General features: G+C 38.0%; 2 protein-coding genes across 2 annotated transcripts; both read left to right on the top strand.

The window, feature by feature from the left end:
* The first annotated feature begins 2,114 nt into the window (after positions 1-2,114).
* On the top strand, positions 2,115-13,983 carry LOC113066416 (NLR family CARD domain-containing protein 3-like). Its single transcript, XM_026238314.1, has 9 exons — positions 2,115-2,142; positions 2,848-3,050; positions 3,727-3,843; positions 4,043-5,863; positions 6,043-6,216; positions 7,750-7,923; positions 9,204-9,250; positions 9,335-9,705; positions 13,975-13,983. The coding sequence occupies exons 2-9, from the start codon at positions 2,899-2,901 to the stop codon at positions 13,981-13,983; spliced, it is 2,865 nt and encodes a 954-aa protein (XP_026094099.1). The 5' UTR covers positions 2,115-2,142; positions 2,848-2,898.
* Positions 13,984-30,537: 16,554 nt separating this feature from the next.
* Positions 30,538-38,045, top strand: LOC113067221 (NLR family CARD domain-containing protein 3-like). The gene is made up of 8 exons (XM_026239546.1): positions 30,538-30,709; positions 31,467-31,670; positions 32,342-32,458; positions 32,659-34,479; positions 34,663-34,836; positions 36,222-36,395; positions 37,180-37,226; positions 37,309-38,045. Exons 1-8 carry the CDS (start codon positions 30,678-30,680, stop codon positions 37,845-37,847), a joined length of 3,108 nt encoding a protein of 1,035 aa, XP_026095331.1. The 5' UTR covers positions 30,538-30,677; the 3' UTR covers positions 37,848-38,045.
* Positions 38,046-72,089: the final 34,044 nt, after the last annotated feature.

The following is a 72,089-nucleotide window of genomic DNA, read 5'->3' as shown; positions in this document are numbered from 1 at the left end:
CAAAACAGTGGAGATGATCGTGGACTTCAGGAGAAACCCCCCTGCACTCCCCCCACTCACCATCATGAACAGCCCTGTGACTGCAGTGGAGTCATTCAGGTTCCTGAGAACCACCATCTCTCAGGACCTGAAGTGGGACATTCACATTGACTCCATTGTGAAAAAGGCCCAGCAGAGGTTGTACTTCCTTCGCCAGCTGAGAAAGTTTAACCTGCCACAGGAGCTGCTGAAACAGTTCTACTCCACCATCATCGAATCCATCCTCTGCACTTCAGTAACTGTCTGGTTCAGCTCAGCTTCTAAATCTGACCTCAGAAGACTACAGAGGGTAGTCCGGACTGCTGAGCGAATCATCGGTTCAACTCTCCCATCTATTCAAGAACTGTACTTATCCAGAGTGAGAAAAAGGGCTGTCAAAATCACTCTGGACCCCTCACATCCAGCACACTCCCTCTTTGAACTGTTGCCATCTGGTCGACGCTACAGAGCACTGAGCACTAGAACGACCAGACACAGGACCAGTTTATTCCCTCAGGCAATCCATCTTATGAACAGCTGATAATAACTGCGAACACACTACACTTTATATTTATATACACATACACTTTATTTATCTAACACACATACTTAGTATACACTTAAATTTTGCACATAATATATATATGTACATACATAACTGCATTTTGTAATATACCTGCCTACAATTGTCATTTGTATATTGTCATTCACTATCGACTTATTTGTATTTTTTTATTCTTTTATTATGTGTTTTATGTTCTGTAGCCGTCATTCTGTTGTACTGTGGAGCTTATGTCACGAAAACAAATTCCTCGTATGTGTAAACATACCTGGCAATAAAGCTCATTCTGATTCTGATTCTGATTCTGATTTAAAAAGAAAATGTCTAGGCTACAAGATCCAGTTCTCAACAGTGCGTTGAACAAATGTGCTATATGTGTTTTATGGTATTATTCAAGTGATTTAAAATGTTTAGTTTATGTGCATATCACAGAAATTTTCAGAAAAATTAATACAAGACTTAGTCCACCAGATGATGAACATTATTAACAGCAGTTATTATATGATACAGTCAGACCTGTAGCAATATTAGGTAGTTCTGTATGTTTTAGGGTTGGCATGTAAAACTGGACAGGATTTATAACAGCTTGACCTGCTACCTAATTAAATGATCTTCTTATTAAATGCTGAATAAAAATTTTATGTGAACTCTTCCTTTTAATGTAAAAATAAAATGAATTATGTAAATGCTGTAAGTTAACACCTGATCATAAGGAGAAGTAGTATGAATATTAGTCCATCTGAAGATACTTTCCAGGTCAAAGAGGTCTCTTCGTTCTTTTTGATAGAAACCCAACATTCTTCAAAATATCTGCTCCGATAATAGAACATACAGAATTAATTCAACAGCTATAAAGTTAGATAATATAAAAATACATCTTGATATTTCTGTATGGGGGGGGGGAATAGACCTGGTCATGTGGAGACTGACAACAACAGCAACAAAGTTATTTGACTGTTTAATTTAAGTTTAATTTTCACTCATACTGTGTGTTTCAGTCTTTGAAACCAGCCTAAAGCACAGCTGCTCTCCCAGAAGAAAGAGGAACTGAAAATGGGATATCTTTAACATCTCAAATATTTCTTCTAGTATAAAATGAGTTTACATGAACACCAAATGTAAACTTTTGGTTTAGTCTGTTGCTTCTCACATTTTCCTGCTGAGACAAAAACTCTAATACTCTCATAGTCTCCTCTAAAGTTTAGAAGAAATCTTAACAGCTTTACAAAGTGTGCCTTAATATGAACGAAAATGTCTTATTTTCCTAAATAATGTTGTTCAGTTGCTTTGACACAGTCAGTTTTGTATAAAGTGCTATATAAATAAAGGTGACTTGTCTTGACTGTAATGAGTCTAATTTTCATTGTTTGATTTCACTTAAAAACATCAACTGCTTTGAGACCGAGCTGAGGTTGTGATGATGCTCTGCACCACTAGAGGCAGAAGAAGACAAGACGAAATCAAGAGTCACCTTGACCAGCTGAGTAAATGAAAGTAAAAGAAAGGACAATATTCTGAGGGTTTCAATCTATACCTGGACACTTACGTGGCAGCTGATTGTGGTAAGTTAAGGACATATTCTTATGTAATAATCATGTAGATAATTAAACAAAAATTACTTAGTAAAGGTGATTGTAACTGTAAGTTGTTGCGAGTCTGAAGTTATTTCACTGTCAGAACAATTGTACTAATTTACTATTCAGTAAAAAGACTGGAAACAATATCAGTGAAGAATTTTTCACTTTATCAAAATTGATATCTAACTCAATAGTGAGAAATGATTATGAACCTTATATATAAACAAGGTACAATAAAACTTAATATGTTTGAAATTTACTGAAAAAATATATCTTACAGCTCAGCACCATTTTCATTATACAATTGCAATATGCCACATATATCTACTAAATTATTAAAAATCTATTTGTACTAATATGAATTAATATTCTCTTTGGATTCACACTGTAAATGCTGAATGGTAAAGTTCCTAGCTCATGCTGATCTTGAGTTAGTTTTGAGTTTAAGTTCACCAGTAGTTAGGGGTTTTTAGTAAACTTTGTCTGTGTGCAGTCTCAGAACAGAACTGAATGGAGTGAATTGATTTGAGTAAAAGCTCAAAATATTTGTCATTGTGCAGAACAAAATCAATATACACCAGACTTCACTTAAAGGATGAACATGCAAAGCTGCTTAACTGTATATAATTATTTTTATATGTCTATTTAACTTGTTTTATCTTTCTTTTCCATTGTTGTGTTTCCACAAAGATCTGCAGTCATACTTTTGAGACACGGGAGCAGGAAGGCAGTGCTTCAAACATGAGCTTCCATGAGGAAAGAGACAATGAAGACACTATGTCTGAAATGAGATCTCTTTCTCCCAGATCAAGCAGTACATCTTTGTCTAATAATTCCATAAACATTCTGCCCCCTGACATCAGTGATGAAACAGAGACCTCCAGTGACTCCAGGTATGACTTTAGCAGTTTTGTAACATTTTATCAGAGTGACTTATATCTCTGAAGTTCAAAAAGTAGAGCACAACTCTCGCTCACTAAACTATGTGGGTTTGATTTTTATTGGCTTTTTCACATTACATTAACAGATGTTGACCAGCACTGACGCTATTTGTTGGATTTTGTCAGATCAGTGTGTAACCAATGCCGGCGTCTGTCATGTTCAGTCTGTGTTTATTGGGTTGTGAAATTTCTGAGAAGTGATAAACTGTAATCTGTTGATTGATAGTTATTTGTATTTCTATCTGCATTGAGACAAAACCAAATGTTGGCAGGACTTGAACCAGAAGTTTGTCAATACTAAATAAAAAGCCCAATTTAAATTAAATTTTGTTGGTAATGTAGTTTGCACATAACAAATGTACCATGTATAATACACAAAATTGCTTATTCTTGTTTTCTACTAAATGCATGTACTGTAAATATATTTAATAACTAATTACAAAAATAATTCAGCTTTTAATAACTGCCTGAATGTTTAATAAAATGGAAAAGTTATTTATTAAGAAAATATTTGTCTGTTTGACATATCAAATAGTAGAAATGTGTATTATACAGTATCTTAATATACAATAATGCTGTGCATGTATATGTGTGTGTGTAATATATAAACTTGTTTATCTTTTGTCAGAAACAACAGGAAGAAAAGATCAAAATCTCCAGAACCAAGTGGTGTCTCTGTGAATAGCACAAGATCCATGAATTTTCCCATTGAATTCAGTGATGGAACAGTGATGTCTGCCCCACTGTTAGTATTAATATTTAGTTGCTGATTTACTGTAATTTACCTTGATTAAATAATGTTATAAGAAACCTAACAAACACTAAATGTTCTCCAAAATATACAACATACAGTATACAATACATAATGTTATGTTTCTTAAAATGTTAAACAAACATTCTAATTACTGTTATTGCCATTTTGCTATTCGGTGTTTTAATTCCAGTATTGTGGAGATAGATGACACAATTGCATCCTACGATCAGACACACATCAAGCAGAAAAGAACTGAAGCAGTCCTGCAGAGAGTCAAAGAACAGCACAAAACCAGCATGAAAAACAAGTTTGGCTGCTTATTTGAGGGAAACAAACTACAAGAGAATGAAACCCTCTTGAACAGGATCTTCACACAGATCTACATCATAGAAGGAGAGAGAGAAGGAGTGAATGAAGAACATGAGGTTTTACAGATGGAGAAATCATCCAGAACACAACACTCACAACAAAATCCAATAAACTGTAATGACATCTTCAAAGCCTTATCTAAACCAGGTTATGAGGAGAAAGACAAAATCAAGACTGTTCTTACTAAAGGCATCGCTGGAATTGGAAAAACAGTCTCTGTGCAGAAGTTCATTCTAGACTGGGCAGAGGGAGAAGCCAATCAGGATGTAGATTTCATGTTTGTGTTTCCATTTCGAGAGCTGAACTTGATTCAAGATCGTCAGTACAGTCTTCAAAGACTTCTGCTGGACTTCCACCCTGAGCTTCAAGATCTGGACTCAAAGATTTATGAGGAGTGTAAAGTTGTATTTATTCTAGATGGTCTGGATGAAAGCAGAATGTCACTGTTTTCAGACGATGAGAAAGTTTGTGATGTGAATGAGTCTTCATCAGTGGGTGTGTTGATGTCAAACCTCATCAGAGGAGATCTGCTTCCCTCTGCTCTCATCTGGATCACCTCTAGACCAGCAACATCCAATCAGATCCCCTCCAAATACATCAACCGTGTGACAGAAATTCAAGGTTTCAGTGATCCTCAGAAAGAGGAATATTTCAGGAATAGAATCAGTGATAATCTTCAAGCCAGCAGAATCATCTCACACATCAGAAGAGCAAGAAGCCTCCACATCATGTGCCACATCCCCGTCTTCTGCTGGATCTCATCCACTGTGATTGAGAAGCTCCTGAAAGAAGATCTGAGAGCAGAAATCCCTCAAACTTTTACTGAAATGTACATCCACTTTCTGCTGATTCAAATGAGCAAGTATGAAGAGAGAGATCCACAGAAACTCCTAAAGACCAAAAGAGAAGTGATTGTGAAACTTGCTGAGGTGGCTTTCAAGCAGCTGATGAAGGGCAATGTGATGTTCTATGAGGAGGACCTGAGAGAGAGCGACTTAGACATCACTGATGCGAACTGTGGTATTTGTACTGAGATCTTTAAGGAAGAATCTGTGATTAATCAGAGAAAAGTCTACTGCTTCATTCATCTGAGTGTTCAGGAGTTTCTCGCTGCTTTCTATGTGTTTTACTGTTATTTAAGCAGCAACATGGAAGCCCTTAAGACCTTTGATTCAATGCACAATTTGCATAAAGGTGCAGTAGATAAAGCCTTAGAAAGTAAAAATGGGCATCTGGATCTGTTCCTGCGGTTCCTGCTGGGCATCTCAATGGAGTCCAATCAGAGACTCTTACAGGATCTACTGACAAACACAGAGAACAGCTCAGAGAGCATCAGGAGAACCACACAGTATATTAAAGAAAAGATCAAAGATGGACATGGACTCTCCACTGAAAGATCTATCAATCTGTTCCTCTGTCTGCTGGAAGTCAAAGATCAGACTCTGTCCAGAAAGATTCAGGAGTTTGTGAAATCAGAGAAACACAAAGAAAAAAAACTCTCTCCATCTCACTGCTCAGCAATCGCCTACATGCTTCAGATATCAGAGGAGGTGCTAGATGAGCTGGATCTCAAGAAATACAACACATCAGATGAGGGGAGAAGAAGACTGATACCAGCTGTGATCAACTGCAGAAAAGCTCTGTGAGTGTTTAATCATGTGTCACAATAAAAAGTTTCTTCTGAATGGAATTGCACTGTTTCTGTTTTACTTATTTTACAATGTACAGATTTTTTTTACAAGAATTAAACAGATATAATTTAAATGATAATTGTAGAATAAGAGTAATTATTTAATTAGTTTGTGTTCTGTTCTGTTTCAGTCTTTCTGGCTGTAATCTCACTGGTCAATCCTCTGAAATTGTGTCATCAGCTTTACAATCCTCAAACTCTGTTCTGAGAGAGCTGGACCTGAGTAACAATGACCTGCAGGATTCAGGAGTGAAGCTACTCTCTGATGGACTGAAGAGTCAAAACTGTCAGCTGGAGATATTAAGGTATTTTGGAACATTATACATTTATAATTTCTCAGGTTTCTCTATATTGTCAAGGCAGCAGATATGTCATTACTATCAGTTGTTGCCAACTACTCTTCCCCTCTTTCTTTTTTTATTTTTATTAGGAGTGCAAAAACATACAATATAGGGTGAACACAAAACACAACAAAACACAAAAACATCAATAAAACAACAATGATTGTAACAGCAATGAAAAATAAGTAGAAATGACAAATGAGTAATATAAGTAATAGTAAAAAGTATTTAAATAGTAATAACATGTATAATAATAATAATAATAATAATAATTATTATTATTATTATTATTATTATTATTATATTTTGTGATTGTGGCAACAGTAATAATAATAACAATAGTGATACTAAAGATGGTGCTGAATAGTTGTGTAGATGGAAATAGTCAAATAAATAATAAATAATAATAATAGATAATATTGATAAAAATATGAATAACATTAGTGATACTAATACTAAAGATGGTGATGATAATATTTTGTGTTGACGGAAATAGTTATATCAATACTACTAATAATAATATTTTTATATTAATTATAATAGTAACAACAGTAATATTAAATATGGTGATGATATAATATTTTTTTTATTGACAGCAGTAGTAATATCAATAATAATATAATAACATTAATAGCAACATCAAGAATAATAATAATAATATTAATAATAAAATGGTAGTAATAACAATAGTTATGCTAAAGATGGCGATTATGATAATATTTTGTGATGACGGCAACAGTAATATCAATAATGACAGTAATAATAATTATAATAATGATAAAATTACAATAGTAATAGTAGTAATGAAATAATGACAGATATCTAACACTTACCACTCCTCTCCTTGCTTCTGTGTCAGTTTTGTTTCCTCCTTCTCATTCACAATACAGTTACTATTGTATGGATGCCTAAGCTGAGGTGGTGCATTAAAAGAAGGGTGTGGTGCATTAAAATAAATATCTTTCCCTCTTTCTGCTGAGTTAAATCTATGAAATCAAGCTGACACAGGAGGTGAGGCCAGAATGAGGGGTTTACCTGAAAACTTGATGTCTGACTCAACACCTCAGAAAGCCCAACTTTTTGCAATGTCTGCAGATTACACCAATATAATAATAAGTGAACAAACTATTTTCCTTAGCATGACCAAAGTTCAGCACTCAGCGTTGTGATTTTAATGTGCTGTATCAAGTAAAAAATAGTTATTTTAAAAGAGCCTGTTGCGAGATGTTGTGTTGCATTTTACTCCTGTCTTAAACTCACTTTAGAGTGAATGTCCTGTATCTGTCTGTGTGATGAATGATCATGACTGATTATCATTTCATGATCTCTGGTGTCACTTTCAGTGTATTAATGCATAAACAGTACCTTGATGTCATGAGGACGCCAGTAAGGACATGCATAATTGATTTTAAACTGAGATCAGCCATGATTGCTCAAGTGTTTGAGAGTTGAGGGCTTCACAGATGATGTAATCTTCACTGTTGTGTGTGTCTGTAGGTTGTCTGGCTGTATGGTGACAGAGGAAGGCTGTCATTATCTGTCTTCAGCTCTGAGTTTAAACCCCTCACACCTGAGAGAGCTGGATCTGAGCTACAATCACCCAGGACAAGCAGGAGTCCAGCTGCTTTCTGACAAACTGAAGGATCCAAACTGCTCACTAAAAATACTCAAGTATGTTGGATACAATTTAAGAAATATTGATGTCTTCAGCACAAAACAAAATATTGCTTCGAAATCAAAATAATAACTTATTTTTCTGATACTTCTCATCTCTGCATGTACTACCTTAGATCCCTATGTTATCTCAGAAATGTAGTTCTGTCATGACAGCTCTCAGAGGGATGGTAATGTACATGACAATATCAATGTATTTGGTCTTGGTGGAATAGTTCTGCTACGCTGTTGCTGCTAGTGCTGCGTTAGATACAGTATAGAGACTTGCTACTGCCATGCCAATACATCCACAACATACTGCTGTGAGCATGTAAGAAATACTGTCCTGCAAATATAACATACATGAAACAACCTCACAGTATACATGAATCACCTCGTAGCAGACGTATACATGTAGAGCTGTGGAAGGTGGAGGGTTTCTGAAGCAAGCTGCACTTCTTACAGCAAACTCTAGTCATATATTTGAATGCTGAGCAGCGAGCTCATTGGCTACCGATACAGGAATGTACCAATCAGCTGTGGAATGTGATGATGTCATTACGTCAGATTGAATTAGACCTATTAGACTCAATCAGAGTTTCATGCCAGAACTCTGTACCTGTACCATTTTCTTTAATGTTGTTTTCATATTTAAAAAAAAGTGTTCACTGTAAAAGGCAATTAAAGGTGCTGTAGGGAACTTTTGTAAAAAAACATTTTTTACATATTTATTAAGCCTGTCATTATGTTCTGACAGTAGAATATGAGACAGATAATCTGTGAAAAAAATCAAGCTCCTCTGGCTCCTCCCAGTGGACCTATTGCCATTTGTAGAAAGTCATGCGCTCCCGGTAAAAAACAACCAATCAGAGCTGCGGTCCTTAACTTTGTTTGTGTTCAAAATGTAGAAAAATGAACATAATAAGCGAGTACACCATGAATCCATTTTCCAAACCGTGTTTTTGGCTTGTCCTGAATCACTAGGGTGCACCTATAATAAGTGTTTATATTCGGACTATTTTAGTTTGCTTCGGGGTTACCGCGGCGGAGTAACCCAGTACCTTTGTGATTCTTCATAGACATAAACAGAGAGAAGTAGTTCCGGCTACGATGTTCTTCCGCAAGACGCAAGCAGTTCTGTTTATTAACCGCTAGAGCGCCAAAAGTTCCCTACTGCACTTTTAATGAGTTAAAAAAAAAATGAAGATAAACGTGTGTGTGTGTGTGTGTGCGTTTATGCGTGTGTGCGTGTGTGCGTGTGTGTGTGTGTGTGTGTGTGTGTGTGTGTCTCATTGTAGTTTGGACCATGGAGAGCCTTTCAGGATCCGACCAGGTCTACAGAAATGTAGGTTCTTTCTCTGACACTCTTTAAGATTTAGTGACAACAAACAAAAGTGTACAACTGTTTTTCCTCTCTTCTTGTGTTCAGATTTCTGTGATCTCACACTGGATCCAAACACAGCAAACACTCAACTCATTCTGTCTGAGAACGGAGAGGTGAAATATATGAAACAGCAGCAGCCGTATCCTGATCATCCAGAGAGATTTAAAGATATTCCTCAGGTTCTGTGTCGAGAGAGTCTGACTGGACGTCATTACTGGGAGGTTGAGCGGACTGGCTGGGCTCGTGTATCAGTGGCCTACAGAACAATCAGAAGAGAAGGGACTGTAGGTAAGTTTGGATACAATAACAAGTCCTGGTGTCTCTTCTGTATTAGTGATGGATTTGTTGTCTGGCACAACAATCAGAACAAAAACATTCCTGCTCCTTCACCCGCTCCTTCACTCTTCTCTGAAAGAGTAGGAGTGTATCTGGACTGGCCGGCCGGCATTCTGTCCTTCTACAGCGTCTCTGACACACACACACTCACACACTTACACACATTCAGCACCACATTCACTGAACCCGTCTATGCTGGATTTAAGGTTTTTGATTGCTCACTCTCACTTTGTAAAATTACACAACAGACAAACAACTGACTTCTTCTTCTACTTATTTCCTAATCATGGTCACATGTCCCTTTATGAAAAGATTCATTGTATGAGGTATATAATGTATTAATCTAAGGGTGTACTCACACTAGCCAGTTTGAACCGTGCCCGAGTGCGTTTGACCACCAAAGCGCGGTTCGTTTGACTAGTGTGAGTGCTCCGAATCGTGCCCGGGCTTGGAAGAGGTGGGCCAGGGCACGGTTCAGTTGGACTCGGGCGCGGTTCGCATGCAGTGTGAGCGCTAACCGTGCCGGAGCACGGAGAAGGACACGTTGCGTCACGGTTTTGCAACGCTCCAAAACCAACATGGCAGGGAAAGGGTCGCTTTGGTCTACGGCAGAAGTGCAAAACGCATAAAAACTAAAAACTGCAAAGTCCTTGCGACACTTCAGCTGGTACCTTGCAAACATCCTCATACGAGCAGCACGATTACTCGAAAATTTTCGCACCACTAAGGCGACACATCTGTTTAACAACAGGCTGTGAGAGGGCTGTGGACCAAACGACACAAAATTATCCACAAATAAAACAGAGCGATGCACTCCATTGTGTTCAGAGAGCGCTACTCTTCCTGTTTATCCCGAAACCGTAGCACCATAATGACGTAAGCGTGCTCCGGCACGAATGCTGAAACCCTATATGTGAGTGCAGGCCAGAGGGGGAGTGGGGAGGGGGGACAAACGTACTCGGGTCCAGTTCATGGCAACCGTGCCTAGTGTGAGTATACCCTAACTGAAATAGTACATGAATATTGTACTTTCAAATATTCTTAAACATGTGTAAAATTACTATGTACTGTATATTCAGTCCCACTTTATATTAAATGACTTTAGATTACTACTTATGTTAAAAAAAATAAAAAAATAAAAAAACCTTACTGTGTTGATGTTGTATTGCAAAACAGTTTCTGCTATTGATGTGCGATACGGGTGAGGTTAAGGACAGGTTTTGTGGTATGGTTAAATTTGAATTATAGACGTAACTACAGAAATTAGAAACAGAAGTAATATTTATGATTAATAAGAGAGCATATTTAAGAGAGCAAATACACATTTTTGTTGTACATCATTCAAGTTATTTCTTTATCTCTTCCACATTACTTCCTACACATATCATATTATGCACTGCAGACATTTCAATCATTAGTGTTATTTTTCTCTTACTGTAATCCTAACTGTATGTTGGGTATAATAACACTTGTTGCATTTATTTTAATCAGACAATATTTAACTGAACACGAAAAGAGATGCAACTAAGATGACTCAATAAAATATCTACTATATAACTAACTACGATCACTTCATCTCCTGAATTCTGAACGCACCAGCTGCTTCCTGCTTTAGGGCTGACAGAATTATTATTTATTTTTATTTTTTCAGCAAATTGATATGTGTGGTATTTTGAACTGAAGAGTCACTGAGATCCTTCTGTCTTCTCAGACTTGAATATGAGACAAATGTGAATGAACCGGTTTCTCCAGATGATGATCTATTCCTGCAGTGTGTTCACTGTAAATCTGCTGTTTAATGTAAATCTGCAGGGTGTTTACTGTATATTTTACAATGATCAACTTTTCCCTTTTCTAACCACAGAGTCCAGTCTAACACAATACAGATCATGTACCTTCAGTGTCTTCATTAATTAATGAACTTTCATTTGGGTTTATTTAATCTTTGAAATGTCAAGTCAAAACAGAACGAAAAGTTATCACTTCAAAATTAAGCAAATTAGTAATTCAGTAAACTGCATTAAACTGCACTTAATTAAATTATTATTCTCAGTACAATTAATCTTAGAATCACACGGGGAGAGATAGTAAAAGAAATACAATGCAATAATATCACATTTTAATATTCTGTATTAGGTCTGGGCTATTTAATGCTCAGGTGTTGCTGATCGGGGATTCTGGTTTACTTGTGGCTGAAAATAGATACCAATGCTAAAACCTATTAAGGCCCAGTGTAGGGCCACTCATGGGCTATTAATTGGCTGAGACTCGGACCAGTTATGACCCATGTGTAGCCCTTGTCTTTAATCCAGATCTGGGCCACTCCAGGGCCGTCATTCTTTGCTGTATGTGGGCCAAGAGAAATGGTTTGTGTAGACCAGAGCTGGGACAGAAAAAATATTGCTATGTGGGCTGCATGAGACTGGACGTTTTATGGTGATTTGGATTAGAGCCTGAGCACTCTTCTATCTTTGGTGAACATGTAGCGCCCCCTTCTGGAAAGAGAAAGAACAATCTCTTTTTTTTTTTTTTTTTTTTTTTTTTAGAATGAAATTTAAATGTTTGAATTTGAATTTAATTCATGGACAGGAAACCTTTATAATCATATTATATAATTATGTAATTATAATATAATTATAACTATGTAATTATAATAAAATAAATGCAGATATTGTGCATGCTAAGCATATTTTAAATATAATATTTATACAAAGTCTTACAAAACATTAGCTGTTTACTTTCTACTTTAAAAGAGAAGTGTAAAAAAAATCTTTCTTTGTGAATATTCATGTTTTCATGTAGTCTCTCACTTTTCTCATTGATTCTAGGGATAAATTACTCCTAAAAACTCCTAATTTATTTCATTGTTCTGCAAAAATGTACTATTATATTGAGTCTGAAGGGTATTGTACTTGTGGTTTTCTCATGACTCATGTCACTTTTCTTAATACTGTGTGATTGCCAGAAGCTGCTCTGTACCTTACCCATGATACATTTTTATTTTGGGATGGAGTATCCCTTTAAGAAAAGCAACCACTCAGCAGTTAATGTAATTTCAGATGAATGGAGTGAAAGGTAAAAGCAGGGTTTCTCAACTCTGGTCCTTGAGATTCACTTTTCCTGCTGAGTTTAGGTTTGGAGCTGAACTCTTGAGTCAATGTGCTGAAACAGGATCTGGAAATCACAACCGTCAAACCTGTGAAACTGCTGTTAAAACAAATCAGATCAGTTCATAAATTATTATTATTTATGTTATATTTAATAAATGATCAGTTAATGACCCCTGACTCCTGACTCTAGATACGGACGGAGTTTGATACATTTATTTACATTTATACATTTATTCAGACAAAAGACTGAGAATGTCTTCATCTAGAGGTGAATGTGCAGCATGACACAGAGACATTTCATTGTGAAGCACTTCAGTACAATTTTAATAATCTTAACTCCCTGACAAGTGTCCAAGAGTGTGACTATGTTCCCTTTGAAAAATAATTACTTTTTATTTACATTTTATTTACAATAAAAATTAAAATATATTGTAGTTGAAATGTTATATTAAAGGCAATTGGTTGATCTTTAGGATGTTTCTGACCAACTTACATAGTACTTAAGTACATCTGTAGTTTCAGAATTTCAGGCCTAGGGGGTTGCCGTCCACTCCCTACACTCCATGGCACCAAAATACACATAACTTGCTAAAGATCCTCTTAATTGTTTGTGTTTTTGTTCTTACTTGTGTATAGTATAATATGAAATATTTATAAATGAAAGAATTATTTACATTAAGTGTAAAAGCCCACCTTGTTGGCAGAGGCTATGTACTGTACACTAACTAACTAAAAACACACTTGTTCTTCAACAGCAAATGTGGTGTAGGAGATAAGATGCTCAACTATAGCTTTTGACCCAAGTTAAATCCACCTTTTTGCAAAACAGATTTTCTCCTTTTCCCATCACATATCAGATTGAAAAGGCATTCCCTTTCAATACAAATAAAGGAAATACTCCAAAAGTGGAAATAAAGCACCTCATGGGTATTTAATAATAACGTGTTTATCTGGTGTTAGTAAGTGTAGAGATCCCCGTAGGAAAAATGTGTTGCTCAGTGGTTGCTTTTCCTAAGAACACGAGACTCAGATGAGATCCTCAAATATCTCTCATTTTCAGATGTTTCTCCTAAAATTCCTTAATTGAGACATGAGAAATATTTGAGAAAAAATAAATGTCAAAACTGAGAATGTGGCGGAGGAAACATAGAATATCTCTTTGTTGTATTTCTGCAATCTCTATCCAGACTCCATTATAGGAATATTTTATTGCTCAGTGGTTTCTCTTTCTATCCTCAGGAGAATTAGTTGTGATTCTCTTGTATTTCCCATTTTAGTTTCAATGGTGTCTCAGATGTTTCTCCTAAAAAATCCTTAGGAGAAATAAAAGTAGACACAACTGAGACATGAGAACGTTCTGAGAGAAAGGAATCCAAAAAGACAATGGGAGAGAAACATGTGAGAAACAAGTGAGATCTCTCTAATCTCTTACTAGACTCAATTATAAAAACATTTTACTACTCAGAGGTTTATTTTTCTATTGCAATGGGGTTTTCCACTTTTAAAGGTCAGAACAATAGAAGTGGAGACAGGAAACAATAGGACAGGTGAGAACTGGACAGGAGCAGGGATGTAACTTTAGTTGGGACTTGAACCAAAGGCCTAGGCTACATACCCAAGTTACTTGTTAGGGCCTAGGCCTGGGGTAGAGCTCAAGGCTTAGAATCAGGAAAGATTCCTTTAAAGGGATACGGCAAAGAGCCTCGCATTTTATACTAAGTCTTGCCTGTCTCACAGGGGCTACCACTTGCTCTTGCATAAGCTTTCTGAAGGAGCTGTCTCAACAGATCTCTCATAGCAACACCCTGTTTAGAAAGGTATCCGCAGATACATAGGTGGTGCCCAAGTAGAAGGGGCTTTTACCAACTGAAGAAAGGGCACGAAACAACCGCGCAAAGCCCTCAACATATAGGATTTTACAAAGAATGCTGATTGAGAGGCATCAACACGATCAATAGTAATAATGCTGGAGCACTCTTGGGGAAAACAGAGAACTAAATCTCAAATAAGAGGAGAACTCCGAATTCAGGAAAAGAGTAACGTACTCACAGGTGACCCTTCTTAGTAAAGGGGAGCGCTGCTAAACTACCACGAGAATCCCCCCAAATAGCCCCTCATGTTGAGGGAAGCGATGCTTGATAAATAAAGACACACTGGCTGAGCGGAGCCCAGGAACCAAAGTCTAATCATCTCAAAGAAAGGGAACAAGGCGGAGCACGTAACCCTTACTGTACAGGATTTAAGAAAGTGTGCAGAGTCTTGCGTGCACACTTACGAAAGTGTGCAGAGTGTTAAAGGTGCACACTCACCACCATATGGTTTTCAGAAAGTACACAGAGATTAGTGTCTGTACTAAAAAGTTTACTAAAGCATTGCAAAGGTGCCGAACCACACGGGACAGGCAAGCTCAAATTTGACAAACCTCTAGCGAGGGGAGCATCACCTGAGGCAGAATATACAAGAAGACTCCTGCAACTGCCATCTTCACTTCCCCCTGGACGCGTCAGGAAGAAGGGATATCCAAGCGACCAGGAAGCCCCTCAGTGTTACAAAGCAATGAGACTGTACTTCACATTTTTTAAATGTTACTGTTCGCTTAATGCTGAGAGGAATAAGACATAATTCACCTCAATAAGACAGATGAGAGGAATAAGACTTAGATCACCTGAAAAAAAGAAGTGATCCAGCAGAGATCATAAACAAGTCTTTTATTATTATTATTATTATTATTATTAATCTACTTGTATTAGTTTTCATATAACTTGAACACATTTTACAAGTTAGACTTTTCCAAACTATAATTCATGAGTAAATGTATAATTAAGTGAATCATTATAAATGTAAGAGGGGCTGATGACCATAGGAGGAAACTTCCGTCTCTTGAGAATGGGTCCGTCGAAATAATGCAGGCATACACATTAACTGGAACTCTACTGTCTTTTATTTGACAGAGCTCAGGATTGAACTTTAACTCACAGCTCGCGTTACAGACTTGTTCTCCCTTGACAACTAGTGCGCATGTCCTCGCGCCAATTCACTGCGCATGTCATCGCGCCAACCTGTCATTCACGTCACATACATAAACCAATCAGATAATCCTACTTGTATACCAATTTACACATAATATAAATAATCAAAATAAATCTCACATTTTTCCCCCCTTAGCAAAAGAAATGTCCTCATTTCAAATATACCAAAAAATAAATCTCACATTATGAAATGTCACAGTTAACATAAGAAATATAACATGCCATATCACAATGTCAAACAGAGTCCCACTATTGTACAAAATTTTTTTATCACCTTGTATTTCTGCCTTTTTTTTTTTTTAAACCTCCTCTCCATCACAGCTCTTTGAGCAGACAAAGAAGTTACCTAGTATGAAAATGCAAGTGTTTGTACATTGTAAAACAGCAAACTTCAAACCAATAACAAAAGTACAATTTATGCACAATTTTTATTCATTCATTTATTTTAACAAGAAAACTTCCTAGGCCTTTTAATAACACGCCCTGAACGAGTGACTACACATTTTGACAAAGGTTCACCACCTACTGAGGAGGTATGTTCAACCAACTGAGGTGGCTGCTGCACAGCACGAGGAACTTGCGCTATGCGACCTGAAGGCCTACGTACATGAGGAACAGAAGAGAGTACAGGAGCCTCCTTTTCACCAACCCACAGCCCTCCTGAAGTCAAAGGGATTGACCCAGATAAAGCTGTGTAAAATGGTTTCAACTCCTGAACCCTTTCGTCCTTATCTTGACCATCCCATGCAGCAGTAAGTGCTGGTTCTGTCCACTTAGACCTGTAGGGCTTCAAACGTTCATAGTGAACTACCTTAGGTTCTGCCTTTACATTTTTCACATTCAGCACTGTGTAAAGAATACCTGCCATGTCCACCGTGAGCACCCGATATGGTCCTGTCCATTTTGGCTCAAGTTTCTTCCTCTGTGTGGTTGGATCATTCATCCACACCAGATCACCCATTTTAAAGGGTCTGAATTTCTCATACCTATTAAAGTAGTACTCACGCTTAAGTCTCTGATCTGCACTAGTGTTAAGCACTTCTCGAAACACAGTTTCCATACGTTTGACTAGAGCTGAACCATAAGTCTGCGGAGTGTTTACGGCTCCATCTGATGGAGAATCAAGGTACATGTGTGCTGGTAAACGAGGTTCACGACCATGGGCCAAGAAGAACGGCGAGTACCCGGTACTAGAATGAGGTGTAGCATTAAATGACAGTACAACTGCAGATAAGTACTGGTCCCATTCACCACCACTCTGAAAAAGAACCTTTGCTAACTGATCCTTCAATGTTCTATTGAACCGTTCTACCATTCTGTTACCACGAGGGTGGTAAGGTGTAGTTCTCTTTTTACTAATGTTCAATCTCTTACAGATGTCCTGCAAAATCTCAGACTCAAACTGACGTCCCTGATCAGAGAACAATTCCTCTGGAACACCGTGTTCAGGTATGTACCGGTCACACAACAACCGTGCCACTGTACCGGCTGTTTGGTCCACCATAGGATATGCGTTGACGTATTTTGTAAAGTGATCTTGCACCACCAACACATACCTGTTACCGCAGGAAGTGACAGGCAGTTCTGTGATATCAGTACACACAAACTGAAAAGGTCGTACAGTACTAATAGACTGAAGAGGTGCCCTTCGCTGAGGAACAGGCTTTTTCCGAGATTCACAAGCTTCACACGACTCACAATGCTGTTCAATGGCACTTCTCATTCCTGGCCAAAAACACAAACTCTGAGCTCTCTTCAGCGTACGTTCAGCACTGTAGTGTCCAGAACAGGGATCACCATGCAAATAGTGTAATGTGTCCTGAATAAGAACATCAGGAATGACCACCTGATAAGTTTGAGGTTTACCTGGAGCACTACAGGCTGTACGACACAAGACTCCACCCTTCAACACCATACGGGGAACCTGCCACCAAAGTTGTCTCAATTTCCCCTTTACTTGTCTAAGATTGGGCCTCTTATGATTTTCCACCCAACTAGAGACCTGAGAGAGCAAAGCATCTGTTTTCTGATAGTATTCAATGTCCTTGTCCTCCTCACCCAAAGACGTACACAGCATCTGCACAGTAGACTCAGACAAACCATCATTGCTTTCACATTCGGTCAGACAAATTTGTGACTAGACCTTAGGCTGAATTTCTGTACCATTTACACCAACAAAATCATCAGTCTGAGAAGTGAGGGGCAAGTAATCTGTTTGAATAGATACTGTCTGTGTGAGAGGTGTTGGAGTCGTGGATGAATCTACAGGAATACGAGACATAGCATCCGCATTAGTGTGGCTCTTGCCATCTTTGTGGATGATCACCCATTCATACGGATCAAGCTCCATAGCCCACCGACCTCTACGTCCCGTGGGATCAATATCAAATTTCAATTTTCTCAGGCCAACAAGAGGTTTGTGATCGGTGACTATTGTAAAAGGGCTGTTACTCAAGTAATGACGGAAATGTCTGAATGACCAAACAATTGCCCACAGTTCTTTGTCATAAGTGGACCATTTTCGTTCAGTCGAGGTAAGTACATGACTAGCGTATGCAACAACTCGCTCCCTACCATCTTGAGTTTGAGACAGGACAGCACCAATAGCTAGATTAGACGCATCTGTACTCAATGTAAACGGCTGATCAAAATGAGGGAATGCCATGACAAGCGGAGATGTCAGAGCATCTTTTAGGTGCTGAAAGGCTAGTGAACACTCATCGGTCCACTCAAAACGCACATCTTTGTGGGTTAGTCGGTGTAAAGATTGAGCCTTAAAGGCATAATCTCGCACGAAACGCCTATAATAGCTACACAAGCCCAAAAATGCTCGCACCTCAGTAGCTGATTTAGGAGTTGGCCAATCTCTTACTTTCTCACTATGAGCTGGATCAAGAGACAGCCCATCCTTTGAGACAACATGACCCATGTACGTTACAGATGCCTCGCAAAAATGACACTTTGCAGGGTTAAGTTTGAGACCTGCTTCCCTGAACCTGGTCAAGATGTATGTGAGGTTTGTCATGTGATCCTCAAAATCTTTACCCATACAAATGATGTCATCCAAATAAATGACACACTTTGTCCAATGCAGCCCTCTAAGGACTAGCTCCATTAGCCTTTGAAACGTGGGAGGACTATTTTTCAGGCCCATAGGCATCACTTTAAAATGATACAAGCCATCTCCTGTGGTAAAGGCTGTCTTTTTCCTGTCATTTGGATCTAATTCCACCTGCCAATAACCCGAAGACATGTCCATGGTAGAAAAATACTGAGACCCTGACAAAGCATCAAGACTATCGTCTATTCGAGGTAGCGGGTGCGCATCAGTAATGGTTACAGAATTCAATTTGCGATAGTCAACGCAAAATCTGTAGGTATTGTCTTTCTTTCTCACCATTACTACAGGACTTGACCAAGGACTATCACTATCCTCTAGTATATCTTGTGCTTTGAGTTTTTCTACCTGACGGTGAATTTCTGCCTTGAGAGCAGGAGAAGTCCTGTAGGCTCGCTGGGAAATTGGAGTATCATCTACGGTCCTGATTTTGTGGGTAACCAAGCTGGTTCTACCGTAGTCCTGATCATGCTGACTGAAAACATTGGAAAAAGAGGTTAGCAAATCTGTCAGATTCTTATGCTGTGTCACAGATAGCTCAGTATTAGAAAGATCTGGTAGTACATGTGTCTTGGGCTTTGACACTTCACTTGACACAAACACATTGTCAGCATTTACATTGTTCACCTTTTTCTCAATAATCACAAAACCATCCTGATCGCTCTCAGAAATGAAATGGAACGTACCAATTGGAGTACCACAGTACAGAGAAATGTCATCTGCAGAGGGATTGACCACCTTCACATAAACTGAACCCTTATCTGCTTTTGTCACAGTCCATGCAAACCCTATCTTAGAATCCTCACGATAGTAAGGCTCAAACACACCTGTGTAGCCATTTGGCTGCAAACCTGTGTAGGGTGATGCAAGTTTTGCAGTGATTACAGCCTCTGACAGAGCAGGAACCATCGTAGTGGTACACACATTCACATCTACAAGTTTAAGGGAATGCTTATCTACACCCATAAAGGATATGGAGTCCTCACCAAGCTGAAAAGACATGTTCTGCAAGTTAATCACAATTTTGTGCATAGACAAAAAGTCCCAACCAAGTACAAGTGCTTTGGAGCAATTTCTGATCACTTGAAATGAATGTGACACTGTATGCTTTCCCAAAGTGACATTCGCTGACAATGTACCCACTGAATCTAAAGTGTCACCAGAAATGGATGTTAGAGGTATAAACTGTTTAACCAAGGGTCTTTGACGCAAGGTAGGAGTAGACATTCTGAAATCTTCACTGATAAGCGAAACATCAGCACCCGTATCAATAAATGCATGCACTACTGTGTCTTCGATAACAAGTTCCACATTTTGTGTCACGGCCTGACCAGAGTCTGAAGTCACATGATGCTCAACAACGTTACCAATGGGCCTGGTGTCAGTAGCAGTTGGCAATTGGCCCTCATTGTCAACTACTGATAGTTTCCCTGGCGCTGATGAACACGTGAAGGAGACTGGAAACGCACATGAGCAGGACTTGGAGAACGATGACTCCGCCGATTTAAGTATCCATCCGATGACCTGACACCTCGACCATTGTCTGAACCAGAAGCATGATCCAGAGAATCCCGAGCTGTAAGGCGCTGCCCACGTTCAGGTGACATCCTAGGACTTTGATCACGATAGCTCTCATATCTGTGTGCTTTGTAATAGGCCCTGTCGCCACTCGTATCTCTATATGATGGTCTACTTCGCTCATAAAGAGAGTCACAGTTAGTATATGAATGTCCGTCATACCTGCGACGTTCAGATGTGCGCCCACGTGAATTGTCTGGGGTAAGACTGCGATGCTGTCGATCCGGTGAAGAAATGTGTCGGCCATCATACCTCTTTCTGTTAACCTCTAGCTGAAGTTGATCCACTCTCTCTGTCAAACGTTCCAAGGTCCGTTGAAGTTTCATGAAGTCCCCTGATGTAGCTGAATGAACTGCAGGAAGTGCTGTAGACATCATGGAGCAGGGAGAGGTAGGTACAGTCTGTGGAAGAACGTTGAGGGTAGATCCAGGAAAAACTCCTGCTGCCGAAGAAGTCCACTGTTGCGGGTGAGATGGCAGCAGTACCTTGCTGGCTTGGTGTGCCTGTTCAATCTGTAAAGCCAACGCAAGAGCAGCATCCAGTGTATCTACACCTTGTTCATGAATGCGAAGCTGCAGATAAGGTTCAATTCCAGCAACAAACCGCCTGAATTTTTCTCCATTCTTTGCATTAGCCTCATATGTGGGAAAAGCTTCATCCACCAAATGGCTAATTTCTGCTGCGAAAACTTGGAGAGCCTCACCAGGCAGGCGTGTGCGTGCATTGACATAACTTTGAAATGTGGAGAGATAAACTCGTTTTCCAAAAACAGCTTTCATTTTTTCTTTCACTTGTTTATAGTCTTTCTTAATGTCACTAGGCAAACTGTCCCAATAGTTAAAAGCGGTACCACCAAGACAAGTTGGCAAAAACTTTGCTAACCTGGCGTTATCAAAATCAGAGCTAGCCTCCACAGTAACTTCAAAGCGCCTGCACCAGTGGAGAAAATCTTCTTTCCCGTCGCCCAAAAAGATAGGTGGAAAATGTCCATTAAAGCGCTGCACTGCATGTGAACTGCTAGCGCCAGGCAAATCGCGTGCTGAGTCTGCTTCACTCATTATAGTTCACAGTTCAGAAGTCTCAGTATACCACGATAATAAAATGTCCCAAAAAGTCCATTAAATTATACAATGATTACCCTTTAAAGTTCGCGTCGTCCTGTTTTTTTAAAGTTCCCAGTCAAACCAACGCTGTAATCCAGAGATCAGACAAATGCACGAACAATGCACGCACAAATCTGTCCACGGTTGAAACACCAAGCAAAATAGACGTCACGGATAACAGACATCTGAAATCTTGCGCTCGATATCAGTCTCCAACGTCGTGATACCACATCCATCGCATTTACTACCCGCCGAAGAGAAAGTTCACTCACGCGCCATGCACGTCGTCCAAACCCGCTGCCACCATAAATGTAAGAGGGGCTGATGACCATAGGAGGAAACTTCCGTCTCTTGAGAATGGGTCCGTCGAAATAATGCAGGCATACACATTAACTGGAACTCTACTGTCTTTTATTTGACAGAGCTCAGGATTGAACTTTAACTCACAGCTCGCGTTACAGACTTGTTCTCCCTTGACAACTAGTGCGCATGTCCTCGCGCCAATTCACTGCGCATGTCATCGCGCCAACCTGTCATTCACGTCACATACATAAACCAATCAGATAATCCTACTTGTATAACAATTTACACATAATATAAATAATCAAAATAAATCTCACATAAAGTTTCATTTACATCATATCAATGTTTCACGATGCCAGGAAGGGTTTTTTTATGTTCTATAATATAGACAGCAATACAATATAAAAGTAATATGAGTTATAATGTTGCTAACTTAATGTCAGTAAGAATGATTAGACAAAACTTTACTGTGAACTTTGCTATTCTCTGTTCACGGATATATCCATATATGTTTATAACTATATATAGTATAGACCCACATACAAAGCATGCTTGTGTTATTAAGGAAGTAACTAAGCTTCTGTTCATGAATATCTACTCTGCACATCCTGATTTTGCCAAGTCCGATGTGTTCCTAGGTCAACATATTTTGTTGACCCTGGAACAACATTTTACTCCAAAAATATATTCTTAACCATATCCCTACACCTAAACCTAACCTTAACCATGAGTAATCCCTAAAATCAGAGGAAATGATAGATGAATGACACTGATGTACAAGCACCAAACACTGATTTTAAGCATAAACTTCACAAAATCTATAAACTGGTTCTTCAAATCTGATTGGTTAATCACAATGTTGTTCCAGGGTCAACAACAATGTTGTCCCAGGAACATGTCTCACTTGGTAAAATCAGGTTAGGCATCTACTCTGGTGTTAATATTTTGAATGTGTTATACCTCATCACTGGTGTTTGCAATCATCTGAGGTAAAAAGCTTAAAATATCACTGATAATAAATTTGCTATGTGGTAATTGTGTTTTTTTCTTATTATTAGTGACGAACGCAATAATGTTAATAGTGCAGTTTATTTGTGTAAACAGTATGTTTACTTTTTTATTTTAGATAAAGGATAACCTTTTGCAAAGTGAGCCAGTGCAAATAAACAGCCCACTTAGGAACCTGGAACACAGCTTAGACCAAACGAGGCACACACACACACACACACACACACACACACACACACCTGACTGAAAGGCTCATTATGCAGCTCATTATGTGGGCTTTTGTCTTCTAGGGTGTAAATCACACTAATATTCATGGTCAATCACGCCTAATCACATATGCACTTTATAAACCAAAAGTATCTTAGAAAATTTAAATCAATCTACTGTTTTCTGTGCATGAGTAAACAAGATGATTTTCTCATCATTTAGAAAGAAAATTTCTAGGCTACAAGATCCAGTTCTCAGAAATCCTGTGAACAAATGTTCTGTTTGTGTTTTATGTTATTATTCAAGTGATTTAAACTTTTTAGTTTTTCACTAACCACGCATAAACATTGTTTTCTCAAAAACACAATCATGTACATATGCTGTGTTTAATGTAAATCTGCAGGGCTTTTTCCTATAAATGTTACACTGAGCAAATTTTCATTTCTACAGAGTGTAGTCTGATACAATACAGATCACGTACATTCAGTCTGCTCATTAATTAATTGTCATTTGGATTCAGTTCAGTTAATTTTGATAAACAATATATATTTGATATTCAAATATATTGTTCTTTTGTAAAGAATCAAAGTATATGAATAAATACATTAAGGATCTTTACACTAGATGAGGTAATAACATTATTTCAACACACAAAAGTTGACTGTATCAGACTGGAAGATTTATGGTGGATTGGATTAGAGTCTGAGCACTCTTCTATGATGAACATGTAGCGCCCCTTTCTGGAAAGAGAGAGAGAACATTCTATTTAATTTAGTTTTGTTTAATTAAGTTTAATGTCCACCATTCAGAATTAAACTGAATTGTTTTGTACATTTTAATTTAATTTAAGAAAAGGAAACAATCTGTATACAGAATAAAATAATATTTATTTGTTTGTTTTAAAAAAAATAAAAAAAAAAAATAAAAAAAAATCAGATTTTGCGCATGCTCAGTAGGGTTGCTCTTCCTATCTGTATATGCCAAAGAAATTCCATGCTTTAAATATAATATTTATAAAAACCAGTCTCACAAAACATTAGATGTTAGCTTTCTGCTTCAAATGATAAGTGCAAAAATCTGTAGATGTTTCTTTGTAGTGATTCATATAGAATCTCACTTTTCTCATTGATCCTCTGTTTAAAGGACTATAAACTATAAATTAATTTGAACCATTATAAAAAAATTACCATTGCTGTAATTGTGGTTTTCTCACTCTCATGATTCACTTGTCTTAAAATGTTGTTTACCTGTCACGTTCGGTGATACAGGAAACACAGGAGAGATCCAAGTGCAGGTAAGAGGTTTATTGAGGGGCAATCCAAAAGGGTAAACAGTCCAGGCAGGGTCAAAACCAGAATATACAGCAAACATTAAAAAACAAAACAAGAACACACGGCAAGAGCAGACTATGGATAGTATCACACATAAGACAAGGACTCCGTGACACAGACTCAGAGAGACCAGGTATAAATACATAGAAGAATGATGAGGGAACTGGAGACAGGTGGGGAACAATCAATTAACTCAAACAAGGAGGAAGGTGACCAAATAAGGGAACAGGAAGTGATAAGGTGACAGACACCGTGGAAAAGGAGGACACCTAGTGGAAACGCAGGGAACACAACCCAGACACTGTGACAGTACCCCCCCCCCCCCTCTACGGAGCGGCTCCCAGGCGCCCCATGACAGACACAAAACAGAGACCAGGAGGGAGGCGGACAGGTGGAGGCTGAGGGGGAGGGACGGAGGGCCAGAAAAGAAAAACATGGGGAACAGGCACCAGAATGTAAACACAAAACAGGGAGACCAGGAGGGAGGAGGACTGGAGGAGGTTCAGGGGGAGGGACGGAGGGCCAGACTAACAGAGGGGAACAGGGACAGGAGTGAACACAAAAAAAAAAAAAAAAAAAAACAACATGAAGCCCCCCCAGGGCGGAGCAGAAGACCACCACGTCCATGTGGTGGAGACTGGAGTCCCCCAGGGCGGAGCAGAAGACCACCACAACCATGTGGTCAGAGCGGAAGCCCCCCAGGGCGGAGCAGAAGACCACCACATCCTCATGGTCGATGTCGGAGTCCCCCAGGGTGGAGCAGATGACCACCACATCCCTGTGGTCGATGCCGGAGTCCCCCAGGGCGGAGCAGAAGACCACCACAACCGTGTGGTCCGGGTGGAAGCCTCCCAAGATAGAGCAGAAGACCACCACATCCTTGTGGTCGATGCCGATTCCCCCAGGGCGGAGCAGAAGACCACCACACCCCTGTGGTTGAGGCCAGAGTCCCCCAGGGCTGAGCAGAAGACCACCACAGCCATGTGGTCAAGGCGGAAGCCCTCCAGGGCGGATCAAATCTCTGTGCAGCTGGACCAGCGGAACGACGAAGCTCTGGTAATCCCCTGGTGTTTTTACTGGACTCCAGAAGATCAGTGCTGGCCTGACTCTGCTCTCAAAGATCATTGGTGACTGGCACTTGTTCATGAAAATCACCGGTGACGTGACTCAGTCCTTGAAAATCACCGGTGACTTGACTCAGTCCTTGAAAATCACCGGTAACTTGACTTGACTCTGAAAGGTCAACGGTGACCAGCCTTGTCTCTGGAAAGTCCATGGTACCTAGCCCTGACTCTGGAAGGTCCTCAGTGACTAGCCCTGACTCTGGAAGGTCCTCGGTGACTAGCCCTGACTCTGGAGGGTCAGCGGTGACTAGCCCTGACTCTGGAAGGTCAGCAGTGACTAGCCCTGACTCTGGAGGGTCAGCGGTGACTAGCCCTGACTCTGGAGGGTCAGTCGTGACTAGCCCTGACTCTGAAGGGTCCACGAACACCTGACTCGACTTTGGAGGGTCAACTGGAACCTGACTCGACTCTGGAGGGTCAACTGGAACCTGACTCGACTCTGGAGGGTCCACTGGAACCTGACTCGACTCTGGAGGGTTCACTGGAACCTGACTCGACTCTGGAGGGTCAACTGGAACCTGAGTCGACTCCAGAGGGTCAGCCGTGACTGTCATCCTGTGCAGCGGCATTGGGCTGGTGGCCATCTTGGGTTGTGGTGCTGGACCGGTGGCCATCTTGTGCTGTGGCACTGGACCGATGTCCAATTTGGGCATTGGCGCTGGGTTAGCTGCCATCTTGTACTGTGGCGCTGGGCTGACAGCCATCTTGTGCTGTGGCGTTGGACTGGCAGCCATCTTGTGCTGTGGCTCTGGACCAGTGGCCATCTTGGGCATTGGCGCTGGGTTAGCAGCAATCTTGTGCTGTGGTACTGGGCTCGTGGCCATCTTGGGTTGTGGTGCTGGACCGGTGGCCATCTTGGGCATTGGTGCTGGGTTAGCGGCCATCTTGTGCTGTGGTGCTGGGCTGGCGACCACCCGGTGCTGTGGCGCTGGGCTGGCGGCCATCTTGGGCTGTGGCGCTGGCTCAGCAGCCATGACGTGAACCTTCTTCTCTAATCGAATCTCTAGGATCTTTGACAGCATATTGAAGTAATCGAGAAATGTGTCAGCGGGCATCTTGGGCGTTGTCACTGAGCTGGCAGCCATCTTGCACCGTGGCGCTGGACTGGTGACCACTTTGTGTTGTGACGTTGTGCTGGCGTCCATATTGCCTCGTGGCGCTGGGTTGGTGGCCATGCACCGCAGCGGCGCTGGGTTGGCAGCCATCTTGTGCTGTGGCGCTGGACCTGCGGTCATCATGGGCAGTGGCGCTGGCTTTCTCCTTCTGCCATGGTGAGACGGCAGCTCTGGTCCCTCCCACATGAGCCCCGAGTCGAAGGGGGGCCATGGTGGAGAGCGATGCTGAGCTTCCTCTCGCCAACCTCCTCCTCGGCAACCTCCCTTGGTCCCGCGAAACACGACCAGGCGGATTCCCTCAAACCGATTGCTTCTCTCCTGCTCGGTGGCTGGGGAAGAAGCGTCAACCAACATACTGCTGGATCTCAGGGTGACGGAGTCCTTCTGTCACATTCAGTGATACACAGGCACGTGCACAGGTAGGGCTCAACCTGTGCAGAGCACATGCCCTTTTTCCCCTTACACTCCGAAGTGCCCTTTTTTTGGTGGTGTTTTTTTTTTATCAATGCTATTGGTCACCCTTTACGCCTGTCTGTCTGTTTTACCAAATTAAAGTTCTTAAAACGAGCTTGTGTAAATCTTATTCGATCCTCAAGCTGTCAGTAAGCTGATAACTCCGCCCCCTCTATATTCATTGAATCAACTGAAGTTCCACAACAGCCGCACAGTAGACACCACCTGAGCTGAACAAAGTTTTGCGAAGGGTAAATAAACATCTTGTTGTTTGAATAAGTACTACTAAACACTATATCTATAAAGGCTCATATTTTATTTATTTGATGTCTGACTGACGTCGCCTGAGAGAGAGGGCTAGCATTTGCCATCTAGTCATAGCCAATACATAGCCAACACAGCCTGTGCATACAGTTGCATTTCATCTTTTATAAAATGCTAATTTGGCCAAATGCATTTTACCACAGGAAAAACTGAGCGCTCCGTCTATATAGCTAAAAAAAAACTAGTTTGTAAACTAGATGAAAATGTAATGTGATCCCGGCAGCGGCAGGCGCCGTCGCCGTTTTAATGACGGACAGAAAAAAAAATCACATTTGCACACATTCGCTGGTCAAAAACGATATATTAATAAGTAATACAACAACGTATAATTTGTTTTTACCATCGGAAAATCATAACAGGTGCGCCCCCGCACTGTTTCGTACTGGAACTTACACAGCGACGAGTGATCCTCGTCACCTAGATAACATATATTTCTAAGAAATTCTTCTTTGATTTATGATTGCTGATACACTTAATTTATTAACATTTAGGCTAATCATGTTATGGTATACTCTCTGTATACTCTCTGTATAAAATGTTGTAAAACATGGTTTTACTACAGTAATGTAGTAGTAACTAAAACAAATTTACAGAAGATCACTGAAATCTTTATATTTTATCATGCAGAATGTAATTCATGATTCATTCCAAGGCTTTTTATTTGATCCAAATTTTTTTATTTATTTGATCCAAAATACAGCAAAATCAGTAATATTGTGTAATATTTTTACAATTTTAAATAACTGTTTTCTATTTGAATATTTTAAAATGTAATTTATTTTTGTGATCAAAGCTGAATTTTCAGCATCATTACTCCAGTTCAGTACTCCTTAGTGTCACGTGATCCTTCAGAAATGCTTTTCACTGCAACTGTACTTTTCACACTATTTTTATTTATTTTTTCATTGCTGGCTTATTTTAGGGAAAGTGTAGAGAGACCAACATCCCTGGTCCACCACAGTATAAGATTTTTGCCAGATACATGGCTCACAGAAGGTTGCTGTTGAATTAGGTTTAAAGAAGCCCTTAAAACCCTATTTATCTATATTATCTAATTATCTAATATTATTATTATGGTTGTTATTAATCGTGAACAAATCTAAAGCTTTTGAGACTATTATTTTGTGTTATTGAATTTGTCATGAAGATGTGACCATTTCTTCCTTTTATGCAGGCTTACTAAATAATCTTGATATAAAAAGGGGGGGGGGGTGCCCTTTTTCAGTTTCAGCACATGCCCCTCAAAAGGTCTGTGTGATACAGGAAACACAGGAGAGATCCAAGTGCAGGTAAGAGGTTTATTGAGGGGCAATCCAAAAAGGTAAACAGTCCAGGCAGGGTCAAAACCAGATTATCCAATAAACATGAAAACAAAACAAGAACTCACGGCAAGAGCAGACTATGGATAGTATCACACATAAGACAAGGACTCCATGACACAGACAGACTGGGTATAAATACACAGAAGAATGATGAGGGAACTGGAGACAGGTGGGGAACAATAAATTAACTCAAACAAGGAGGAAGGTGACCAAATAAGGGAACAGGAAGTGATAAGGTGACAGACACCGTGGAAAAGGAGGACACCTAGTGGAAACCCAGGGAACACAACCCAGACACTGTGAGAATACCAGAAGCTGCTCTGTACCTTACCCATGATACTCTAAATAATAATGATGCCTATACATAGCAATCTGTAAAAAAATGATCTAATTGATGAAATTATCACAAATAATACCAATTAAAATGTTATCAAAAACAAAAACCAAATCCATGATCTCAAATCCAGAACCAGCCTTTCTGACAGTCCAGACAGCAGAAGTGACTGAATGCATTATGTTCTGTTTGATTCACACAGATCATATATTAATTCAATTCAGGTATTTCAATTCAAGTTTATTTGTATAGCACTTTTTATGATACAAATCATTGCAAAGCAACTTACAGAAAATTACAATTCTACAATATTTAGTAGTAGCTTATCAGTGGTGACTGTCAGAAAAATTAATACAAGACGTAGTCCACCAGATGATGAGCATTATTAACAGCAGTTATTTTATGATACAGTCAGACCTGTAGCAATATTAGGTAGTTCTGTATGTTTTAGGGTTGGCATCAAAAACTGGACAGGATTTATAACAGCTTGACCTGCTATCTAATTAAATGATCTTCTTATTAAATGATGAAATACATTTTTATGTGAACTATTCATTTTAATGTAAAAATAAAATAAATTATGTAAATGCTGTAAGTTAACACCTGATCATAAGGAGAAGTAGTATGAATATTAGTTCATCTGAAGACACTTTCCAGCTCAAAGAGGTCTCTTCATTCTTTTTGATAGAATCCCAAGATTCTTCAAAATATCTGATCCGATAATAGAACATTCAGAATTAATTAAACAGCTATAAAGTTAGATAATATGAAATACATCTGACTTGACTGACTTGACTCAGTCCTTGACAATCACCGGTGACTTGACTTGACTCTGAAAGGTCAACGGTGACCAGCCTTGTCTCTGGAAAGTCCATGCTACCTAGCCCTGACTCTCGAGTCAATGTGCTGAAACAGGATCTGGAAAACACAACTGTCAAACCTTTTTAAACTGTTGTTAAAAACAAATCAGATCAGTTCATACATTGTTATTATTATTATTTAGATGTTATTTTTAATAAATTATCAATTAATAGTTGTGACTCTAGATACAGATGGAGGAGTTTGAGTTTGAGTTCCTGGAAGAGGAGCGGACAGGAGTCTAAACACTATCCACAGTGCTGACAACAAAAAAGCTCTTATTTGTCTTATGAAACAAACACCATGAGCAGTTCCTTTCCTGAACTTCCACTTCATTCACAGTGATATCATTGATTTAAAATGATTTCACAGATACTATTTAAACTGAACTCATCTGAATGATGACATCACTGAATTCATTAATGAACTGCCTTTAACTGTCATTTTGCATTATTGACACACTGTTTTCCTAAATAATGTTGTTCAGTTGCTTTGACACAGTCAGTTTTGTATAAAAAGCTATATACAGTAAATAAAGGAGACTTGACTGTAATGAGTCTAATTTTCATTTTATGATTTCACTTAAAAACAGCAACTGCTTTGAGACCGAGCTGAGGTTGTGATGATGCTCTGCACCACTAGAGGCAGAAGAAGACAAGACGAAATCAAGAGTCACCTTGACCAGCTGAGTAAATGAAAGTAAAAGAAAGGAGAACATTCTGAGGGTTTCAATCTATGCCTGGACTCTTAAGTGGCAGCATATTGTGGTAAGTACTGAACATTTTCTTATGATTACATATGTGTGTGTATATATATATATATATATATATATATATATATATATATATATATTAAATGTAGATAATCATACAAAAATTACTTAGTAAAGTTGAATGTAACTGTAAGTTGTTGCGAGTCTAAAGTAATTTCACTGTCAGAACAATTGTACTAATATACTAAATATACTATCCAGTAAAAAGACTGGAAACAATATCAGTGAAGAATGTTTCACTTTATCAATATTAATAATATCTGAATCAACATTGAGAAATGATTATGAACCTTAGTATAATAAAACATTGAAAACAATTTCTTATGTTTAAAATGTATGGAAAAATATTTCTTACAAATTATACAATGACAATATGCCACATATATCTACTAAATTATTAAAAATCTATTTGTACTAATATGAATAGATATTCTCTGTGGATTCACACTGCAAATGCTGTATGGAAAAGTTCCTCACAAATGCTGATCTTAAGTTAGTTTTGAGTTTAAGTTCACCAGTAGTTAGGGGTTTTTAGTAAGCTTTGTCTGTGTGCAGTCTCAGAACGCACTGAATGGAGTGAGTTGATTTGAGTAAAAGCTCAAAACTTTTGTCACTGTGCAGAACAAAATCAATATACACCAGATTTCACTTCAAGTATGAACATGCAAAGCTGCTAATGTGTATTTAATTATTTGTATATGTCTATTTTACTTGTTTTAAACTATCTTTTCTATTTTTGTGTTTCCACAAAGGTCTGAGGTCATACTTTTTGAGACACGAGAGCAGGAAGGCAGTGCTTCAAAAATGAGCTTCCATGAGGAAAAAGAGAATGAAGACACTATGTCTGAAATGAGATCTCCTTCTCCCAGATCAAGCTGTGCATCTTTGTCTGATAATTCAATACACAATCTGCCCCCTAACATCAGTGATGCAACAGAGACCTCCAGTGACTCCAGGTATGACTTTAGCAGTTTTGTAACATTTTATCAAAGTGACTTATATATCTGTAGTTCAAACAGTAGAGCACAACTCTCACTCACTAAACTATGTAGGTTTGATTTTTATTGGCTTTTTCACACTACATTAACAGATGTTGACCAGCACTGACGCTATTTGTTGGATTTTGTCAGATCAGTGTGTAACCAATGCCGGCGTCTGTCGTGTTCAGTCTGTATTTATTGGGTTGTGGTATTTCTGAGAAGTGATAAACTGTAATCTGTTGATTGATAGTTATTTGTATTTCATCTGTATTGAGACAAAACCAAATGTTGGCAGGGCTTAAACCAGAAGTTTGTCTATACTAAATAAAAAGCCCATTTAAATTTTTTTTTTTTTTGCCAATTTAGTTTGCACATAACAAATGTACCATGTATAATTCACAAAATTGCTTATTCTTGTTTTCTACTAAATGTATGTAAATATCTTTAATAACTAATTACAAAAATAATTCAGCTTTTAATAACTGCCTGAATGTTTAATAAAATGGAAAAGTTATTTATTAAGAAAATATTTGTCTGTTTGACATATCAAATAGTAGAAATGTGTATTATACAGTATCTTAATATACAATAATACTGTGCATGTATATGTGTGTGTATAATATGCAAACTTGTTTATCTTTTGTCAGAAGCAACAGGAAGAAAAGACCAAAATCTCCAGAACCCAGCGGTGTCTCTGTGAATAGTACAAGATCCATGCATTTTCCCATTGAATTCAGAGATGGAACAGTGACTTCTGCTCCACTGTTAGTATAAATATTTAGTTGCTGATTTACTGTAATTTACCTTGATTAAATAATGTTATAAGAAACCTAACAAACACTAAATGTTCTCCAAAATATACAACATACAGTATACAATTCATAATGTTATGCTTCTTAAAATGTTAAACAAACATTGTAATTACTGTTATTGCCATTTTTGCTATTCTTTATTTTAATTCCAGCATTGAGGAGATAGATGACACAATTGCATCCTACGATCAGACCCACATCAAGCAGAAAAGAACTGAAGCAGTCCTGCAGAGAGTCAAAGACCAGCACAAAACCAGCATGAAAAACAAGTTTGGCTTCTTATTTGAGGGAAACAAACTACAAGAGAATGAAACCCTCTTGAACAGGATCTACACACAGCTCTACATCATAGAAGGAGAGAGAGAAGGAGTGAATGAAGAACATGAGGTTTTACAGATGGAGAAATCATCCAGAACACAACACTCACAACAAAATCCAATAAACTGTAATAACATCTTCAAAGCCTTATCTAAACCAGAATATGAGGAGAAAGACAAAATCAAGACTGTTCTTACTAAAGGCATCGCTGGAATTGGAAAAACTGTCTCTGTGCAGAAGTTCATTCTAGACTGGGCAGAGGGAGAAGCCAATCAGGATGTGGATTTCATGTTTGTGCTTTCATTTCGAGAGCTGAACTTGATTCAAGATCATCAGTACAGTCTTCACAGACTTCTGCTGGACTTCCATCCTGAGCTTCAAGATCTGGACTCAAAGATTTATGAGGAGTGTAAAGTTGTGTTTATTCTAGATGGTCTGGATGAAAGCAGAATGTCACTGTTTTCAGATGATGAGAAAGTTTGTGATGTGAATGAGTCTTCATCAGTGGGTGTGTTGATGTCAAACCTCATCAGAGGAAATCTGCTTCCCTCTGCTCTCATCTGGATCACCTCTAGACCAGCAGCATCCAATCAGATCCCCTCCAAATACATCAACCGTGTGACAGAAATTCAAGGTTTCAATGACCCTCAGAAAGAGGAATATTTCAGGAAAAGAATCAGTGATAAGCTTCAAGCCAGCAGAATCATCTCACACATCAGAAGAGCAAGAAGCCTCCACATCATGTGTCATATCCCCGTCTTCTGCTGGATCTCATCCACTGTGATTCAAAACCTCCTGAAAGAAGATCTGAGAGCAGAAATCCCTCAAACTTTTACTGAAATGTACATCCACTTTCTGCTGATTCAGATGAGCAAGTATGAAGAGAGAGATCCACAGAAACTCCTTAAGACCAAAAGAGAAGTGATTGTGAAACTTGCTGAAGTGGCTTTCAAGCAGCTGATGAAGGGCAATGTGATGCTCTATGAGGAGGACCTGAGAGAGAGCGACTTAGACATCACTGATGTGTATTGTGGTATTTGTACTGAGATCTTTAAGGAAGAATCTGTGATTAATCAGAGAAAAGTCTATTGCTTCATTCATCTGAGTGTTCAGGAGTTTCTCGCTGCTTTCTATGTGTTTTACTGTTATTTAAGCAGCACCATGGAAGCCCTTAAGACCTTTGATTCAATGCACAATTTGCATAAAGGTGCAGTAGATAAAGCCTTAGAAAGTAAAAATGGGCATCTGGATCTGTTCCTGCGGTTCCTGCTGGGCATCTCACTGGAGTCCAATCAAAGACTCTTACAGGATCTACTGACAAACACAGAGGACAGCTCAGAGAGCATCAGGAGAACCACACAGTACATTAAAGAAAAGATCAAAGATGGACATGGACTCTTCACTGAAAGATCTATCAATCTGTTCCTCTGTCTGCTGGAAGTCAAAGATCAGACTCTGTCCACAGAAATTCAGGAGTTTGTGACATCAGAGAAACACAAAGAAAAAAAACTCTCTCCATCTCACTGCTCAGCAATCGCCTACATGCTTCAGATATCAGAGGAGGTGCTAGATGAGCTGGATCTCAAGAAATACAACACATCAGATAAGGGGAGAAGAAGACTGATACCAGCAGTGATCAACTGCAGAAAAGCTCTGTGAGTGTTTAATATTGTTACAATGAAGAGTCTCTTCTGAATGGAATTGCACTTTCTGTTTTGCTCATTTTTATAATGTTCTGATCTGTTTTACAAGAATTAAACAGATGTAATTGGAATGATAAAGAATGATTGAAGAATAAGAGTAATTATGTAATTAGTTTGTGTTCTTTTCTGTTTCAGTCTTGCTGGCTGTAATCTCACTGGTCAATCCTATGAAATTGTGTCATCAGCTTTACAATCCTCAAACTCAGTCCTGAGAGAGCTGGACCTGAGTAACAATGACCTGCAGGATTCAGGAGTGAAGCTACTCTCTAATGGGCTGAAGAGTCCAAAATGTCAGTTGAAGATATTAAGGTATTTTGGAAAATTATACATTTATAATTTCTCAGGTTTCTCTATGTTGTCAAGGCTGCAGATATGTCCTTTCTATCAGTTGTCACCAACTACTCTTCTCCTCTTTATTTATTTTTATTAGGAGTGCAAAAACATACAATATAGGGTGAACACAAAACACAACAACAAAACACAAAAACAACAATAAAACAGCAATGATTGTAACAGCAATTAAAAATAAGCAGAAATGACAAATGAGTAATAGTAGTAATAGTAAAAAGTATTTAAATAGTAATAACATGTATAATAATAATAATAATAATTATTATTATTATTATTGTTATTATTATTATTATTATTATTATTATTATATTTTGTGATGGTGGCAAAAGTAATAATAATAACAATAGTGATACTAAAGATGGTGCTGATAAGTTGTGTAGATGGAAATAGTCAAATAAATAATAAATAATAGATAATATTGATAGAAATATGAATAACATTAGTGATACTAATACTAAAGATGGTGATGATAATATTTTGTGTTGACGGAAATAGTAATTTCCATACTAATAATAATAATATTTTTATATTAATTATAATAGTAACAACAGTAATGCTAAAGATGGCGATCATGATAATATTTTGTGATGACGGCAACAGTAATATCAATAATGACAGTAATTATAATAATGATAAAATTACAATAGTAATAGTAGTAATGAAATAATGACAGATATCTAACACTTACCACTCCTCTCCTAGCTTCTGTGTCAGTTTTCTTCTCCTTCTCATTCACAGTACAGTTACTATTGTATGCATGCCTAAGCTGAGGTGGTGCATTAAAAGAAGGGTGTGGTGCATTAAAATAAATATATTTCCCTCTTTCTGCTGAGTTAAATCTATTAAATCAAGCTGACACTGGAGGTGAGGCCAGTATGAGGGGTTTACCTGAAAACTTGATGTCTGACTCAACACCTCAGAAAGCCCAACTTTCTGCAATGTCTGCAGATTACACCAATATAATAATAAGTGAACAAACTATTTTCCTTAGCATGACCAAAGTTCAGCACTCAGCGTTGTGTTTTTAATGTGCTGTATCAAGTAAAAAATAGTTATTTTAAAAGAGCCTGTTGCAAGATGTTTTGTTGCATTTTACTCCTGTCTTAAACTCACTTTTGAGTGAATGTCCTGTATCTGTCTGTGTGATGAATGATCATGACTGATTATCGTTTCATGATCTCTAGTGTCACTTTCAGTGTATTAATGCATAAACAGTACCTTGATGTCATGAGAATGGCAGTAAGGACATGCATAATTTAAACAGATCAGGAATGATTGCTCAGGTGTTTGAGAGTTGAGGGCTTCACAGATGATGTAATCTTCACTGTTGTGTGTGTCTGTAGGTTGTCTGGCTGTATGGTGACAGAGGAAGGCTGTCATTATCTGTCTTCAGCTCTGAGTTTAAACCCCTCACACCTGAGAGAGCTGGATCTGAGCTACAATCACCCAGGACAAGCAGGAGTCCAGCTGCTTTCTGACAAACTGAAGGATCCAAACTGCTCACTAAAAAAACTCAAGTATGTTGGGTACAATATAAGAAATATTGATGTCTTCAGCACAAAACAAAATATTGCTTAGAAATCAAAATAATAACTTATTTTTCTGATACTTCTCATCTCTGCATGTACTATCTTAAATCCCAATGTTATCTCAGAAATGTAGTTCTGTCATGACAGCTCTCAGAGAGATGGTAACGTACATGACAATGTCAATGTATTTGGTCTTGGTGGAATAGTTCTGCTACGCTGTTGCTGCTAGTGCTGCGGCAGAGAAAGTATAGAGACTTGCTACTGCCATGCCAATACATCCACAACATGCTGCTGTGAGCATGTAAGAAATACTGCTGCTGAAAATATAACATACCTGAAACAACCCCACAGTATACATGAATCACCTCGTAGCAGACGTATACATGTGGAGCTGTGGAAGGTGGAGGGTTTCTGAAGCAAGCTGCACTTCTTACAGCAAACTCTAGTCATATATTTAAATGCTGAGCAGCGAGCTCATTGGCTACCAATACAGGAAAGTACCAATCAGCTTTGCCATGTGATGATGTCATTACGTCAGATTGAATTAGACCTATTAGACTCAATCACAGTTTCATGCCAGAACTCTGTACTTGTACCATATTCTTTAATGTTGTTTTCATATTTAAAAAAAGTGTTCACTGTAAAAGGCAATTAATGAGTTAAGAAAAAAAATATGATGATAAAGATTGTGTGTGTGTGTGTGTGTGTGTGTGTGTGTGTGTGTGTGCGTGCGTGCGTGCGTGTGTGTGTGTGTGTGTGTGTCTCATTGTAGTTTGGACCATGGAGAGCCTTTCAGGATCCGACCAGGTCTACAGAAATGTAGGTTCTTTCTCTGACACTCTTTCACATTTATTGACAACAAACAAAAGTATACAACTGTTTTTCCTCTCTTCTTGTTCAGATTTCTGTGATCTCACACTGGATCCAAACACAGCAAACACTCAACTCATTCTGTCTGAGAACGGAGAGGTGAAATATGTGGAACAGCCGCAGCCGTATCCTGATCATCCAGAGAGATTTAAAGATATTCCTCAGGTTCTGTGTCGAGAGAGTCTGACTGGACGTCATTACTGGGAGGTTGAGCGGACTGGCTGGGCTCGTATAGCAGTGGCCTACAAAACAATCAGCAGAGAAGGGACTGTTGGTAAGTTTGGATACAATAACAAGTCCTGGTGTCTCTTCTGCCTTAATGATGGATTTGTTGTCTGGCACAACAATGAGAACAACAACATTCCTGCTCCTTCACCCTTCTCTAAAAGAGTAGGAGTGTATCTGGACTGGCCGGCCGGCATTCTGTCCTTCTACAGCATCTCTGACACACACACACTCACACACTTACACACATTCAACAACACATTCACTGAACCCCTCTATGCTGGATTTAAGGTTTTTGATTCCTCACTCTCACTGTGTAAGATTACACAACAGACAAACTACTGACTTCTCCTTATTTCCTAATCATGGTTACATATCCGTTCATGAAAATATTTGTTGTATGAGGTATATAATTTATGAATTTAACTGAAATAGTAAATGCATGTTGTACTTTCAAATATTGTTAAACGTGTAAAATTACTATGTACTGTATATTCAGTCCCACTTTATATTAGATGACTTTAATTACTACTTATGTAAAAAAAAAAAAAAAAAACTACGGGATACGGGTGAGGTTAAGGACAGGTTTTTTGGTATAGTTAAGTTTGAGTGTGGGTTAAGGGATATGGAGAGGGTCAACAGTGGAATTATAGACATAACTACAGAAATTAGAAACAGAAGTAATATTTATGATTAATAAGAGCATATTTAAGAGAGCAAATACACATTTGTGTAGTACATCATTCAAGTTATTTCTTTATCTCTTCCACTTTACTTCCTACATGTATAACATATATGCACTGCAGTCATTTCAATCATTTTTGTTATTTTTCTCTTACTGTAATCCTAACTGTATGTTGAGTATGTTGGGTATAATAAAGTTTGTTGAATTTATTTTAGTCAGACAATGTCTAACTAAACATGGAAAGAGATGCAACTAAGATGACTCAATAAAATATCTACTATATAACTAACTACTATCACTTCATCTCCTGAATTCTGAACGCACCAGCCACTTCCTGCTTTTGGGCTGACAGAATTATTTTTTTATTTTATTTTATTTTTTGGCTAAATTGATATGTGTGGTATTTTGAACTCAACCTGGTCTCACAGAATTCCGTGAAATGTCCACGGGTCCTTAACTCAAAATCCGTGAAGCCATCACGGAATTGCCCCAAATTCCGTGACCCGGCCACGGATATTTCTCCAACGCAAGTCAATGACACTGACCTCCCGTGATCCACACACGGATACCCGTTTCAATGACGGAGTACAGAACTCGCTGAACGGACGTGCTTTCTCATTTGGAAACAGCAACATTTTAAGTATTTGTTTCTTTTCCAATATCAAATGCCATAATGACATTAACCAGACAGCTGTTGTAGTTATTGCATTGTCCTGTCATCATAAAAATTACGTTTGTTTCAGTTACAAAAGTCCCGTGATGGCACGGACCTCCACAACCTGACCTCACTCACTTGTTTAGGAACTTACAAGCTTTTCGTCGACACTGTTGCAATGGCATGTAATTAACTTGGCATTTTTTCTCGTCCTGTCATCATAAAATCCAGTTTGATGGCGTTTTACACACATTTTGGCTATAGTCAGAACTAAAATCTGTGATAGGAGCACGGAGTGAGTCTGTGCTGAGATCACGGATAACTCTAACGCAAGTCAATGACACTCATCTTCCGTGGTCCGTACACGGATCGTTTCAGTGATGGAGTACAGACCTCACTCAATGGACGTGCTATCTCATCTGGAAACGCAACATTTGAAGTATTTATTTTTTTCAACACCAAATACCATGACCAACCTGACTGTTATTGTAACTATTGCATTGTCCTGCCATCATACAGATTCACTTTGATTCTGTTAGCCTAACTAAAATCTGTGATACGAGCACGGAGTGAGTCTGTGCTGAGATCACGGATAACTCTAACGCAAGTCAATGACACTCTTCTTCCGTGGTCCACACACGGAAACCCAGTCTCACGGCAGTTCGTGATTTTGTCACGTAATTTAATCTATTTATTCGTGGCAGGCACACGTTTATTTCCTTATTTTCATGATTGCAGCACGTTTTTTTAAACTAATGCATTTCAACTGGAGGCATCTTTCGTGCATCAGCACAATATTTTCTGATTAATTATTATTATTATTATTTAATTTTTCACAGGACAACAGAAGAAACTCACTGAAACTTGAAAAAAAAAATCGGAGCTTAACTTACTGTACAAAACTGAGCAACATACTGTATTGCTGGTGACAAAAACACATTAAAACTTTTTTAGCTGTAAAATGCGCAATGGTTCTTTTTTTACTTTTTCATTGATTTTTATTTTTTTCATAGGCCTAGATTTAATTCAATATAATTCAATATCAAGTCCTTGGCACATAACTGTAACACATTTTCACATTAAGAAACAATTTAGTTTAAATAAAAAGAACAAAACATATATACACATAAATAAATAAATTATTTATTAGCGATAGGCCTACAGATTTATTTTTTTTATTTATTTTTTATTTTTTTACTTTAGACTCTAAAGTTAAAAGTTTTTATTAAGGCTATTGTAAAGGCTTCTTAAAAATGATGTCGCTGATGAGCCTCTGATCGCTGTCAGATTCTGTGATATGAATGTCCGCTAATGGGTTTAGAATGAGCCCCGCTCGGCCCGTGTTCTGGCTTACTGTAATATTTCACCTGTAATAAGACCGAAATAATATAATTAAAATAAAGAAATGAATGAATACATGATAACATCTAAATAAATGTTGATAGATTTAGCGTTATAGTTTTAAAAATATTAATAAACAGCAAATCAACACAGAAAGACCTAAATAATAATAATACATAATTAATAAATAGCGCCGCCCCTCCCACTACGCGCATCACGCGCTGTGCGTCAACCCCAAAGCGTCAAAAACTGAAGCGTGGTCAAGCGCCTCTAGCGTCACTGACATGAGATGTTTATCGCTTTGAAATCACGTTCAAGAAGTCTCATTCAGCACACATCGCGATACTTTCCATCAGTTTGCAAGAGCCGCAGGTTGGGTGAGTTATACAGTCTATGGTGAGTAGTAGTAAATATGCTATTTTAATGCCTGTCCTAAAACGTATTCTGTCTTCTTTATTAATCAGATGAGCGCCTTATGTTTACTCTCTGTATTACATCGGTCATCCGAGGCTGTCTTTGAGTTTCATTGTGTTTAACTAAATGAGCACAGCTGCTAACTGGTTAAACTCTATCGGTCACGTAAGGTGCCACAGACCTGGGATCGTTTTATATTCATTTCAGGTTCAAAGATGTAAGTTGTATTTGTAGTAAAATCATGGTAACCATGACACCTACAAAAGTAGGTAAAACCCAGTAAACAAGACATTTACCATGTTTTTTTTTTTTTTTTTTTTTTTTTTTTACCACAGTAACTGTAGCTTACTGTAGTAATAGCACATTCACCAAATTAACTATAGTTGTACCACTGTAATGGTAGTGTTTTAATGTGCTTTTATATGACTATTTCACAGTAATCACATTTACTGTACCATGCTTGTAATACCTTTTTTTTTTTTTTTTTAAAATAAAAAAAACATTTTTCCCATATTGCAGTTCATTTCATATTGGTTTATATCTTAAATATTTTGCTCACAGATCACTATTAACATTCTGTATATAATTCTGTTTTATTTTCTTTCCCCTTGTATTAATTTTTTAGCTGAAAAGACGTAAAGTAAGCAGTCACCCCAGTGGTGTTTGTGGAGAGGTATTCCTTCAGAAATGGAGAAGACAGAAAGCTGCAGAGGCAGGTTGGTCTGTGATAGTTTGTCCCTTTTATCAAACATTCCTGTTGTTATCATTTGCACAGCATTTTGTTGTTTCTTAAACTATTGTACAGTCCAAATACCCACACTTGCCATCTTTGCACATTTCCTTTATTTGGCCCAAGTGAGCATGAAGATCACAATGTGTGTCGATCTTAACATGACTAAGTTCGTTTCAACTTTGTATTTTAAAAGAAACTTCTAAATGTCTTTTCAATAGTCCCTATTAAAGATGACAATTTATTTTGTAGTGCTTCTAATTAAGTGATAAAAAGAAGTTACAAATGATGTACAAAATAAATATACTTTTCTGTGCACCAAGAAAACATGCAACACTTTGTTTTACTACTAAATTAGTCTCAATTTCTAATTATTATAATTAATATTTCACAAACATTGGAAAGTTGCGTGACCTCCTGTGAGATCTCTGCAAAAAGTCTCACATTAATTCCAAAACATGATGCATGATGGGATACACTAAGCGTTGTATAGCGCTCCTGAGCAGTATTGGAGAGGTTTAGTGTGTGTTAAGGACACTGTGCTTTGGCATTATTAAGACCGGGGACAGTCTCATAGTCACGTACACATACTCTCAAGTGAATAAGACCTCAAGTGTGGGTATCTGGAAAGGGGAAAAGTCTTTAAAATGATCCCTAAATACAGTCGCACGTCAAAGTCTTAATAATTCACTAATTCAATTTAACACTTGTATGATATTGTACAAGCCCCTGGACAATCTCATCTGACACTATCACAATATTGGAAAATCAGTTGCCCCACACAGTCAGAAAGTTTATATTGTTCATTGGCTTCTCATTAAATTACTTTAAATAAGCCCCATCAGTTCATGTTCCCACTATACGTGATCTCCATGACTAGATATTGCTATTAATGACTTGCTTTTAATAATGGATGCATTTAACATTTAATTATACAGCATCTTTGCAGATTATGCTTTCATGGTCTAAAAAAAACACAGTAATGTTGCATTTAATTACATAATATTTCTATCCTTTCTGTCTTACAGGATTGTTTCCAGATAACACTGTAGATCTCCCTCATGCACAAGGACTCACCTCTTTAACTCTTTAACCCCCCCCCACACACACACACAGAAATGGTTCCTGGATCAGTGACTCAAGACTTTGCAGTGGTTTGATTTCTGCAGAAGATGTAACTTTGTTTTAATTAACCTTATAATGAATACATTGTGACCTTCCAGCAACCCATATACTGTACTGTATACAGAACCAGTGATGACAACAATAGTTAAAAATAGCATTTATCATATTGATAAAGCATTGTGTTCTCTTTGTCAAGCTTCATACAGTAAACTTTACTTCTGGTGCTTTTATCATAAAAAAGCTTCAGTTCTCATCAGGAGTTTTAGTAAAGGACATATTCATGCACAGTAATCCCCTAGTTCCAGTCATGAAGTGAATGATGTTATTGTTAAAGTTATATTTCTGCATTTTTATGTAGCAGGTGTTTGTTTTCCTGAACACTTTATCTTTCTTCCATTGTTCGGACAATCAGTGTTTACGTGATGCTCTGCTGATTGAGTTTTATAGATGATATTGCACACTTGACATGCATGTCTTCATGATGTTTTTTGTGAGTTTGAAACATTTACATTGTGTTGTATCACTTTTTGGTCAATAGAATCTTTTAAGAAAATGTATATTTTTACGGTGTTCTCTGAAAGATATATACCATATTTATAATGTTTTGTTTTTTAATAAAAGAATTTGCACACTGAAAATTGTTAACGTTTACAACATAACTGCCTTTTTTTTCTTCATAGTTTTATTCTTTAAAAACGAGCTTGGTGACAGTGCAGTAATATGCACACTTTGTCTTTAAATGAGTTTGACATATCTGTAAATACTGGAAAACTCTTACAAAATTATGTATGTTCATTATGCTTTATTTCAGTTTTTATTACTAGAGATTAATTGGTAAAGCAAGGCAAATCACAGAAACAAATTTAAATAATTTAATAACTTAATAATTTAACTCTTTACTTTTTATTAGTAAATGCTCTTGTCTTTGGTCAGGAAAAAATGTATCTTTTAAATTGAATGAAATGAATCTATTGGTTAGATAAGATACAACTGTGACTGTGCAGTTCACATCACGTGTTGTACACACACATGTACACATCGATATTGCCAAATTGTTGTCAAGCTGAATAACAATAATTTCTGTATTTGCATTATTGTTGGAAGAAGGTGTAGACGTTAATAAAACCCTATCTAATAGGTGGCAAATTTAATTTATTGTTAACCAATCTATCCCTTTCGCCGAAAAACGGAAAAGAGCGTTCATGAATGACAATAAATGGTTAAGGAAGTGTGATGACGCTGCTCAGCTTTGATGTCATTGGCTGTGAATGTCCCTTGTCATCGCAGGACTGTCTGTGGTTGGGTTATCTTTTAATCCATATTAAACAGCGGATCATGTTACAAAAGTATGTTTTGCTGCTATTATCACATTAGTAAATATATTAAGTCAACATTGGGTGTTTCTATGTTGAGAAAAATCACCTTTTTACCGAGATCCTAACACTAACCCTAAGAATAACTTCAATGAACTACAAAAAACAGCGCCTAGTATTCCCTTTCCATAGATAGAACGATGGAGGCTTATGGGTAATGTAGTTTAAAAAGTTTTATTAACGAAATGAAATAAATAATATATTGAATGGTAAACTAGACATATAAATATGTTCACTGTGTAAACCACTATGATATATTTGAGAGGCATGGTGAAATTTAGTATTTTAGAGTATGCAATATGTAAAATGCCTTTATGCCACCTTTCCATTCATTTCTGAAAACTGTGCCCAACATTATTTTATCAGCATAGCATAAGTAGTAATCATGCTGATTTTCGCTTTGATATGTTAATTGGACTCTGATTTACAGCCATTTGAAATGTACAGTTTTGGGCTCTTCCGGGGGGTGCTACTGGGCCCCTGGGGGTAGAAGGGCAGTAAAACCTACATATATGTATTCTCCTCATCATGGACAACAAACTGAGCTGAGTCACATTTATATCTGACAGTTTTCACAGTCCTCTGTTTTTTAATTCTTACATCATTGTTATTATACCTTTTGACAGGACATTGTGAGGCCATCTGATGAAACATGGAAAAATTATAAAGAAATGATTTAATAATGAAAATAATAGATTATTTCTTTGATTTTTGAAGTAAATGGCAAGAAATATAATGGATGAACCTGCAACAACTTGCCTTTATCTATTCCCCACTGTTAAGCAGTAATCAAGGACAATGTATACACATTGTGATACTTCACTATTACACAAGGACAAATTCATTCATATATATATATATATATATATATATATATTACTAATAACTAATTAGCAAAAATCAGTGTAAAAATGTCCTCTCACCCCTGTCTCTTGCTCCTCAGGTACTGGACTTCAGTAATGTGTGTGCTCTTGGTTTGAATGGAGTACAAGATCCACGTTGATCATTCCTGCTACATTCTCAGTTATCCCTCAAGTGTTTGTAACTATAAAGCCCATGGCACCATCTTGTAATGCAAAATAATTAATCTCGTAACTCCCTTTCTTTCACAAAACAATTGGCATTGGTTACTAAATATAAACAATAATAACTTTCTGGTGTACTGATGTCCCAGATGTCATTAATCTGATCAAATATTTTTATGTCTTAATTAAAAAATAATCCCAATAATGATTATGTAGTTTTTCCAAGTCTAAAATAAACACATATGAGCCTACCTAGTAAAATGATGTATTTAACAAGAATCTTCAGAACACAATATTCATCATATTCATTTTATTGAAGCATAGACTATAAAGATGATAAAGTAGCATCAAGACAAATAAGATTCAAGGAAAATAATTATTCATAATCAAAAATACATTAACCTCATATATTAATCAGTTCACACAGATGAGTGATGAAATGTCCTTAAAAGTCACAGTCCCATCCAGTCAACTGTGATACAGATCATGTGATACATATAAGACATTTGATACTGTTTCAGAAAATAATGATTCCTTATCAACACATCTAAAACTGGTTTCATCGTGATCTTCTCTCGTGTCTGGAAACAGCTTTTGGTTGATATCCAGCACTGATGTGGTGTAGCTTGTTCTCAGCCAGAAGATTAGATTAGATTAGATTAGATTCAACTTTATTGTCATTATGCAGAGTACAAGTACAGAGCTAATGAAATGCAGTTAGCATCTAACCAGAAGTGCAAGAATATAGTGTTTTATATACATAAAAGTGGGGAGTAAGTAAAGCTATGATATACAGAATTAACAGTGGAGTTGCTATATACAATATTGATCAGAGTATATACAGAATATAAATATGAATTTAATGTAGGGATTGTATGTACATTATGAACAGAGCAATGAAGAATTATATATACATTATGAATAGCAGGAACTTGAGAACAGTGGTAATAAATACAGTTGAATGAGTGTGCAAAAGTATAGTTTAACAATTTATTATATGCAAAATAATAGTAGTGCAATTATATTTATTGTAGAAATAGTTTACTGTGCTTGTACAGTAACAGCTTTAGACAGTTTATAGTGTAATGGATTTAACCATGTGCAGTCTGTGCAAAATATGAGTAGTGCAATACATGTATGTAAAGTACTGTGACCAGTGCAGTAAAAGAGCAGGTGCAGGTTAGATTGGTGGTGTGGTGTTCAGGAGTGTCACAGCCTCGGGGAAGAAGCTCTTCCTGAGTCTACTAGTTCGAGAGCGTAGGCTCCTGTAACGCCTGCCGGATGGAAGGAGGGTGAAAGGTCCATGGTTAGGGTGAGAGGCATCCTTGATGATGTTTCTTGCCCTACCCAGACAGCGCTTCTGATAAATGTTCTCTATGGAGGTTAACTGGGTGCAAGTGAGATCTCCCAGTCCTAAGATCCCAGACCTGGTCAAAGTGAAACAAACAATCCAGATGAAGTTGTTTAATGGACATAGAGCTCATCTTATGTTATGTGTGATTTTAGCAGGGTGAGAAACTATGACCCTTGTAGTACTGTACACTTACCATTCTTCAAGCTGTTTTAAGATCTTTTGAGAAGCTTTTTCTCTGAAGACAATTTACCACATCCTCTTCTTTCAGTCCTTTCAAGAGCATCACTTGGTCAAAACCCCTCATTTGGTTGATGAGATCATCTGTACAAAGTAAAATTGTTAAAATACTGCAATAAACAATTTCATTATGCAAGAATTTAGAAAAAGTTACAGAGGCAAAGGACTTGCTCATGAGACTCCATTAGCATGTGTAGTTCTCAGAGACTCTAGAATTCATCTATTGTTGCAGTAAATGTGTTTTCTTCCTCTAGAATCTTTCTCCAGAGCTAATGACTTCTCTCACAAATGTGTTTTAGTCTGTGCAGTGTAAGGCTTTGCTCAAACCAATCAACTATCAATTCACAATTTATAACACAACATTCACAAAACAGTGAGATAATGTCAATTGGTGTTTATATCAATTAAACCACTTTTATGACACTTGTATGCTTTTAAGAATAACAGGTGGTGTTTTTTTAAAACTTTAGATTAAAAATGTTCCAGTCAAACTTTGCTAACATGCTATAATTATTATAGCTGTATCAAATAAAATAAAAATAAAAAAAGTCCTGTGAGAGATCATCATAAAGTCCTGTAACACAGCATTGCTTCAACACACACATACCAGAGGACTTCTGTTTGCTTGAGCACAAGATGACCATCTTCATTTCTCATCCTGAGCAAATCATTTCCTTGGTCTTCCTTCTCTTCTGTGAAACAAGATAATCTTACTCTGTGTGCAATGAGCAATATTGCTCATTAAACATATAATTAAGTTAATTTAAAGTAAGATTCAGACCAGAGCATTTGATGAGTAAACAAATGTACCTGGGAAGAGCTGATCGTGGCAAGAGTCGCTGAGACTCAGTAATAGCTCTTTTAGTTTTTAGGAAGGTTTGTGAGGGTTGGCTCCCCAAAAACTTCTGAAAAAGAAGAACAGCATTATCTGCAAACAATCCTGTAAGACAGAAAGAAAGGAAATATTATTTCATTACATGCAACTTATACATTACTATATACTTTAACTTATACAATACTTACATACATTATTTTTTAGACCATGAAAGCATTAGTGAATTATTAAGACTTTGATGTGGGACTGTATTTAGGGATCATTTTAAAGACTTTTCCCCTTTCCAGATACCCACACTTGAGGTCTTATTCACTTGAGAGTGTGTGTACGTGACTATGAGACTGTCCCCGGTCTTAATAATGCCAAAGCACAGTGTCCTTAACTCACACTAAACCTCTCCAATACTGCTCCGGAGCGCTATACAACGCTTAGTGTATCCCATCATGCATCATGTTTTGGAATTAATGTGAGACTTTTTGCAGGGGTTTAACAAGAGGTAACGCAACTTTCCAATGTTTGTGAAATATTAATTATAATAATTAGAAATTGAGACTAATTTAGTAGTAAAACAAAGTGTTGCATGTTTTCTTGGTGCACAGAAAAGTATATTTATTTTGTACATCATTTGTAACTTCTTTTTATCACTTAATTAGAAGCACCACAAAATAAATTGTCATCTTTAATAGGGCGCTAATTTTAGCGCTTTGGGTTCTAGAAAAGCGCATTAAAATGTATTATTAGGGACTATTGAAAAGACATTTAGAAGTTTCTTTTAAAATACAAAGTTGAAACGAACTTTGTCATGTTAAGATCGACACACATTGTGATCTTCATGCTCACTTGGGCCAAATAAAGGAAATGTGCAAAGATGGCAAGTGTGGGTATTTGGACCGTACAACAGTTTAAGAAACAACAAAATGCTGTGCAAATGATAACAACAGGAATGTTTGATAAAAGGGACAAACTATCACAGACCAACCTGCCTCTGCAGCTTTCTGTCTTCTCCATTTCTGAAGGAATACCTCTCCACAAACACCACTGGGGTGACTGCTTACTTTACGTCTTTTCAGCTAAAAAATTAATACAAGGGGAAAGAAAATAAAACAGAATTATATACAGAATGTTAATAGTGATCTGTGAGCAAAATATTTAAGATATAAACCAATATGAATTGAACTACAATATGGGAAAAAAAAAATTTAATGTAAAAAAAAAAAAAAAAAAAAAAAAAAAGGTATTACCAGCATGGTACAGTAAATGTGATTTCTGTGAAATGTCATATAAAAGCACATTAAAACACTACCATTACAGTGGTACAACTATAGTTAATTTGGTGATTAATGTGCTATTACTATACTACAGTAAAACTACAGTTACTGTGGTAAAAAACAAAACAAAACAAAAAAAACATGGTAAATGTCTTGTTTACTGGGTTTTACCTACTTTTGTAGGTGTCATGGTTAACATGAGTTTACTACAAATACAACTTACATCTTTGAACCTGAAATGAATATAAAACGGATCCCAGGTCTGTGGCACGTCACGTGACCGATAGAGTTTAACCAGTTAGCAGCTGTGCTCATTTAGTTAAACACAATGAAACTCAAAGACAGCCTCGGATGACCGATGTAATACAGAGAGTTAACATAAGGCGCTCATCTGATTAATAAAGAAGACAGAATACGTTTTATGACAGGCATTAAAATAGCATATTTACTACTACTCACCATAGACTGTATAACTCACCCAACCTGCGGCTCTTGCAAACTGATGGAAAGTATCGCGATGTGTGCTGAATGAGACTTCTTGAACGTGATTTCAAAGCGATAAACATCTCATGTCAGTGACGCTAGAGGCGCTTGACCACGCTTCAGTTTTTGACGCTTTGGGGTTGACGCACAGCGCGTGATGCGCGTAGTGGGAGGGGCGGCGCTGATTATTAATTGTGTATTATTATTATTTAGGTCTTTCTTGGTTATTATTTCGAAGCTGTGTTGATTTGCTGTTTATTAATATTTTTAAAACTATAACGCTAAATCTATCAACATTTATTTAGATGTTATCATGTATTCATTCATTTCTTTATTTTAATTATATTATTTCGGTCTTATTACAGGTGAAATATTACAGTAAGCCAGAACACGGGCCGAGCGGGGCTCATTCTAAACCCATTAGCGGACATTCATATCACAGAATCTGACAGCGATCAGAGGCTCATCAGCGACAGCATTTTTAAGAAGCCTTTACAATAGCCTTAATAAAAACTCTTAATAAATCTGTAGGCCTATCGCTAATAAATAATTTATTTATTTTTTTATTTTTTTTGTTCTTTTTATTTAAACTAAATTGTTTCTTAATGTTAAAATTTGTTACAGTTATGTGTCAAGGACTTTATATTGAATTCTGTAATAAAAAAAAATAAATAAATCTAGGCCTATGAAAAAAATAAAAATCAATGAAAAAGTAAAAAAAGAACCATTGCGCATTTTACAGCTAAAAAAGTTTTAATGTGTTTTTGTCACCAGCAATACAGTATGTTGCTCAGTTTTGTACAGTAAGTTAAGCTCCGATTTTTTTTCAAGTTTCAGTGAGTTTCTTCTGTTGTCCTGTGAAAAATTAAATAATAATAATAATTAATCAGAAAATATTGTGCTGATGCACGAAAGATGAATCCAGTTGAAATGCATTAGTTTAAAAAAAACGTGCTGCAATCATGAAAATAAGGAAATAAACGTGTGCCTGCCACGAATAAATAGATTAAATTACGTGACAAAATCACGAACTGCCGTGAGACTGGGTTTCCGTGTGTGGACCACGGAAGAAGAGTGTCATTGACTTGCGTTAGAGTTATCCGTGATCTCAGCACAGACTCACTCCGTGCTCGTATCACAGATTTTAGTTAGGCTAACAGAATCAAAGTGAATCTGTATGATGGCAGGACAATGCAATAGTTACAATAACAGTCAGGTTGGTCATGGTACTTGGTGTTGAAAAAAATAAATACTTCAAATGTTGCGTTTCCAGATGAGATAGCACGTCCATTGAGTGAGGTCTGTACTCCATCACTGAAACGATCCGTGTACGGACCACGGAAGATGAGTGTCATTGACTTGCGTTAGAGTTATCCGTGATCTAAGCACAGACTCACTCCGTGCTCCTATCACAGATTTTAGTTCTGACTATAGCCAAAATGTGTGTAAAACGCCATCAAACTGGATTTTATGATGACAGGACGAGAAAAAATGCCAAGTTAATTACATGCCATTGCAACAGTGTCGACGAAAAGCTTGTAAGTTCCTAAACAAGTGAGTGAGGTCAGGTTGTGGAGGTCCGTGCCATCACGGGACTTTTGTAACTGAAACAAACGTAATTTTTATGATGACAGGACAATGCAATAACTACAACAGCTGTCTGGTTAATGTCATTATGGCATTTGATATTGGAAAAGAAACAAATACTTCAAATGTTGCGTTTCCAAATGAGAAAGCACGTCCGTTCAGCGAGTTCTGTACTCCGTTCATTGAAACGGGTATCCGTGTGTGGATCACGGGAGGTCAGTCAGTTGGTCATTGACCTGCGTTGGAGAAATATCCGTGGCCGGGTCACGGAATTTGGGGCAATTCCGTGATGGCTTCACGGATTTTGAGTTAAGGACCCGTGGACATTTCACGGAATTCTGTGAGACCAGGTTGGCACAAACCGAAAGTCACCCCTTAAAATACTACTAAATATTGTAGAAACTTAATTTTCTGTAAAATTGCATTGTAATGATTAATTTTGTAAAAAGCACTATAGAAATAAACTAAAATTGAATTTACTAGGATGTTTTTGTGGATTTTTGATTGCTAGGGGTTGCATAAATACTGAATTTTATATATTTTTTATTTTGTTTTATTTTTATTTTTTTGCATTTCTGTGCTGCTGCTAGGATGTTTTGGGGTTGTTGCCAGGGTGTTACTAAAGTTGCTTTGGTGCTCTGGGTTGTTGCCAGGGTGTTGTTATGCAGTTACTAGGACATTTTGGGTGGTTGCCAGGGTGTTCTTTTTGATTGGTAGGGGGTTGCTGAAATATTCAGAGTGGCTTTTTAAGCTGCATTTCTTTGATGCTGTTAAGATTTTTTTTTTAATCTTTTTTTGGATTTATTGGCTTGCCAGGGTGTTGCTTAGGTGTTTGCTATCATGTTATTATGTGCTTGCTAAGATGTTCTGAGTTGTTGCAGCATATAAATGCTTAAAAAAATTAGCTTTCTCTTTTTCCATTTCTAAAGATATTGAGAGGGTCACAGCAATTATGTCTGATTTTTGAAGTAAAGGTTCAGTGCATCAGTTTTGTACATGTGCACAGATGTGCTGCATCACCTCATTCTGTTAAAACAGATCACTTGTGGTCAAACGTAACCTCAGTCCACAGTATTTATCAAGTATGCAGTCTTGTAACGGTCGAAAGCTCATCGAGACCTGCTGTAGTTTGGCAGTGATCCATGTTACATTTGGTTTCTTTCAAAAGCTCTTGAGTGCAATCTGGACTGAGACAAGTCCACTGGATCTCCTGAAGAGGGTCTATCAATCAAAGAACATTGGAGAAGGAGCCATTACAAAGGAATTATGACCTCATCACAAGCTGTTCAGCTGGAATGAAAAGCCCTTAGATGAATTACGGTCAAAATGTTTGAATGTTAAATGGACAACATCATTGTTCAGCCCAGAGGATTTACAGTCAAAGTATATAGCCTGTCTGCATTCTCCATTATGTAAGTTCTTTACCAGGAAGATACATTTTTGTCTTAAAATCAACATTTTAGTTTTAGTTTTTGGTGGTTGTTTTAAGTTAGCCATTAGTATTAACAGTGCTCCCAAAAAACTTCAACCCCTACACTGTATTTGAAGTGACAAAATTTACAACTGCATTGCAACATGTTTAAACCTCTTAAAACACTATAGAAACTGCATAGCAACATGATAAAACCTCTATGGGTGCCTAATCATCCATATAGCAAAAACCTTTCAGGACACTTTAGCAACCACACAGCAACCTGCTTAAACACATTAGTACACCATAGCAAATGCACAGCAAAACACTAAATTCTATAAGAGCACTTTAGCAAATAGCAACACACTTAAACCACTCAAGACTCCTTAGCTGCAGCAATACATTAAATCTACTTAAGACCCCTTAACAATTGCATAACAAGCAACATACTAAAATCTCTAGGGTACCTTAGAAACTGCAAAACAACAAACTAAAACCTGTAAGGGCACCTTAGCTACTGCTTAGCAACACCTTAGAAATTAGTTACGACACGCATTCCTCAGCTTTATTTACCTTTTTTTTTCAGATGTTTTTATGTATTATGATAACTGTGTGTGTGTGTGTGTGTGTGTGTGTGTGGGTGTGTGTGTGTGTGTGTGTGTGTGTGTGAAATAAAGCTGAACATTTTCATTTAGCTTCATCCAGCAGCTTATGTTCAGGCAAACACTGCTCATATTTTCTTTAGAAAATTAGAAGAATCTGTTTGTCAAATAACATGCACTGGAGGGCAAATGTGAATTATGCTTTTAAGATATGCAAAGCCTTATTATTTGAGAAAAAAATAAATACAAACCATTTTGTATCCTTATCTAACACATGTAAAAAATGAATCAAAAGCCATGAGGATGGAAAATCTTTGTTTTCCGGACCCACGGATGACCGAGACGCTCATGAAGACTTAAGATGGCGTGACAAACCTCCTGATGAACTCTTATGAGACATTTGGCTAAAAATGGACTGGATTCTGAGGCGAGCACACTTTTCTCTTTAGATTGCAGAATTAATTGGCCACTTTGGGGATAATGGAAAGACCTAATTGTTGGAAATTGGGAAAATGCTTTTCATTTGAATCATACAGAGAAAATTATCATTTTTTATTGCAGACTCATTATGGTGGTTTAATGTTCTGTATTCAGATTTTTTCTTCATCAATTACATTTATTAAAATATATTGTACCCAGATTATATTTATCAGTGATTAATTTAATTAAAAATTATTTTTTCTCTTTCTGAAGTGTGTCAGATACATTAGACAGAGACAGACCTTGTCTACTAGATGGCCTCTTTTTTTTCTCCATTCTATCACCGATGGAGTTTTGGTTCCTTGCCACTGTCACCTCTGGCTTGCTTGGTTGAGGTCACTTCATTTACATCGTTGACTTGATTGCACAGATACTATTTAAACTAAACTGAGCTGGATGATGGCATCACTGAGTTCAATGATGAACTGCTTCCTTTTTGCATTATTGACACACTATTTTCCTATTTAATGCTGCTTAGTTGCTTTGTCACAGTCTTTAATTGTTAAAAGCGCTATATAATCAAAGGTGACTTGACTTCACATGAATTAAGCTGTAGATCACACTGCAAGGATAACAACGCTGTGCAATGTTATCAGATGACGTTTATGTCTTTAACTTTGATTTTATGTCAAGTTTTGAGCATTTACAGGACGTTAGAGCACCAGCAGCCAGAGATGTTATTGATTCTGCGGTCATGTTCAGATCATTGTGAATGATTATAGAGGGATTTAGTGTTTTTGTCAGTGTGTTTGTGTTGAAATTCTATATTGTGTCTGTACACAAACAAACTAATTAGTATAAGCACATCTCACTCACTCACACTGTTTTGTCGTCACTCTATGGCAACGGTTAAAAATCCCATGAAATAGTAGAATCAGCTCGATATATTCAAGACCTTGAAATAAAGTATAAGTAAATAAAGCTGTCAAAATAAAGTTATCAAAATAATATTAATTATTAATATTAAAATTAGTCCACGTGACTTATGCATTATATTTATTCTATATTTTGTTTGGTATCAATTCCTGTAATTTTGACACTGGTACCACTGTTTCTGTATTTTGTATTGATGCTTTGCAATATTGCTCACATACAAACTAGTCTCAGATCGGTGGCAATGAACAGACTCTTTAACATCATCCTAACTGCCCGATCATCTTTTCCCCATCTTAATCAGACCCTGCTGGCTCGTATGATGGGTCGAGGACTGGCGAGAGCTGAGGGTCAGACGCCCCGTCGGCCTGAATGTGACAGACCCATCTGCTGCACAGTGGACAGCGCTTTCAGCAGCTGTGAATGGAACCAAGTGTAATTCTGATGTGCCACACAAGCCACATGAATTAACTCTAATGATGGATGAGCACCATTTTAATGGGTCAGAAAATGATTGCCTTTAAGATGGTAAGATGATTTGTCAAAAGAGTCAACGCCCATTCACTAACAAGTTTCTTTTTTTTTCTTTTTTAAGTCAAAACAAATCCGGTCACCTTTATTTATATAGCACTTTAAACAAAAAAGATTTTGTCAAATCAACTGAAAAACATTAATCAGGAAAACAGTGTGTCAATAATGTAAAAAGGCAGTTCATCATTGAATTCAGTGATGCCATCATCTCAGTTCAGTTTAACACTAGAACCGCCACGGGGTCAATTTTACCAGTGGCTGTTTTTCAAATGTACATAGCAGATTTAAAAGTCCCCCAATCATTGACTTTTACTAAAATGATGTAATTTAGAATTCAATGTTGTTAAAAATTATTCAGATAAATCCAGATCATAAAACGGGGCATTTAGACCTACACTCACTAAATGATTATTAGGTACACCTGTTCAATTTCTCATTAATGCAATTATCTATTCAACCAATCACATGGCAGTTGCTTCAATGCATTTAGGGGTGTGGTCCTGGTCAAGACAATCTCCTGAACTCCAAACTGAATATCAGAATGGGACATAAAGGTGATTTAAGCAATTTTGAGCGTGGCATGGTTGTTGGTGCTGATTATTTCACAATCTGCTCAGTTACTAGGGTTTATAAAAAATGTTGTGAAAAGGGAAAAATATCCTGTATGTGGCAGTCCTGTGGGCGAAAATGCCTTGTTTATGCTAGAGGTCAGAGGAAAATGGGCAGACTGATTAAAGCTGATAGAAGAGCAACTTTGACTGAAATAACCACTCGTTAGAACCGAGGTATGCAGCAAATATGTGTGGAGCCACAACACGCACAACCTTGAGGCGGCTGGGCTACAACAGCAGAAGACCCCACCGGGTACCACTCATCTCCACTACAAATAGGAAAAAGAGGCTACAATTTGCACAAGCTCACCAAGACTGGATAGTTGAAGACTGGAAAAATGTTGCCTGGTCTGATGGAGTCTCGATTTCTGTTAAGATGGTCTGATGAGTCTCGATTTCTGTTAAGACTTTCAGATGGTAGAGTCAGAATTGGGAGTAAACCGAATGAGAACATGGATCCATCATCCCTTGTTACCACTGTGCAGGCTGGTGGTAGTGGTGTAGGGGATGTTTTCTTGGCACAATTTAGGCCCCTTAGTGCTAATTGGGCACCGTTTAAAAGCCACAGCCTACCTGAGCATTGTTTCTGACCATGTCCATCCCTTTATGACCACCATGTACCCATCCTCTGATTGCTACTTCAAGCAGGATAATGCACCATGTCACAAAGCTCAAATCATTTCAAATTGGTTTCTTGAACATGACAATGTGTTCACTTTACTCAAATGGCACCCACAGTCACCAGATCTCAACCCAATAGAGTGTTGGAACAGGAGCTTCGTGCCCTGGATGTGCATCCCACAAATCTCCATCAACTGCTAGATGCTATCCTATTAATATGGGCCCACATTTCTAAAGAATGCTTTCAGCACCACGTAAAATTGAATGCATGTATTTCTGCACTGTCGTTTACTTGCCACTTATGTTTTAACAGTGTACATTTATAGGCAACACCTTTAACTCACTGATTTAGTGCAGTGTCCCCAAACTTTTTGCAGCATGCAACCCTTTCTAGTGTTTGACACCTGTCAAGCACCCCCCAACACCTTACTCTGGTTAAACTTCACATTTTTTATTGCAATAACTAAATACAAATACTCTGGTTAATCTTTACAATTTTAATTGCAATAACAAAATACAAGTATTCACTGTAGATTAGAAAACAAAACAAAAAAATCTGTTATAAATACAAAAGATTACTTCCTTTTTTTTTAGTGAGATGCCGTTTAAGGGATATCATAGAATATGCTCTTCTGTCGTGTGGCTCTTCAATCACTGTGGGTGAGGCAGAGGACAGTGTTCAAACCCCAGAGCCACTGCACAAGATGGCCGCCAGCCCAGCGCCGCTGCACAAGATGGCCGCTAGCCCAGAGTCACTGCACAAGATGGCAGCCAGCCCAGCGCTACTGCACAGGATGGCGGCCAGCCCAATGACGCTGCACGTGATGGCCGCCGCAGTTGACTCTCCAAAGTCAAGTCAGGTCACCGTCTACTGTCCAGAGTCAGGTCAAGTCACTACTAACACCCAAGAGTCAAGTAAAACAACAGTTAAACTTCATGAGCCAAGTCAGGTCACTGTTGATCAGGTCCCTGTTGATTTCCCATAGTCTAGTCAGTTCACCATTGACCATCCAGAGTCAGGTCAAGTCACTGCTGACTGTCCAGAGTCAGGTCAAGTCACCATCAACACCCATGAGTCAAGTAAAGTCACAGTTGATCTTCATGAACATGGTCAAGTCACCAATGATATTTGCTAATCAAGCCAAGTCACCATTACTCTCCATAAATCAAGTAAAGCCACAGGTAAACTTCATAAGTTAAACAAAGTCACCGTTGGTATTCATGAGCCAAGTCAAGTCACCAATGATCTTCATGAGCCAGGTCAAGTCACCATTAACCTCCCAGAGTTAAGTCAAGTCACAGTTGATCTTCATAAGCCAAGTCAAGTCACAGTTGATCTTCATGAGCCAAGTCAAGTCACAGTTGATCTTCATGAGCCAAGTCAAGTCACAAATTATCTTTATGAGCCAAGTCAAGTCATCATGGGTCTACCAGAGCCTTGTCATTTCTGAAGCTGAACTTCATGAGCCTTGTCACATCTCAGCCGTATAATAACGTACCACCCAAATATTTAGGCTGCTATCTTTTTTTTCGCTGTCAGTGCAGGGCTTTTTTTTTTTACCTTAGGCTATAGACCATTATGGATTTGTGTAAGCCTGCATTAAAAAGTCTTGAACATTAAACAACAGGATAAAAATATAGTTGATGCCTAGACATAATCATTCCATGACTCTAGACATTTCTTTGTGAAGACAGTGGCATTATACAGTGAAATAATATGTTCTTTAGCCATATAAATACAGTTGTAATGTGCATGGATAAAATTTACCCACTGGCAGTTTTATGTATACAGCAACCACAGGCGGTTTTAGCCATATAAATACAGTCGAAATGTGGGTGGGTAAAATTTACCCACTGGTGGTTTTATGTATACAGCAACCACAGGCAGTTTTAGTTGTGATAGTTCCTGTGCAATCATTTGCAATCAAATAAATAATATCGCTGTAAATTAAGTGTGCCCAACTAAGCAAGCCAGAGACGACAGCGGCAAGGAACCAAAACTCCATAGGTGACAGAATGGATAAAAAACCTTGGGAGAAACCAGGCTCAGTCGGGGGGCCAGTTCTCTTCTGACCAGATGAAACAAGCAGTTCAATTGCTGTCTGCAGCAAAGTCAGATTGTGCAGAAGAAAATCTAAATTTTAGAAGAAGAAAATAATACAAAACTGTTCAAGATTGTATGCTTTTATTCTGTGAGAACACATTCTATTTTAATGCATTTATTTGTTTTTCAAATAAATGCTATTCTTTCGAACTTTTCTATTCTTCAAAGAATCCAGAAAAATAAAATGTAGAAGTAGAACAGCATTGATAGTAATCAGAAATGTTTCTTGAGCATCAAATCAGCATATTAGAATGATTTCTGAAGGATCATTTGACATTGAAGACTTCAGTAATTATAATTAATAATAATGCTTGTACTGTAATTTTTTTTAAATAAATGCACCCTTGATAAACATAAGAGACAAAAACATAAAAACATGTTACTGACCCAAAACCCAAATTAACGGAAGCGTAATTAAAGTACAAAATGCTCATCAAGATCTAGTTTACTTTCTACTAAGTAATATCTTTCACTTTTTTTTCTTCATCAATGAACAGATGCTGTTGTTGTGTTGTATTTTTTTCAGACGGACTGAAAAGCTGTGTTTTTAAAATTTAAGCTGCCTAAATTTAGCCAAACAAATTGTATCCCATTTTTTTCTCCCTAAACGTATGGTGTACTTATGAGCGGTTAGTGATGGGTGGTTCGACTGAGACTGCTGAACAGCGAGGACTGGAATACAGAGACATCATTAACCAGACAAGAAGCTGATTCCTCATCAAGATGGAGAAAAAGACAAACCTATGATGGAAAGAGATTGAACTCCTGATGGCAAAGGACGCCAAAACGCCATCATTAAATCCAAGGACCTCAAGCGACCTGCACGCGCCACAAGCTTTGAAGTTCTCTTTTGTTCGAATCATTTCTGAACAGGAGAGATTCTGTCTGACTCATGGGCTACATTCAATAAAACTCATTAGCGCTCGCAGGAAACCAGAAAATACATTTTTTGTTCTATTTCTGTTCTTCCTGTAGAGATGCATTCATGAATTGCATGCTAATCACTTTATTGGGAACTGTATCGAGAGCTGTTGTTAGTTGAAAACTCTGTGTCAATCAAATGAGCATTGGGTTTTAATCCAGCTCAGAGTTTTGCAGAAAACTTTCTATTTCTAGCAACACTACTGTGCATTTAGGCCTATTTTATGAAATGTTGAATTTCCTTGATCTGAAATGGGAATATAAGATTGGATTGAGCTCTGAGGGAACGGCACTATTTCATCAACAAGACGAATCAGGGCGAATTCAGTTAAGCTGAAGGCTCTTAGCTGTCAGTGACGAGATTGTCCTCAGAGCAACATACACTGCAATTTGGACATTTTTGTATGTCTGTATTGATCAGTGCAATATGACATGGGCAGTCGTGGCCTAATGCTTAGAGTTGGACTTGTAATCCAAAGGTCAGCCGAGTCTTGTTACCGGCAGGGACTGGAGTAGGGGAAGTGAATGACCAGCGCTTTCTTCCACCTTCAATTCCACGACTGAGATGAGACCCTTGAGCAAGGCGTCAAACCCCCATTTGCTCTCTGGGTGCCACAGCGAAAAATGACTGCCCACTGCTACACAACCCAACCATGTGTTCACAGTGTGTTTATGTTCACTTCTGTTTGTTTGTGTATGTAGTTGAATGGGTTAAATGCAGAGCACAAATTATGAGTATGGCTACTTGGCTACATGTCACTATCACTTTTATTTATTTATTTATTAAAATTTCACAGCTTTAAAAGTAACTGAAGCAATTAAATGCAAAATGTTAAAAAAGATCACCAGCAAAGACGCTAGATAACCAGATTTGTTCAGACATCCATTCTCTTTCACTCTTAAATCTGTTGTGTTGCACTCTGATGGATGATTTACCTTATAATCTGTAACCGCTATAAAAAATGCACTTTAAGAAACCACCTATAAACCATTCGGAACACCGTGGCAACTGCATAGCATCACCTGGGCAACCACCCACAACAGAAATCATGGTGCTGGTGTTTTTTTTTTGTCTTTTTTTGTCTTCTGGTTATACTCTGTTAGTTAACTAATAAGTTCTTTAGGTATTAGATATTTAAAAATCAGTGCTGATCAATTATTATTATTATTATTAATATTAAATATTATTATTAATTTATTGAGAGGAGAATATGGCCTATTCAATATAAAATGTAAATTTATTATCAGCATTACGTGAACTGCAAATTATTTAATTTCTGTTTGTTCTATTATTATTCTATTTTTTTGTCCTGATGTCATTCACTATATTAAACCTCTGCATGCCTCTACAGATCTACTCTAAGAAAAGCAAGAGCGCTGATATGTAAGGAGACGGTGAAGGATTTAAATAGGTCCCCAGATTCCCTGAGAGTGGTGTTTAGTTCAGCAAACTCTTTTGCTGCCCTTATTTGTTATTTCTCAGGAGTTCCCATTATTCCATCTACAGGCATCCTTCTACCAAGAAATGTTGGAACAAATCAATAGAGCTGCCCAGAGACTCACTGCTACATATACACACCCACAGGTTTCCATGTTTTATAGGGACTCATAGACCTTATGATTTTCCACCCCCTTAAGCCAAAGGGTTTACTTCGTTTTTGTACATGTACACTAGTATGTGTAGACAGTCGAACGCATAGTCTTTCAAATTATACTCTGTATGATACTGTGTGCAAAAGAAGGAGGTTGACGCGTACTCCAGAACAGGGGTTTTAAGCCTGTTAATTCATATTGAGTTCTCAGGGAACAAGAATCTGTAAATTAGGCATTCTATACCAGTGCCAGTTCTAGACCCTCTTTAGGTGGGCTTCAGTCCAACTCTCTGTCGTCTCAGCCAGTGCTTCTTCCTCAACAACTTTTTCATATTCACATGTTTTAAGTCTTGACACGATCATTACCTGGAGTGCCCATGAACTTCAGCAGATGGCATTCCACTCAGGACCATTCCACCCACCCATCGGTTTCCCTGTATTTGTGTTTCCGTGTCTAACCTTTGGATTGTGTATTTCGACTCTGATTCTCTGCTGCCTGGAGGGGAATTTAATGGCCATCAAAGGGATATCATAGAATATGCTCTTTTGTTGTGTGGCTCTTCGTTAACTGTGGGTGAGGCAGAGGACAGTGTTGGAAGGCCAGCACCACTGTTAAAGATGGCAGCCGCAGTTGACTGTCCAGAGTCAAGTCAGGTCCCTGTTGATAGTCAAGTCAGGTCCCCGTCGACTGTCCAGAGTCAGGTCAAGTCACTACTAACACCCAAGAGTCAAGTAAAACAACAGTTAAACTTTGTGAGCCAAGTCAGGTCACCGTTGAGCAGGTCCCTGTTGATTTCCCAGAGTCTAGTCAGTTCACCATTGACCATCCACAGTCCGGTCCAGTCACCGCTGACTGTCCAGAGTCAGGTCAAGTCATCATCAACACCCATGAGTCATGTCAAGTATTCATGAACAAGGTCAAGTCCCCGTTGATCTTCATGAGCCAAGTCAAGTCATCGTTGATCTTCTAGAGCCATGTCAAGTCACCGTTGATCTTCATGAGCCAAGTCAAGTCACCGTTGATCTTCATGAGCCAAGTCAAGTCACCGTTGATCTTCATGAGCCACGTTAAGTCACCGTTGATCTTCATGAACCACGTTAAGTCACCACGGGTCTACCAGAGCCTTGTCATGTCTCGGCTGAACTTCATGAGCCTTGTCACATCTCAGTCGAAGTTCCAGAACTCTCGTCCTATCCTGTCATGGCCATGGAGGCCATCTATGAACTCTTGTTCATTCCTGTCAAGGCTACAGAGGCCATCCATGAACTCACCGCCCACCCTGTCACGGCCACGGAGGCCAACTACCATCTCATCACAGCCTCGGAGGCCGCTATTAACCTGTTTATATTCTCTGTTTCAGTCCCACCTGACCAGACTTGCTCTCCGGTGCCATTGACTTCGCTGTGGTGGTCCTCTGCTCCGCCCTGGTGGGCTTCTGTCTCGTTTGCTTGGCTGTGGTGGTCCTCTGCTTTACCCTTTTGGGCTTCTGTCTCATATGCTCGGCTGTGGTGGTTCTCTGCTCAGACCTGGTGGGCTCCAGCTCCACCTGTTCCACCCTGGTGGGCTCCCACGCCACCTGCTCTGCCTTGGTGGACCCCTGTTCCCGAGTAAAGCCCACGGCGGGTCCCTGTTCCTGCGTTAAGCCCACGGCGGGTCCCAGTTTCCCATGTTAGGCCCAGGAAGGGCCCCTGTTTCCCATGTCAGGTCCAGGAAGGGCTCCTGATCTCCATGTTAGGCCCAGGAAGGGTTCCAGTTCCGCCTGCTCTGCCCCGGTCCCCGGCCACTTCCACACGGATCTGAAGAGAAAATACTGGGAACCCATAAGTAATTAAAGAACTGTTAAATAATTCTGCAAGAATTAATTAGAACCTGAAACAGTATTCTAAAGTTAAATATAGGGAACCCATTAGTAATTAATATTATTAATAATAAACTATCAAATAATTATGCAGGACCTATTTCAAACTTGAAAAACAGTAGGCCTATTCTGAAGTGAAATTATAGTGAACCCTTTAGTAATTAATAAAGAATTATCAGATTATTCCACAATAATTACTTAGAACCTGAAACAGTATTCTAAAGTGAACCTATTATAAAATCATTAAAATGTTTCTCCGATCACAAATGCAGACATGTAAACTGGCCTTTCATTCATCTGGTAACAGTTAACATCCTTCACATTTCATTTTATTTAAGTTCTCACCTTACTGGAGAGAAAATAAGTAGCTCTTTGATGCGAGTCTTTCATGCTGAGAATGGTTGCAGATTAAATATATCACAGATAACCAGTGTTGGGTATAGTTACTTTGGAAAGTAGTTAGTTAGGTTACAACGTTACCATCAATTAAAAGTAATCAGTTATGATACAGCGTTACCTATTCATAAAAGTAACGCGTTAGAGTACTCATGCGTTACCAAAAATTAAAAGCAGTTCGCATTCGCAGCGGCTCACACACGACAGACACAGCCCCCGGCCCCTTTAAATGCACCTAGAAGTCGTGACTCCCGACAATGAATAACGTCAGTCATCCGACTAAATTAACACTGCAGGATAACAATAACAGGAAAGACAGTCAGAAATCGGCTATTCCACATGGCATTTTATTTATTTATTATCACAGAACATATTATTACTCAAAATTCGCACCTACCCAGCCTGGGTAGCTACTGTATATTATGAGCACCACAAGATAACTCCTGATTTTTCTTTAACTTTAAATAATGCAGTTATCAAAGTACAAGTATGCTTACTTGTAAACACAACCTTAAACAGGATTGCAGATTTAAATCCATTTAAAAATGATGAACAACCAGCCAGCCAATGATCTAACAGAAATTAACAGCTGCCTGTCAAACAAAAATGATAACAAACCAAATTAAATCCTTCACTGCCACACAGGCAAATGACAAATCGCTTAGTAGCCGAACTAATTATTATTAAAGTGTCACTCACAGTCGCAAGCCTAAATTCGCTTTAACACAGTCCTCTTACATTTACTCTTCAAAGTAGTGATTAAAACGTAGCGTTAAATTTGAGGTAGAATTTTTGGCGGTCGACAGAAGCTTTTCACCAAAGCAGAGTGTGCATTTTACCGTTATGTTCTTTTCTTTTTCGTTGACAAATTGAAAATAATGTGCGTACTTCCATAAACCAAACGCTGTCCTCTCTGCTATCTTGCCGGGAGTTCGACACACACAGGGTCAGGCGCAGGGCACAGACGCATCACAGCCATTGACTTTACGATCACAGAGCTTCGGCTCCGCTGATACATCCGCAGGTGGCACAGTAGACCTAGGACTACTGTCTGACAAAAAGCAGGCTGCAGTCGGGATTTTCCTTTCCTTAAAATAACAGATTACTTTTTTTAAAAAAATAACGAAGTTACTGATTACTTACGCACGAAACTAACGCGTTAAGTTACAAATTTCAGGAAAAAAGTAATTAGAATACTCTAACGCGTTACTTTGTAACGCGTTACCCACAACACTGCAGATAACTATATATAACTATATATAACTATATATATATATATATATATATATATATATATATATATATATATATATATATATATATATATAAACCCCTTTTTGTAAACCTCTCTACCTAACTGTTGACCACGTGCATCCACCACATTTGTAGTTTTTTACATTTTATTCGTATTTGTAGTTCTGGATCGAAACTTTTGCCAAAGCTCAATGGATTGTGGGAAATTTTAGTCATTGCATGTGCATGGAACCACACTTCAAAAATCGACCTGAAATAATAGACCATCCCGGAACTTTTGGCATACTCTTTTCAACATACTATGCTTAGGGACAGACTTATTCTAATCTCACATACGATTTAGGATGGATAGTATGAACACTGAGACGCAGGGTCTGTGTCCCAGTGTGCCTACTCAAAGTATGCACTTAAATTATCGACTATTTTGGTGAGGAAAAAGTAGACACTTTTGAGTGTGTAGTAGAAGAGAAGGTTAGCTCTGGGGCATACTATCACGTTGTAGCAAATTAGCTCAAAAGGGAAACATATACAAATAATTATAATTAAGTACAAATATTTATATCAGCTACCATTAGTAACTGTAGCATAATTTATATTACCATCAACTAATCTGTTCATTCAAGGAGCTTGATTAGCTGCTTCAGGTGTGTTTGATTAGGGTTGTAGCTTAAATTTGCAGTGGCAGTGGGTCCCTAGGAACAGGGTTGAAGATCTCTGGGATGAATGAAACCATTAGATAAGTCAGTTAACCATCTGAGTGAAACCATCAGTGCCATTTTATACGGTGCCCGTAAAGTAACTTGTTCGGTTTACTTAGTTTTGTCGTGGGCACTAAATAATAATTCGTGGGAACGTGATAATATGTCATGGCCACGGGATATTAATTTGTGGGAACATCATATTAACTCGTTGGAACGTCATATTATGTCGAGGCCACGAGATCATTTTGTCAACAACATCCATTTCTCGTGGCCATGACATCTTATGTTGAGGGAACGATATGTTTTTCTCGTGGCCACGAGTATAATGCGTAAACAAACCTGCGTGACCATAGCAACCCAGAATTATCAGAAATGGATTCATTCATATTTTATTTTGATTTAAGTAATTATTATATTAACCATATGCTCTGGCTACCGGGCTGTATTACATGCGATCGTCTTGTAAGTCCATTAACTGATAGTATTTCCCACGTAATATGTGTACATTATTATTATTATAAGCCTTATATTATTGGTTATATTTTTTATTTCGTTTATATAAAATTTTTTTGCTTCAATTTCGATCTCTTTACTTAACATTCTGAATACTTTTGTAAATAATAACATACTGTAAATGCTCGACATAAACATACAATGTCATAAATGCATACATTTTATATGTATAAATAATATATTAATTTCTTAATTCAAAATAAAATATGAATGAATCCATTTCTGATAATTCTGGGTTGCTATGGTCACGCAGGTTTGTTTACGCATTAAACGAGAAATGGATGTTGTTCCCTCAACATAGCATCTCGAGCCCACGACATATGACGTTCCCACGAGTTAATATGACGTTCCCACAAATTAATATCCCGTGGCCATGACATATGATCACGTTCCCACGAGTTATTATTTCGTGGCCACGACAAAACTAAGTAAACTGAACAAGTCACTTTAAGGGGACCGTAATTTTACAACAGTGTCTGTACTGTACTTGCATTGCTTTGGCTGTTGAATGAGAGTCTGTATGCAGTCCTGAATGAAAGTCTTGATGGTTTGAAGGTTTGGTGGTGTTGGGATTGTGAACAATTTCTTCCGGGTTTGAAGAGTGATATACTCCAAAGATGTTATTCTGACTCGGTGCGGAGGTGGTTGGGAGAGTTATCTCCCAGATGGAAAGTGAAGACATGGATGTATTCAAGGCCTGACAGGCATGGCTGTGCTGGCCCTGGGATTTAGCAACCAGGCAGGTCAATGATATTAGACCTTTTAACTTATATAATATAATATAAACTCTCATTTAGATGATCAAAATACAAATTTGTAGATACTGTATTTTTCGGACTATAAGTCGCACCTGAGTATAAGTCGCATTAGTCCAAAAATACATAATGACGAGGAAAAAAACATATATAAGTCGCACTGGACTATAAGTCACAGTTATTTAGAGAACCAAGAACCAAGAGAAAACATTACCGTCTACAGCCGCGAGAGGGCGTTATATGCTGCTCAGTGTAGACAACACTAGCAATGAGCAACATAGAGCGCCCTCTCGCGGCTGGAGACGGTAATGTTTTCTCTTGGTTCATTTCTCTCGGTTCATGTCAAATTAATTTTGATAAAAAAGTCGCACCTGACTATAAGTCGCAGGACCAGCCAAACTATGAAAATAAGTGTGACTTATAGTCCGGAAAATACGGTAACAAACATAGTATAGGTGAGGTTATGTTAACTAGTGATTCTACCATTTTGCATGAATAAAACAGTAAACAATACAAAATACAATATACAGGAAAAGTACCGTATTTTCCGGATATGCATAGTTTTTCATAGAAAGGTTTGGCTATGAATTAATTAAAGAGTCAGTTTTCATGGGCAGTGTGCACCTTTCCTATGGGGAAATGGAGTTAGAGTTGCTCTGCCCACATTCCTTTGTGCAAAAAATAATATAATATTATAATAATAATAATATTGTGTTATCAGTTGATTAGTTATTACTTGCCATGGTAATCAGAGGTCTGTTTGTCGGATTGCCCATTAAATATAATGAACGATTGTGTGTCTTATTGGTCCAAATGCTACAACATCCTGACATTATGTCTTTAATAGACCACTCTGTTACATAGTTACATGCACCATCTCACTGTAAACTAGCCTATCAATCATCATCAAAATCACTCCAAAAAAGAATAAAAACTGCCATTTCTGAGTTGTTTTGCAACCCATTAAACGATTCAGGATGTGACAAAAGCAGCCAGTGGGAACCTTTGGGAAGAGAACTTTGTTACACATAACAGACAGTGATCTCCAGGGTACAAGCTAGGGCAGGGTAATATGAAAAGCAGGACAAGCTGTTGGTGGACTGGCAGAGGCTGGTACCGTTTGGCGCCAACAGTGATGCAGGAGTTGCCGGAAAAGTGCTTTGACTCTCAAAGCCTTTAACATGACTGAGTATGCCACAAGGAAGTGGAGTTTGTATTAAAGAGCCACACAGATGGGAAATCAAAAATTACCTGTATTACAGTGTATGATGTAGCTGTCCATCAGTGTAAACAATGTGCAAAGTAATTAAACCAAAAAGTACACGATTTATAAAGTTATTGGCTTCTAAAGTAAGGAGTCGACTCTGAATCGCTGAAACGAGTCGTTATAGATTTCAAATCTTTTGCCCATCTCTATGTACGTCACTAGGAACACTTTGCATAATAATCTCGCCTACCGTCTTGAGAGAAACGGAACTCTGACCTGCCCCACCCCCCCACACAGACGCTCTGGTTGGTGTGATAGCATCATGTCGAGGAGACAGTGTGTTTTTAATTGTAAAGGCAAGTTTGTTTTATTTTCACTGCCAAAGAATGAAGATCAGAAGAACCAATGGCTAAAATTCATTTTTACCACAATATCAGAGCAGTACAACAAATCCCTTTTGTTGTGTTCGCAACATTTCACTGATGACTGCTTTTCTAATCTCGGTGAGTACAAGGCGGGATTTTCAAACCGTTTGGCCATAAAAGAAGGTTCATTACCAACTTGATTTAGACCAACAATCATCTCCGAATCACAACGCGAAGTATGATTATGAAGTTATGTGTTTGTTTTCTCCCGAGCGTCTTATAAGTATGTGTGCTGTCTGCAGCCTTTGTCTGCACTGCTGATTTTCATTTACAAACACGTCATTAAAATGAAGTGTAACAAGTGCTGCTAACAGATATTCTGTGATAAAGTAATCCATATGAAAACAACGCAATGTCCGTTTTTCACGTCTCCCTTCATTATATATAATGTGACCATGCCCCCGCGCTGAACGCGCTATTCAGATTCAAACTGAAACGCGCGGCTTGAATACACCCACACAGAAGAAAAAGCAGCGAGACTGTTCAAGTTTTTTATTTTACTGTTTGCTTCGCGATGAGAGGAATAAGACATAATTCACCCCAAAAAGATGCTAACGCATTGTTTACCATGCAGTTGTGTGCGGAACAACCAATCAAAACTATGTCAGTTGACCAGAACACAGTATGCTACCGAAAGGTGGGCTTTAAGGAAACTGAATCTTTTGAACAGCTTCGCGTGAACCGATATGGGGATCTCTGAGAATTGAGGTAATTTTAAAATGATATTTTGACAAAATGACAATGTTTTTTAACCTTGGATGGATTTAAACCTATTGTACAGGACTTATAAACAGTGATAGGAAGCTTAGAATTTTCATCTTCCTGGCTCTTTAAGAGTTTTCCTTTCTATAACCTTGGAAAAGGTAAATATGTCAAAAACGGGGTTAATATATGAAACCCAACAAGCTAGGTCAAAATAACCCAGTATATGTTCTGTCCAATATTTATTTGGTGTTAAAATATATAAATGTAAATTCTTCAAAATTCTTATAAAGTGCATGAATCTTGCTTTAGTAATATTTTTTTTTAATTTTCTGATTAAAGTACTAACAAGATTTAACAAATTTCTTGACGTGAAAGTGACATATTTTATACATAGCCCATGTATTGCATCTTCTACTCAATGCTTCCACAGCACGTGTGTATTGCAAGTAGTCTATTTTAAAATTTACTAGTCAAGTACTGAAAGTAAAAGTACAAGTATTGTGTTATGTAGTTATTAAAGAAAGTAGTCAAAAGTTTGAACATATTGTTTTTACTATTTCAAATGATTAACCTAAAGGACAATCACAATTCCTTTGACTAACTTTTTGTAAACAAAAAACAGATTAAAGGGTTATCTCGCCCAATTTGCAAAATTATGTCATTAATAACTTACCCTCATGTTGTTTCAAACATGTAAGACCTCCGTTTATCTTTGGAACATGGTTTAAGATATTTTAGATTTAGTCTGAGAGCTCTCAGTCCCTCGATTTAAGCTGTGTGTATGGTATACTGTCTGTTTCCAGAAAGGTAAGAAAAACATCTTCAAAGTAGTCCATGTGACATAAGAAGGTCAGTTAAATATAAAAAATAGCAAAAGCTACGACTTTATTCAGCATTGTCTTCTCTTCCGTGTCTGTTGTTAGACAGTTCAAAACAAAGCAGTTTGTGATATCCGGTTCGTGAACGAATCGTTAGATGTAACCGGATCTTTTTGAAACAGTTCACCAAATCGAACTGAATCGTTTTAAACGGTTCGCGTCTCCAATACGCATTAATCCACAAATGACTTAAGCTGTTAACTTTTTTAATGTGGCTGACACTCCCTCTGAGTTAAAACAAGCCAATATCCCGGAGTAATTAATTTACTCAAACAGTAGACTGACTGAACTGATGTGAAGAGAGAACTAAAGATGAATACCGAGCCGAGCCAGATAATGAACAACAGACTGTCTCGTTCACGAGTCAAGAACCGTTTACGAATTCGTGTCCGATTCGAGAACCAAGCTGATGATACTGCGCATGTGTGATTCAGCGTGAAGCAAACCGACACACAGAGCGCTGGACCGAACTGATTCTTTTGGTGATTGATTCTGAACTGATTCTATGCTAATGTTATGAGCCCAGGTAAACCGAAGGCTTGCAATCATCGCCAATGACGTCATTACGTCGAGCGCAAAAGAACCGGTGAACTGTTTTCTTCAACCGGTTTATTGAATCGAACTGTCATAAAGAACTACTGGTGATCCGGACACCGATGCAACCGGTACTTGACTCGTGAACGAGTCATTATCTGGCTCGGCTCGGTGTTCATCTCTCTCTCTTCACAGCAGTTCAGTCAGCACGCGCAGTCTTTTTAATCGCTTGATTCGCTCAATGATGTGCTAGCTTCATCAAACCTGCCATCTACAGTTCTGGCAGTGGTAATGTGGGTAACGAGTAACGATGCAGCACATAACAAAAATAACGGAGTAAAAGCATTAAACTCATCGAAAATATGTACTGAAGTAAAAGTGGAAGTAGGGGAAAATAATAATACTCTAGTAAAGTACAGATACCGCCTTTTAGTACTTAAGTACAGTAGTGAAGTAGTTCTACTTCGTTACTATACATCTCTGAAAAGATCTGAAAGCTAGGGTTGCCACCCGGGACGGGGTTTGTCCCGTATTTTCGGAGTTGTCTTCAATGCAGCATCTCATGCAGATCATCCCACCGGCATTCTGTGAAGACATGTCCTATTCTGCCCCTGATTGGGTAATACTCGCTGCCATCGTTGGATTGATTGGTTTGTTTCATGTAGCCCTGAGTATGAAAAAAAAGACAGGCCCCTTCAAATTTTGATCTGTGTAAAGACTGTTGTCTGGAAACTATATAAACTATATAAAAATTATTTTGTCATTAACTTTTATTAATGGATTGCACAATGTTCTGCATAAATTTGTTGTTAAACTCAGGTTTGCCAGCAGGAGGCACCCAAGCTTTACACTACGCTTCAGTAGCTGCCTAGCAGAACAGAAGTAGTATTCAGTAGTGGTGGGCGATACTGCAAAATTTGGTATCAATCCGATACCAAATACATATAGGGTCAGTATTGTTGATACCGATACCAATATGATACTTGTTACTTTAAAAAAAATACTTTTGTGTAGGGAAGAGCAGTATGTCAATATTTCTGAGGTGAATGAATGATCAATTCTTTAGGCAATATTTTTTTATTAATGTATTGAAGTCCACAAAATTATTAGTTATTAGGCACTGTAAAATGAATTCTTTACAGCCTTTAAAAAAAAATAAAGAATAACAAAAATCTCTCCCTTTTTTCTGGTTTTAAAGCAAGTGAAATAAAGGGCTCACAATTATTATTGGCTATTTTTGTAGCTCAGCATTTTCCTTGTCATGTGTTTTATGTGTTTGCATAGGTTTGTAGTGTTGCCACAGTATTGAATGCCCTTTTTACTATCACAAGTTGCAGTATTATGATTTAGTGGCATGAAATAGCTCCACACACTGCTTCTCTTCCTCTCGGCCATCCTGATCTCTCATTCAATGTGCTATCAGCTTCGTTCACTCAGTTTGCTGCTCCTCGGCGCGTTGTGTCAGTGAGTTACGTGACGACACAACAACAAATCACAGGGGGAGGCGTTGGGAGGGAAAAGTGGGCCAGGATGTGAAAGCAGCATTTTCTATTTGTCTATTTTTCATTTTCTCTATTGTAGAGATAGAATACACAAGCAAAGTATATAATGAACGTAGAGGAGAGATATTTAAATTAAAATATCTGATACAAATACCAGTGCTGGCATCGATACTATCGATATTTAGATCGATCCGCCCACCCCTAGTTTTCAGTATGTGATGAGTGTCAGTGTACATGCAGTGGAAAGCAATCCTTGTTTAACCTGTGTTTTTCATGTTGTTTTAACAGGTAAAATGACAATAATCATTACAATAATCATTACCAACAGTACTATGTTCTTATAGAGTCGCACCTGAGAAATTAAGGAATGTTAACTTTTACCCTGATTAAGAGTCATACATAAAATGTAAGTGAAAAGTGAAAGTGACATGACATTCAGCCAAGTATGGTGACCCATACTCAGAATTTGTGCTCTGCATTTAACCCATCCGAAGTGCGCACACACACAGAGCAATGAACACACACACACACCCGGAGCAGTGGGCAGCCATTTATGCTGCGGGCGGTGCCCGGGGAGCAGTTGGGGGTTCGATGCCTTGCTCAAGGGCACCTAAGTCGTGGTATTGAAGGTGGAGAGAGAACTGTACATGCACTCCCCCCACCCACAATTCCTGCCGGCTTGGGACTCGAACTCACAACCTTTTGATTGGGAGTCCGACTCTCTAACCATTAGGCCACGACTTACCCAAATGGTGGATTTTTGGTGGAAAAAGACTATTAACTTTAAGCACAAGAAAAGTGAGAAATAAATGTCTAAAAATACATAATTGAGATGAGAATACAAAACTAGAAATGATGATGAATTAAATAGATGCTTACGAACATTAATTAGTTGCATGTAGTGACATACAGCTTTAGTTAAGAAAACACATGTGTCTGTGATGATTAATTAACATAATAAACCTTCATGTAGCATCACTCTGTCAGCCATTTCATTGAA

The sequence above is a fragment of the Carassius auratus genome, chromosome 50 (assembly GCF_003368295.1).
Source record: "Carassius auratus strain Wakin chromosome 50, ASM336829v1, whole genome shotgun sequence".
NCBI lineage: Eukaryota > Metazoa > Chordata > Actinopteri > Cypriniformes > Cyprinidae > Carassius > Carassius auratus.
Note: the sequence above shows the minus strand (reverse complement) of the source record. Positions and strands in the feature narration are given on the sequence as shown.

Coding starts and splice junctions, on each gene's coding strand:
- LOC113066416 (XM_026238314.1), top strand. CDS start 2,899: ATGAGCTTCCATGAGGAAAGAGACAATGAAGACACTATGTCTGAAATG. Junction 3,051..3,726: donor GAGACCTCCAGTGACTCCAG/GTATGACTTTAG, acceptor ATCTTTTGTCAG/AAACAACAGGAAGAAAAGAT. Junction 9,251..9,334: donor CCGACCAGGTCTACAGAAAT/GTAGGTTCTTTC, acceptor TCTTGTGTTCAG/ATTTCTGTGATCTCACACTG.
- LOC113067221 (XM_026239546.1), top strand. CDS start 30,678: ATGCCTGGACTCTTAAGTGGCAGCATATTGTG. Junction 31,671..32,341: donor GAGACCTCCAGTGACTCCAG/GTATGACTTTAG, acceptor ATCTTTTGTCAG/AAGCAACAGGAAGAAAAGAC. Junction 37,227..37,308: donor CCGACCAGGTCTACAGAAAT/GTAGGTTCTTTC, acceptor CTTCTTGTTCAG/ATTTCTGTGATCTCACACTG.